The sequence below is a fragment of the Cetorhinus maximus genome, chromosome 38, assembly GCF_964194155.1.
Source record: "Cetorhinus maximus chromosome 38, sCetMax3.hap1.1, whole genome shotgun sequence".
Lineage (NCBI taxonomy): Eukaryota > Metazoa > Chordata > Chondrichthyes > Lamniformes > Cetorhinidae > Cetorhinus > Cetorhinus maximus.
The window spans coordinates 533,764-605,852 of NC_135916.1; the positions used below are offsets into that span (position 1 = coordinate 533,764).

Sequence of the window (72,089 nt, forward strand, 5' to 3'; positions counted from 1 at the left end):
CACTTCAGCAGACTGCCATGCTGCTGTGGAGATGCAAAGCAGAATTGCTAACGTTGTTCCATGCATGAGGGAACCCATTTACCTGATGAATGTAGGTCAGTGGAAATGGTTCCATTTTGAACGAGCAGGATGACATGAAAGCTGGATGCGCTCTGTAAGATTCTCGAATTCTATCAGGCCTGACATCATGCTAAATGCAAGTACTGCACACGATGTTCGCATCCCCAACCCACCTTCCAATTGCCTTTAGTATAAAGCGTTTATTATATCAAAGGTGACTAGGACCAATATGCCATTGCCTGCATTGATGCTCTATGTATGGCATTTTTCATCTAACCCCAACTACATTGCTAATGGCTTCTCCCTCATAGTTCGCATCTTGCATGCCTGACATGCACCTTTGTTATCCGCGGGGACCGACCCTTGTAGTCGCGAGTGACACTTTCTACCTCTCATTGAGCGACGAAGATGATCCTAGATTCCCCATTCAATCTACTGTTGACTAACCTCATTGATGGCCCTCAGCTCTTCCCATGTTGACCCTTCTCATCAACATTTTACAAGTTAATTTTGCCAGTTTAAGTAACTACGTATAACAGGTATTTTCAGTTTTCTTCCTTTTCCAATAGCTTTTTGATGTCTCTGCCACTTCTTTTTGAGCTAACCCAATATGTGCTAACATTAGAGTATGAACTTGGGACTCGTTGACTTAGTAAAGGACATGTGTGGAATTGGAAATTCATAAGGCCCACTATATTAGCCCATGCTGTTGCCCCTTTATGAACATTCAATTAGATCGGTATAGTCTGGCCTTGTATTTCATATTTTCAGTTTCTGGGCGTTCATCTATTATAGTTTCGAGCAAGGATTCCAATCCCCTGACTACGTCTGTCGTTAAACTAGTTTGTCAATGCAAGCCATTTCGTACCAAGTATTATATCCTATCCAAATGCGATTGGATCAGAAGTTAGCGTGCCCCTATTATTCATAAGAGCACCTAACCTTAAAGGACGGGATTAGGGGTAGGCTATATGGCCCCAAGTGCCTACTCTCAGCGAGATACCGGCTGAACCGTCAGATCAAGTTCGCTTCCCTGCCATATCTCTGTGGTAACTCGCCCGCAAACAATTATGTTTATTATTTCAATGCCTGCGCTTTTCATTCTTCCAAAGGCAAGAACACATTTGCCTAATCAATTCCCTCTCCCTTCAAAGGACAACATTCTCATCATAGGAATCAATCCAATCGTTGCGTTCTCTCTCATTTTCTTAGGCAGGGTTCCCGAGGCTAAACATTGTGCATGGGATTCAGACTCACTAATCTCCAAATAAGTGCAGCGAAGGTCCCTTACTCATAGAATGCAAGCCCAACTGGACGAAAAATGAACTTCTATGATTTGCTTCCCAACCTCTTCCCGTTCCTGTGTGCTAGGTGTCTGCGGTTGGTCTAAAAGAGCGCGCAAATGCTCACTGAATGCCATCATTGTTTTACATTTCATGTTTTTATTTTTGGACTAATCTGTTTCTCCATTCGTCCTGTCAAAATGGATAATGCCTCGCTTGTCCCCGCCAAAAAAACAAAAAACAAAATCTTCAAACGCATCACTTGCCTAATTCCTTCTGATGATAAGTCCACGCTGACAACCAGCCGGTTATTAGCAAGGCAACGGCGCTATTTGATTAGTTCTCTGTCATTCTACTGTAGTTAACTGCTAGTTTGTCGAATGTATCCCCGAGCTATTTTGATCACTTTCTGATTTTTCTTTGGTTATTTTTTTTGTAGAATAATTTACTATTCATTCCCTTAATGTTGTTGTTTATTTGAGTCTCGCTAAAAGATTTAGCGCCTTTCCTATCCGCCCCCCTTCTCCTACTTTGCTTCCTTGCTTATGTGCTCAGTGCTCTGCCACTTCCTTTAGTATCAAAGTTCCTCCTTTTCATTCATGTCTGGCGGGTCAACACTGGTTGACTTTATTTATTTATTTGTGTTCCTTTGCGTGACTTTTGCCCACACGTTCTTTCGGCATGTGAGGATAGAGTGGACGTGGGGGAAGATGTTTCCATGAGTAGGAGAGACTAGGACCCGAGGGCACACAGCCTCAGAGTAAAGGGAAGACCTTTTGGAACAGAGATGAGGAGAAACTTCTTTAGCCAGAGAGTGGTGAATCTGTGGAATTCTTTGCCACAGAAGGCTGTGGAGGCCAGGCCATTGAGTTTTTTTAAGAGCGAGATAGGTAGGTTCTTGATGGGTAAGGGGATCAAAGGTTACGGGGAGAAGGCGGGAGAATGGGGTTGACAAACCTAGCAGCCATGATTAAATGGCTGGGCAGGCTCGATGGGCCGAATGGCCTAATTTCTGCTCCTATCTCTTATGGTCTCCTGGCCTCTATGGTTCTTTGCTATTCTTGTTCCCTGCTGCAACTTCTTCATTTTTGTGTCAGTCACCCGTTTCAGGTCTCTGTCTGATTCGTTTTGCTCTCTTAACAGTCAAGTTAATGTCTACCTCGACAAATGTTCACGTTCCCTCCCCCCCACCATCGTTCCTCGGGAAGAGAGTTACAAAGATTCACGACGCTCTTAGAGAAATGGAAAAAAAACAAATCTTCGCCTCTCCGTCTTTCTGATGTTTGCAAACTGCGCCCCTGGCTCTAATCTCGCCCATAAGCCTCAACATCCAGCCTGCCGAGTGCCCCCCGGCATCTTACCCATTTTACTGGCAACGCTTCTCAATCTTCTGAAGCCCAACGGATACAGAGATAGTTTATTTTCCAAACTGACCAACACTGGAGCCTTTCCTTTATGCATTCACTGCTCAAGACTTTGACTTCAACCCCTCTCTTGCTTAAATGTTGCCTTAACTTTAAATGTCCCATCTGTTTTGGCTCATTTCCAATTCCCAGGTCCAAATGTTCTCTCTATTTCTTCGGCGTTTTATTTTTTCGCCTTGCGCCAGAAAGGGATTTGATTCACTATGAACTCAACTTCCGATTATCATTTAGCGTTCTACTTTTTTGCCGGTTGACTGAGGCAAATTGAAATCCCACACCATTAATTTTTTCTCCCTCTCCTTGACTCAGTTCACATATTGGCTGAGAGATCTCTTCCTTCCCACCCTTTTCCATGGTTATAAATGGTATGATATATCAGCTGATATATCACTTCTTAAGCTTTATTTAAAAACATGTAGTGTCTGCGTCTAGACTTCTGTTGGTTGTGTCCCTTTTAAAACCAGGTCGGTGGGAAGCATTTTTCAATAAATCCCCGATTCCCGACTGTTCACTCCTGTACGGTGATGCCGATCACTATAGGGGCGCATCATGTCGCGGTGGGGGTTCTCTTGGCAATGCTGATATCCAGGCCGAGATGTTCTCTCTCAATCCTTCGTTTTTTTCGTCTTGCGTCAGAAAGGAGTTTGACGCAACTCCAAACTCAACTTCCTATAATCATTTATCTTTCTACTTTTTGCTATTTGACTTAGGGAATTTGAAATTTCGCGTTATTATTAGATTTTTCACTCTCCTTGACTCAGTTCACATATTGGCTGAGAAACTCCTTCCCTATAACGTGATCCCTCTGTGGGGATAAGGATGTAATTACAGGTTACTCAATTAGTGATGGTGAAGAAATGGAGACTTATTTCCAATTCAGTACCATTGTCGGGAGCACGGCATGGCAAAATGAAATAGAAATGGAAGATTTTGGGGCCTCTATGTCAGTTAAATAAAGAGGAAAGCGTGAGGTCACAGTTTTTCAGTGCGTTTTGATTGAATCGCCGGAGAGGAGACTGATGCTTGTGATGGTGGGGTTGGAAGGTGGGGAGGGGTGCAGGTTTGGGGGTTATCTCCTTAGAAAATGTTGTACAGTGGGTGGGAGGTGCTGTATCCATTGGACTTCAGAAGAGTGAGGAGAGCTCTCAGTGAAATGCATCAGGTCCTCGGGGGGACTTGACAGGCTGGATGCTGAAGGGACGTTTCGACTTTATAGGGCGAGATTGGAACCAGGGACACGGCTTAAATATCAGGGCTCTGCCCTATAAGACCGAGAGGCGAAAATATTTCCTTCCTCTCAGAGTGACGTGAATCCTTGATACTCTCTTCCCGGAGAAAGGTGGAGGGAGGGAAGCTCTGTCGAGTTATCAACAGTCACAGATTGCAACTCTTTCGAGTATAATCACAGTTCTTGGTTTCCGGGAGTGGGACATGAACCCACAAACCTCTGATTCAAAGGCGAGGGTGCTACGGACTGAGCCACAGCTGACAGTGAACATTTCTTTGCTAAGGCAGAGGTAGATATTATCTTGACTAACAAGTGGGTCAAAGGTTATAAGGGCAAAGAGAAGGTGGAGCTGAAGCCTCAATCAGATCTTATTGAGTGGAAAGGCGGGCTCGAGGGGCCGAATGACCTACGTCTGCTTCTATTGGTACGTTCGTATGTGGGAGTCCTGAGCAAGCCCTCTATTTTGTTAGATGATAAGTGACTTTCTTCAAAAAAAGAACTGAAATCACACACTCAGGGTGCCTAAAATGACAGGAGGGGTGCGATGAGGTGGTATTCTCACCGGACTAGTACTTTTAAGGCCCCAGCAGAATGCTCTGTGGACCCGGGTCCCAATTCCACCACATGCATAAAAATCTGGAATTAAACGACTGATGATGAGCGCGAAACCTTTGCTGATCGTTATTACAAAAAAAAAATCTATCTGATTCACTACTGCCCTCTGAGGGAAGGAAATGTTACCTGCTCTGGCCTACATGTGACTCCAGACCCACAGCAATGTGGTTGTCTCTTAAATGCCCTCTGAGAGAAGGGCATTTAGGGAGAGGCAATCAATGCCTGAAAAAAACGCCGAAGAAATAGAGCGAACCTTTGGACCTGGAAATTGGAAACGAGCCAAAACAGATGGGAAATTCAACGTTAAGGCAACATCTAAGCAAGAGCGAGGTTTAAGACAAAGTTTGAGCCCTGCACGCATAAAGGAAAGGCGCCAGTATTAGTCAGTCTGAAAAATAAACTATTTCTGTATCCATTGCGGGAAATTCACGAGCACAATTGTGCCCAATTTGCGGAGGTGTGTAGAAACAATAACAACAGGGTAATTGTATTAGGCGATTTCAACTTTCCCAACGTTAATTGGGATAGACGCCTACACCACATCGCGTTATTGCTCTCCTGCAAAAATTGAGGAGAAGGGAAGAGAGAGAGAGAGAGAGAAACAAAATAACATGGGGGTGGGGGTTGGGGGGTGTGGGAGAGCGCCTTTTAACAGTAAATGCAAATGTCACCGAGTTCCTCTGAATTCCAAGATGTCGAAATAAAGAGAGGCTATTTATGTTCAATTACAGGGTCATGAAAATATTTCACTGCTGTCACCAAAACTGTAGTTACTTGTAATAGTGAAGGCAGAACAGGGACAGAAATAAGGAACTTCAGTTTCACTGACGCCCTTTTCTGCAGTTACTGTCGCAATGGTCAAACTTACCACATGATAGAGAATTTGTAGGGCCGCCTGCAAAGTTTGATGTTTACAACCTGGCCTCGAAATCCAAGGCAGAATTGCGTTTCCTGATGAATTATTTTAGGTCACGGCTGAAATTCAGGTTTAAACCCTCCCGCAGGATCAAACAGTTAAAAGGAATTACCATTAATACCTGTATTTCTACAATCAGTGTGACTTTGTATCGCCTATGAACGAAATAAGTCAAAATAAAACCTCATGAATCTCTTTTTTCTTGTACTCATTCAAGGGATGTGGGCTTCGCTGGCTGGGCCGGCATTTACTGCCCCATCCCTATTTGCCCCTTAAGGTGATGGTGAGCTGCCTTTTTCAACCACTGCAGTCCATGTGGTGCAGGTAAACCCACAGTGCTGTTAGGGAGGGAGTTCCAGGATTTTGTCCCTGTGGTGTAGGTACACCCACAGTGCTGTTAGGGAGGCAGTTCCAGGATTTTGTCCCTGTGGTGTAGGTACACCCACAGTGCTGTTAGGGAGGGAGTTCCAGGATTTTGTCCGCGTGGTGTAGGTACACCCACAGTGCTGTTAGGAAGGGAGTTCCAGTATTTTGTCCATATGGTGTAGGTACACCCACAGTGCTGTTAGCGAGGGAGTTCCAGGATTTTGTCCGCGTGGTGTAGGTACACCCACAGTGCTGTTAGGAAGGGAGTTCCAGTATTTTGTCCATATGGTGTAGGTACACCCACAGTGCTGTTAGGGAGGGAGTTCCAGGATTTTGTCCCTGTGGTGTAGGTACACCCACAGTGCTGTTAGGGAGGGAGTTCCAGGATTTTGTCCCTGTGGTGTGGGTACACCCACAGAGCTGTTAGGGATGAAGTTCCAGGATTTTGACCCAGCGACAGTGAAGGAATGGTGATATATTCCTAAGTCAGGATGGAGAGTGACTTGGAGGGGAACTTCCAGGTGATGGTGTTCCCATTTTCTGCCGCCCTTGTCCTTCTAGATGGTAGTGGTCATGGGTTTGGAAGGCCTTGGTGAGTTCCTGCAGTGCATTTTGTAGATGGTACACACTGCTACAACTGTGCGTTGGTGGTGGAGTGGCTGGTCCAGTTCAGTTTCTGGCCAGATGGTAACCCCCAAGTGTGCAACATTGTGTATATCTCTCGTCCTGATCCAGTGGACATGTCCTTCAGACTGCAGCCATTGAAATTCCAATTCACAGTCCAAGAGAAAATAAAAATATATCTTCCATGCACAGGGGGTGCTGTTCCGGCACATCTGCTGCTCTTTGCCTTCAGATAATAATAGTCACAGGTTTGAAAGGTGCTGCCAAAGGAGACTTTGTGAGTTTGTACTGAATGGTTAGTAAATGATACACAATGCAGCCACTGTGCATTGCTCGTGGATGGGAGTGAATGATTCATGTTATGGAGGCGGTGCAGATGAAGGGGGCCATTTTATCCACGACAGTGTTTGGAGTTTTGAAGTCGATGGTGCCTCTTTCCTTCATCCAGTGTGGAGTGTTCCACCACACGCCTGATGTTTGGCTGGCAGAGGAAGGGCTGTCTTTTAGGAATGAAATTTGATTAATGTGCCGATGTTCGGGCCTCTGATCTACCCTGTAGCGATGGCATTTACATGGGTGGTCCAGATATGTTTCTGGTCAAAAATGAGCCCCGGGGATGTTGATGGTATTGAATAAAGTGATGGTATTTCCATTGGATGTCAAGGGGAGATGGTTATATTCTCTCTTGGCAAACATGTGAAATTCCCTGACAACTGTGCGACATTTTACATGCCAACTATCAGCCCGAACCTGAATGTTGTCCTGCTCTTGTTACATGTAAGAAGGTACTGCATCAGTAACTAGGCAGCTATGAATGACTGAACACTGTACGATCATCAGCGAATTTTTCTACATTTGACCTGGTTTTGGAGGAAAAGCTATTGACGAAACTGAAGATCGTTGGGCCCAGGACACTAATCTCAGGAAATTCTCTAGCGATGTCCTGGGGCTGAGACGATTTTCATCCAACAACTACAACGATCTTATGATGTGCACAGTATGGCTCCAAGCAGTGGAAAGAAATTACCTTTCAAAAGCATAAGCTTCTTGGAAATCTCAGCATGACTGGCACCATCTGTGGAGATGTAGAACAAGTTAATGTTCCAATTTCAATATGGTTCTTCCTTGGAACTGAGGAGAGGCACAATGTGGTGTTTCATGTTGCTTGAAATTGTGGTGGTTGGGGGAGAGGGCGAAGGGGAGTGAGAAAGGGAAGATCATAGACATGTTAGAGTGCGGGAAGATTCAATTACAATGATGTCTTGGAATAAAAGGCCAAGAGAGTGGGAAAGGTAGTAGTAAAGGACAACGCATTGGTCTAGAGTACGTGTTAATAGCGGAATAAATACCTGAAGGCCAAAAATCAGAAAATGTTGATAGCAAATTAAATTTCAGTGCTGGCTGAATGCAAATGATGAATATAAGACACAGATTGGCACTAAGGGAAAATGCAAACTAGAGGACAGAGTGCATCTTCTGAAGTCATTTAACGCATTGTTGAATCCAGACTTCCACCAATGGAACTATTTTCCCCTGCTTCGAATTGACTTCATTTTTACTTGGGCTTATTGATGCCGCAAGTGGCCCAATACTATCTTGATGTCAACGGAAGCCTCTGGCAACTTACCTCTAGAATGCAGCTCCTCTACATTTGTTGGGACCAATGGTGTAAAGGGGTCTAGAGCTGAGCGGTCTGTCAAAATCAAATCTGAGACTCGGCCAGCAGACTTTTTTCAGAATCCAGCTTATTTTACAACATTGTTGACTGCACCTTGCATCGCTTTATTTTCGATTGAGAGTGGATTGGTTGTGTGGTATTCGGTCTGGTTGGATTAATGCCCAATTTTGTGGACAGGACATAGCTGGGATATTTCTCACACTGTCGGGCTAATGCCAGTGCTGTAGCTGTTCTGGTGGCACTTTTTGCAAATGGGAAAACAAAAACTCTTCATGAGCACAATTGGGATGTTTTCAGTTTTCATAGCGCCTGCTGCATGCACTACTTGCTGCCGTTTCTTGGCAGCCTGTGCAGCGCCTAAATTGGCTGGAGATCCGGGTCAGCAATCCTCGTGCTCTCACTAAGACAACTCGATGGGTTGCTGTATGGGAAGGAATGGTGATGGTTGCAAATGCCTCTTTCTTCTCATTTCGCTCACGAGATGGGATTCATGTTCACTGGGGATCTGCACAATTGCTGAGTTCTCTCAAGCCCATTTGCTTGTTAAATCTTTCACCACCAGTCATGACGTGTCGAGGCGGGACAACAGAGCTGTCATCGGGTCCATTGGTTCTGGCACAGCTTCTATCCAATGCCGTTTCCATTCTACATCGTACCTGCAGGCCGAGTTCAAGGTTCAACAGACTGGCGTTCGGGGTTTCTGTACGCACGGTGATGCTATATGCACCCTCCCATCACCCCTGATTGATAAATGGCTCATCCTCTGTCGTTCCGGTCGTGGTAGATTGAGGAATGTGGCAGGCTGCGAGGTCATTGTTTGTGGTTGGCTACTCTGGCACACAGAGCCTCAGGAATGGCCCCCTTACGCTGCCACGTCTATTCTGAATTGGCTTCATTCATAATGGCTGTAGGAGCACACATCACCATGAAGAGAGTCCTTTCTTGGCATGACTTTACCCTCATCAGCACTGTGTGGCGGTCAGTCCTCATGATCCTGTCCTACACAGATGCAAGTGCGATTGGCGCATTTGGAGAGGGAGAGAAAGCAAACATTTCCCACTCCATGGTTTTCTTGCCACCTGCCGTATGTGGAGTCTGGCATTAATGGATTTAAGCATCTTGGCAGCCACTTCAGTTCTGGTGCTTCCAAGCCACACACAACTTCATTTCTTCGAAATACAGCCTCGGGTCATTCATAGTGAGCTGAGTGTGAGTGTTTTGTATCTATTTTGCCGTTCATTCGAAATCAAGCACGCCACATAATGTTCCGGTTCCTGTACCTGACTGAATTTGAATTTTGCGCTTAAGTTTCATCATTAAATCGCTGGTGAGGCCACAGCTGGAGTACTGGTCTGCAGTTCTGGTCACCACATTATAGGAAGGATGTGTTTGCACTGGACGGGGTGCAGATGGGATTCACCAGTATGGTGCCTGGGCTGGAGGGTCTGAGCTATGAAGAAAGATTCGATAGGCTGGGGTTGTTTTCCTTTGGAGCAGCGAAGGTTGAGAGGAGACCTGATAGAGGTTTATAAAATTATGAGAGACAGAGGTAGGGTGAATAGGAAGACACTTTTTTTCCAATAGAGGAGGGGTCAATAACCAGCAGGTATAGATTTAAGGTAAGAGTTAAATGCCATGAGGGGAGTGGAATATGAGTTAAAGGCTCAGAGGGGAGTGGGGGACATTTTGTTTTCCACCCACTGAGTGGCGAGAGTCTGTAACACATTGCCTGAAAGGGCGGTTGAGTCAGAAACTCTCGGAACATTAAAAGAGTATTGAGATATTCACTTGCGTTGACAGAGCCCCCAGGGCTATGAGCCAATGGCTGGACAATGGGGTTAGTGACGTCAGGTCTTTGTTGACCGGCGCGGACACGATGGACCGAATGGCCTCCTGCAGAGCTGCAAACGTCTCTGAGGCTATGAGTCATTGTGAGGTGAAACAGGAACCTTCGCATATTCAGGAACCAAAAAATAAATAAATAAATCCTCAGGTTCCTCAGACGGGGTGGGGGGAAAGAAGAAAAGTGACTTAATTGGTAGAACCCTGAAAAGCAACGCACATTCATATTTGAACCAATCAATTAAATTGTCCATGTCCAAACCCATTTAGGTGGCAGTGTTTTCAATCTGAATAGCTGAATAGTCATCAATAGGTCACCCCAAACTGTCATGTCATTAACAATGGATTTCCTGATCATAGTAAGTTGTGATTCTCTGCCCCACTCATGACCCAAGGACAACCCAAGCCGCTTGTCTAGATTGTTATATAACAACATTTGACACTGAACGCTTTAAGATATTGGGCCCTAGTACTGGGGGGAAACGCCGAAAGGAGCCGGAGCAGAGCCAGAGAACTGTAAGCCTGGGGTTTTGTGGGTGGAGAAGTGGTGGGTGCGGGGTGTTGGGGCAGGGGGCGTGGTGAGCTGAGGCCCCGCCTGCTCCCCGAGTTGCCGGCGAACGCTGGTTCCTCCTCCAATCACAGCCTTGCTTCTCACCCATGTCGGCTGCTGATTGGTTCCACAATCAGCCTCTCAGAGGCAAACGGCGAAGAGAAGCAGGCCCTGATTGGAGGAGCAGTCCGTTGCGGAAACCTTCAAACTCCCTGATTCAGGATTTCAATGACTGCTCCGGTGAAGGTAGGAAGTAGAGATGGGGAAGGTGTGGGGAGGGCGGTGTTGGCGAGGAGAGGACCATGGAGGGGCTTCGAGGGGCCCTCGAGCCGCAGGTTGGACCAGCCTGTCTGGCAAATGTCCAAAAAGTGTTCGCAGAACAGAGAACTTACAAATGACTGGTGAACAGCAAGTGTGTTTCATAACATGCGTGCTGAAGCCTGGTATATAATGATAGGGGGAACTCAGTGCAAAGGGAAAATGAATGTTCCTTTTTTTAATGTTGCATCTGATTTGTGTCCGGCTTCGTTTCTAAGCCAGGATACCTGCAATTTGCCTTTGCATTACTTTACAGAATAGGGCACAATTCAATAATCAATTAAACAATGGGGAGACAGATGATCCCGGCAATCACACTTGCAGCAAGTGTCTGAACCTCGAGGAGTTTCTAACGCAGAGTTGCTGAGCTGGTTTCCCAGCAGAGGCATTGCTGGTGGTATCTGAGGCATCGAGTTAGGCACATTGTTTCCAGGAGGCAGGCACGCCGCTTGCACAGTGCAATGGTCGATGGTCGGAGGCAGGACGGTTGTGCTACGATCTCTGTGGGCTTCCTATTCCAGGGTATGAAACGCACGAGGCATTGGGCGATCTACATGGATGAGGGGAGAGGACAACATGTTGGAAGGCTAAACTGCCCATACCCGCAAGTTTCGGGGTACTAGTCAAGTGAGTTGATTGAAAACCAAATGGGTTGGCTTAAGGAGAACATTTTTTTATTGTGTTTGGTCAGGGGGAATAGACACCCTTCCTGCCGACGAAAGCCAGAGGTTGAATTTTGTGTTCCCCTGCCTTATCACTGTGTTCTCCACTCCTCGCGGGCTGGAGAAGAGTTGGAGCGGTTGTGCGAGAACCCAATGGGTGGTGAGCAGCGGTAGATGTCGGACTAGGGTTGTGGGGAAGCCTGCTGAGCGTGTGTGCAGAGGCTGACGGGGGTATGGAGGTATGCACCCTTAGTATGCAGGGCCAGCAAGTGGTCAGGGCGGCAAATGGAAGTCAAGACGAATGGAATATAAAAGTAGGGGCTGCAGTTGTACAGGGAGTTGGTGAGACCACATCAAGGATGCTGTGTAGAGATTCGGTCCCCTTACTTAGGGGAGGTTATACATGTACTTGAGGCAGTCCAACGAAGGTTGACCTTGACTGAATCTGTTATGGAGATGTTGTGTGAGCAAAGTTTGGACAGGTTGATACTGTCTCCAATGGAGTTTTAAGGAATGAGAGGTGAAGCAGATACGGAGGGGCAGCTATTGAGCGGCTGCGTTCCTTTGTTTGGGAGAATGCAACTATGGGACACCGGCTTACACATAAGGGATCTCTCCTCTAGGAAGGAAATGAACAGGTTTTTGAGGTCTCTCACAATCGTTATTCTTCGGACTTCTCCCCCTTCAAAGAACAGCGGGGTATTTTAAGGCTGACCTGGATATATTATTGAGTGTAAAGGGGAGTCGGCATTCATCCGGGGTAGGCAGACAAAGAGATTTGAGGTAACAATCGGAGCAGGCGCGTTCCTGTCAAACAGGGGATCAATCTCCATGGGCCGAACGGCCGAGACCATGATGAAAATGGGTAGGTTCGCGCGTTCAGGGCTGCGGTCATTCAGGCGAACAGGGTCAACTCTCAGAAGCAGAGCAAGCATTTTGTCAGGGATGCACAAGGGGAGTCGTGTTAAAAGTACGAGAGCATTCTAGTGGCTAAGCTGACGTCAGATAAAATCAAAAAGCAAAGAGAAGGATTACTATATCTATCTGCACCCTGCATTCACCACACATTAGATTGACATAACAGTACATGTAGGACATAATTTTTTTATTTAATAGCGATTACAGAGATCGCTTTTGCACCGTCTCAGGACCATATGTTCCAGGAAACTCGATTACAGAACAGAGAGGCAAACTAGAAAAAAGAGGGTGGGATGGGTCTGATAATACATCATGGATCAAGTAGAGAGAAAATAGTAACCTTGCTCTGGTTATCAACTAAAATAATTTGTTCAAGTGAAGCTTAGAAACAGCAAATGGTCAAAACTAAAAAAAATCGGTATTGTTTACAGCTCCTCTACTATTTTTAGTTGTGCAAATTGGAATTCAAAGGCGCACGAAGTAGGAGAAATACGGTAGTCCTGAGGGAAGTTAATATTCATACAGACTTCCAGGTTCAATTGACAGTGGCCGTAGAGAAAGGTGTTCATGGAATATATATATCGAAGGCCACTGTGTCTAGGAACCAACTAGACTTCTTCGAATCCAAACACCTACAACGGAAAGCGGGTTAATTAATAAGATCTCCATGACGACCTTTGGGAAGAGTGACCATAAAATGATCGGGTGTTATCTTGAGTACTACAGTCATGTATTTGAGCCAGAAACCAGCGTTTAAATCACAACAAAGCGTCCGATGTAGCTATGAGGGAGGAGTTGACGAAGATATTTTGGAAGTTTAATTACAAGAACCGAAGGAGGGATTTCCAGGATTTTGTCCCTGTGGTGTAGGTACACCCACAGTGCTGTTAGGGAGGGAGTTCCAGGATTGTGTCCCTGTGGTGTAGGTACACCCACAGTGCTGTTAGGGAGGGAGTTCCAGGATTTTGTCCATGTGATGTAGGTACACCCACAGTGCTGTTAGGGAGGGAGTTCCAGGATTTTGTCCATGTGGTGTAGGTACACCCACAGTGCTGTTAGGGAGGGAGTTCCCGGAGTTTGTCCCTGTGGTGTAGGTACACCTACAGTGCTGTTAGGGAGGGAGTTCCAGGATTTTGTCTGTATGGTGTAGGTACACCCACAGTGCTGTTAGGGAGGGATTTCCAGGATTTTGTCCCTGTGGTGTAGGTACACCCACAGTGCTGTTAGTAAGGGAGTTCCAGGATTTCGGCCGAGTGATAGCGAAAGAGCAGCAATGTTTTTCCAAGTCAGGATGGTGTGTGGCTTGGAGGGAACCTTGCAGATGGTGGTGTCTGCTGCCATTTCCTTTCTAGGTGGTAGCATTTGCGCGTTTGGGATGTGCTGTCTGTGGAGGCGTGGTGAGTTTCTGCAGCACATCTTCTAGGTTTTACACAGTGCTGCCACTGTGGAGTACCAATCAAGCCAGCTGCGTTGTTTGGAATGGTTCGGAGCTCCAAGAATGTTGTGGGAGTTGCACTCATCCAGGCCAGTGGAGAGTCTTCCATCACACTCCCTAGTTGGGCTTTGTAGATGGTGGGCAGGATTTGAGGGGTCAGCAGGTGAGCTACTCACTGCAGGATTCCCTCTCACCTGCTCTTGCATCCACAGTATTTATGTGGCTATCCTGGTTCAGTTTCTGCTCAATGGTAACCCCCAGAATGTTGATAGTGGGGGATTCAGTGATGGTAATGGCATTGAATGTCAAGGGGGCGGTGGTTAGATTCTCTCCTGTTGGAGATGATCATTACCTGGCACTCGTGTGGCACGAATGTTACTTGACACTTGTCAGCCCAAGTCTGGATATTGTCCAGGTCTTGCTGCATTTGGACATGGACTGCTTGAGTATCTGTTGATTCGCTTATCCTACTGAACATGGTGCGATATTCAGCGATCATTCCCACTTCTATCCTGATGATGGAACGAAAGTCATTGGCGAAGCAGCTGAAGATGGTTCGGCCTCGAACACCACCGTCAGGAACTCCTGCAGTGATGTCCTGGGCTTGAGGTAATTGACCTCCAACAACCATAACTGTCTTCCTTCCAGAGCGTCATAACATAATTTAAAATATGCTGCATTTTGGAAAGGACGGAAAGCAGATGCATTGTGATGTTTCAACACACTGTTCCGGGATCTATACGATTAGAATGTATAATCATGACCCTCTCTGTCCCACACCCATTCCTTACCGCCCCTTTCATTAAATTAAGTCACTGTGCAGCCCAGAAGCGTCAACCCGATTGCAAATGAATAAAGTTCCTGACCGGAACAAATAATCCATTGCATGGATTAATAGGGCATTACCTCAGAGTCTGAAGAGAAGTGGCCTGAAATGAGAGGGACGGATACATCAGCTCAAAATAGTTCAGTTACTGAAAATCTGATGTCATGACAGGAAAGTAGCTCTGGGGCCATCTGCCGGTTGCGAAATCAAGTCAGAGTTTCATGTCGATGACCTCTTGCGAGAGAATGAAAGAATAAAAACATCTTTTCCTGAGGTTTCATTGCTGCGGCGCCTCGAGTAAGAAACATGCCCCTCGCTGGACCAGTTTAGCTTCAGGTTCCTTCTTTGTTGTCCGTGAGAAGTGAGTTTCATCGCAGCGGCTATTGGCCGGAACCCTTTGGACAGGTTGTAAGTAACAGCAGCGTTAATGCTTTTGCCTTAGGCACATCTCCACATTTATTGATTGATATTGGCTTCGTTCACAATTATGAAGATAAGCAAAATGTTAGCGTCATATTTCTCTTCTGATCATAGAGAAGCGTTGAACCTTCAGGTTCATGGATCATTATCAGGTAACCAATTGGTGCAGAAATTAAGATAAACATGAATATTCACTGGCTTTTTAATATAGAAATGAGGAAACATGCTTCAGCTATAGTCAGACCCTGATTAGTACCTGAAGCACTTTCAACAATTCTTGGCGACACAGCTTAGCAATACATTGAGCTTGGTGGGATTGTAGTGCATATTCACCCAAGGGAATTGCAGGGAAGACAGTGGACTTGGGGGGATGTCTCTTGGCTAGTCATCCAGGCGCCAGCAGTAATGATTTGGGCAAGTGGGTTTACATTTTGCAACAGCAGCGGTTGGAATTTGAACTGAATTAATGAATGTGGGATTGAAGGCTTGGCAGTAATGATGACCAAGAAACTATCCTTGATTATTATTATAAAACCCATCTGGTTCACCAATGCCCTTTAGGGAATGAAATCCGCCGTTCATACCTGGTCAAGTCTATATGTGACTCCGGGCCCACAGCGATGTGCTTGAATCTTAACAGCTCTCTGAAAAGACAATGAGGGATGGGCAACATGTGGACCCCATCCCAATGAAAGAATAGAGAAAACTGTTCATAATACCATAGGATCTTTACAGGGCAGCACGGAAGGAGGGCATTCGGCTCGTAGTGTTCTTGTCAGCAATATTAAAGTGCAACTCATTTCGCCCCCAATTCCTCAGCCCTTTCCCCGCAGCCTAGTTGACTTGGACAGCCATGATTGAACCTGCCCCTGTCTGGGAGACTCAGCCAAGGCATCCCAGATCCGTACATTCCAAGGAACTGAAGTCTCGCATATTTGGAACCCTCGTGCTTGGTTTCGTTTCCTTTTTAAAAAAAAATTTGGCGCACTTTTTTCAAAGCTTTCAAAGATTTCCGGAGGTGCGGAGCCCATAATGAGACACAATGCTCCAATTGAAGACTAATCAGTCCTTTATGAAGTTTAATGTCAATGCGCTTGCTATTTCACTCTCCGCCCGCATGATTGAGTCCAGGATAGTGAATGTATCTTTAGCTACTTAGTCAGACCACCCTGCCAAACTCTGTACACGAGAACCACCATTATTATTGCTCCAGCACGCCTCTAGAATTATATCATTTACTTTATATTTTCCGCCTCCCCCCCGCCTCGTCATTCATTCAAAGATGTGATAGTGCATCCTTGGCTACGTTAAATTGCACCTGGCCACTGTGAGCCGCTCCACCAGCAGACCTCCTTCTCATCTTGAATTAGGGATATGAAAGTAGGGGTATTTTGCTATACTTTTAAAGGGCATTGTGGAGATTACATCTGGAGAATTGCTCACTGTTTTGGCCTGCTTATTTTTTTCAAAAATGGTATATATGTGCTAGTTGCATTTCAGAAAAAGTTCACTAGCCTGATATCCGGGGAGCGGGGGTGGTGGGGGGGAGGGGCGGTTGGTGGGGGTGGGGGCGAATGTATTAGAGTTAGGTAGCGCCGGACAGGCTGTGCCGATATGCATTGGAGATTGGAAGATTGACAGGGACTGGCGTTGAAACAGGCCTGGCCCTGGGGGGTCAACTGAGAGGGTGGGTGCTGAAATGGCGTCTGCCATTGTGCGAGAGGCAAGAACAAAGGGAGACAGGTCAAAAAACTAAGGGTCTCCGATTTAAGACGATAATGAGGAGATTTTTATTCCCTCGGTTGAACTTTGGAACTTTCTTCCTCACTTAGTGGTAGTGTTCGGGCCCTTGAATATTTTTTACGGCCGAAATGCAAAGGTTCTTGACCAACAAGGGAGCCAAGGGTTACCGAGGGTCGGTGGGAATGTGGAGCTGAAGCCGCAATCGGATCAGCCAGACTCTCATTGAATAGCGTAGCAGTGCCGAGCGGCCGAATAGCCTGCTCCGGCTCCTAATTCGTACAGTGGTAAGCTCATCATCTTCCTCACAGTTGACGGTGCATCCAAATGACCAAGTTGCCCATTTTAGAGTTGCATTCTATACACATCGGTCTAGCTGGTTAATGGAGCGATCCTGGCACCAGCCCCTGGAGAACATCGCTGTATGTCCTCCACCAATGTTCCCCTCTTCTCTCTACCTCTCTATTGGCTGCCCCTCATCGCTGTATGTCCTCCACCAATGTCCCCTTCTTCTCTCTATCTCTATATTGGTTGCCCCTCATCGCTGTATATCCTCCACCAATGTTCCCCTCTTCTCTCTATTGGCTGCCCCTCATCGCTGTATGTCCCCCACCAATGTTCCCCTCTTCTCTCTATCTCTCTACTGGCTGCCCCTCATCGCTGTATATCCTCCACCAATGTTCCTCTCTTCTCTCTATCTCTCTATTGGCTGCCCCTCATCACTGTATGTCCTCCACCAATTTTCCCCTCTTCTCTCTATTGGCTACCCCTCATCGCTATATGTCCCCCACCAATGTTCCCCTCTTCTCTCTATCTCTCTACTGGCTGACCCTCATCGCTGTATATCCTCCACCAATGTCCCCCTCTACTCTCTATCTCTCTATTGGCTGCCCCTCATCGCTATATGTCCCCCACCAATTTTCCCCTCTTCTCTCTATTGGCTACCCCTCATCGCTATATGTCCCCCACCAATGTTCCCCTCTTCTCTCTATTGGCTGCCCCTCAACCAAGTTCAATATTGCCACATTGTCCATTTTTTTATTCTAAATTCATAGGCTTCTGCATTTCTGGCTAAAGTATGATGTAGCGCTTCACCCAGCACAACTGTACAAGGAAAGATAGCATCGTAGTGTCAGCTGCCCCTAAATTAGCACTCCCAAAACCCCAACTATGGATAAGGGTTCAAACCCCGACAGGGCAACTAATGGAATTTGAGTTAAATTAGTAGTCGATTATTTTTGGCGGGACTGGTGAGCCATTAGGTTGACATAAACACTTACAAAATTTGACATACATGTGATTTCAGGCCCTCAGCAATGTGATTGACCCTTAACCTCACGCTGAGATGACCTAGTTTGTTGGTCCAAGGGTAATTGGGGACGCCAGTCACGCTCACACCCCATGAAAGTATTACTTTGTTAAAAAAAAAGTCCAAGTAGACCGCATAAAAAAAAAACATTTCACTCATAAACCCCCTCCTTTACCTCATGAGATAACTCAAGCACTAGTTAAATGTTACTTGCCTTTATTTAATGCGTGGCAGTCAACGTTAATATCGTTCCGCTGGTCAGGGAGTCAAGTTGCATATTCAAGGCAACAATGGAGACAGGGTTTTCAGGAGTAACATGAAAAAAAAGTCGAATAGTACTCTATTGCCGAGCTCCCAATTCATGGTTGACCAATCGTAAATGTTCAAAGTTAACACGATGGATTATGTTAACCAAAATTCGTGTCAAAAGTTAATATATGAAGTATGACCAGGTAAATTGGCCTTCTATGTAACACGCCTGTCTCTTTTTTCTATTCACTTTGTTTCCCTTTATACCTTGTCCTACTTGTAGATAGTCCCACCGGGGTCTCTCCTGTCATGTTATGTTGCATTTGCCCGCCTTGTGTCATCCTCACATATCCAATGGAGCTCGGCTACGACCGCTCAGTTCAGTCCACCAACCTACTACGCCTCGGTTGACTCCTCCTTCTGCTTCCATAGTCTTGCCTCTGTCGAGAGATCTCTGTCGCTTTTCTGCTCTGATCAAATGCCAGAAATATATATATATATTTTTTTCTGGCTGTCACATTTTATGTTTAAAGATTACTTTACTGAATCTTAAAGTAACTATTCACTGGCCTTAAGGCCTTTAGATGAAATTTGAAGCAACAATAATAGCATCCATCTTCCAAAGGCCACTCAATTATTTCGCACAGCTTTATTTATTGCCCAGGTTTCTGGGTTATACAGACCAGTGGGTAGAATATAGAATCTTATGGGATTTTCTTTATTTATTAGTAGATGCAAGTTCCATTTATGTTGATGTTAATGCTAACAGAATTCAAGCCAGTTGGTAAAGCCAACCTATGAGCATGAGAACTTACATACGAAGATAGGAAATAAGAGCAGGAGTAGGCCATTCGGCCCCTCGATCCTGCTCCACCACCCAATATTATCATAGCTGATCTGTTTGTGTTTTGATCTCCACATTCCCATCTACCCCCGATAACCTTTGATTCGCTTGCCTAACAAATCTATCGAACCCCTGCCTTAAAATTATTTAGTGGTCCCGGTTCCATTGCCTCCTGAGGCAGAGAGTTCCAAAAGTCCCACTGACCCCTGATAGAGAGAGATAGAAAAACAATCTCCTCACCCCTGTCCTAAAAGGGCGAGCTCTAAAGTGGGCAAATGCATGGCAGATGCAGTATAGTGTGGATCAATGTGAGGTAATCCAATTTGGTAGCAAAAACAGGAAGGCAGATTATTATCTGAATGGCTATAAATTGAGAGAGGGGAATGTGCAACGAGATCTGGGTGTCCTCGTACACCAGTCGCTGAAGGTAAGCATGCAGTTGCAGCAGGCGGTAAAGAAGGCAAATGGTGTGTTGGCCTTCATAGCCAGAGGGTTCGAGTACTGGAGCAGGGATGTCTTGCTGCAATTGTACAGGGCCTTGGTGAGACCACACCTGGAACATTGTGAGCAGTTTTGGTCTCCTTATCTGAGGAAGGATGTTCTTGCTATAGAGGGAGTGCAGCGAAGGTTTACCCGACTGATTCCTGGGATGGCGGTACTGACATTTGAGGAGAGATTGAGTTGATTAGGATTATATTGGCTGGAGTTCAGAAGAATGAGGGGAGATCTCATAGAAACCTATAAAATTCTACCAGGACTAGACAGGATAGATGCAGGAAGTTTGTTGCCGATGGTGGGGGAGTACAGAACCAGGGGTCACGGTCTGAGGATATGGGGTAGGCCATTTAGGACTGGGATGAGGAGAAATCTCTTCACCCACAAAGTGGTGAGCCTGTGGAATTCGTTACCACAGAAAGTAGTTGAGACCAATACCTTGTGCGTTTTCAAGAAGGAGTTAGATATAGCTCTTGGGGCGAAAGCGATCAAAGGGTATGGGAGGTAGCGGGAGCAGGCTATTGATTTGGATGATCAGCCATGATCACAATGAATGGTGGAGATGGCTCGAAGGGCCGAATGGCCTACTCCTGCTCCTAGTTTCTATGTAAAACAGTACCCTTTAGTTCTGGACTCACCTACACGAGGTTCTCCTTGACCCAGGTCAGTTAACTTGACATCTGCCGCAGGAAGGTGTTAGAGGACAATTCAGTATCTTATATAGTTCACTCTTCACTCTTCTAAACTCTAGGGGAAACAAGCCCGTCATAAAGGATACCACTCCAATAGCGTTCTTGATCACACGCTGTACCTGCATACGAGCTTTTTGTCACTCCTGCACAAGAACACCTGGGTCCCTCTGCATTTCGGAATTCTGCAGTCGTTCTCGTTTAAGTAATGAACTGTTCAGTTTTTATTTTTCCTGCCAAGTTGAACAACTTTGCAATTTCCCACATTATACTCTATCTGACAGACTTTTTCCCACTCACTCAACTTACCTTTATCCATCTGCAAGCTCCTTATGTCTTCTTCACAACATACTTTCCTACCTCTCTTTGTTTCCTCTGCAAATTTAGCTACAATTCCTTCACTCCCTTCATCAAAACCATTGATGTAAATTGCAACATGTTAAGGCCCCAGCACTGCCCCTTGTGGGATTCCCCATGTCACAACCTCCCAATCAGGGACAGGTCCATTAATGCATACTCTGTTTGCTGCCAGCCAGCCAATCTTCTATCCAGTCTAATATGTTACCACCTACAATATGAGCTTTTGGTTTCCCCAATTACCTTTGATAAATGCCTTCTGGAAATCCCAGCACAGAATGTCTGCAGGCTCCCCTTTATCTCCGGCACATATTAATCCTTCAAACAACTCTAATAAATTAGTTCAACGTGATTCCCCTTTCACCAAACCATGTTATATAATTTGTGTTTTTCTAAATGCTCATCTATAACTCCTGTAAGGGTCCACTCTAACACTTTTCTCACGTCAGACGTCAAGTTAACAGCCTATGGTTTCCTGTTTTCTGCCTGCCCTGCCTGAATTGATGGGTTATATTTGCTATTTTCCAGCTGAATGAACCTCTTCAGAATCTAGGGAAATTTGGAGAATTAGCATCAAAGCATCTGCTACCTCATTAGCTAGCTCTTTGATGACTCTAGGGTGAAATCCATTAGGCCCCGGTGACTTGTCAGTCCGCAGCTCCATCAGTTTGCTCAGTACACTTCCCTAGTGATTGTAATTTCAACAAGGTCCCCTCTCCCTTCCACCTCCTAATTTACAGCTATTACTGGAATGTGTTCTGAATCCTCTATGGTGTAGGCAGAAATGAAGTATTTCTTTTGCCAATGCACCATTTCCTTATTATGTACGATTACCTCCCAATTCTTACTCTCTAGAGGACCAACACCCACCTTATCCATATATATTTTCCTGTTTAAATACCTGTAGAAGCTGCTTTTATCTTTATTTTACATTTCTAGCTACCTTCCTCTCATACTCTTAATTTCTTTCCCCTGATTAACCTTTTAGACTTTCATTGTTGTTCTTCATATTCAGACCGTTCATCCTTTCCACGGTTATATGCTTCCCCACAACACCCTCAAGATAGGTGTATTCCCTAACTTCTTTAATCAATGACGGATGTTGGGCCCTCTGTTTAGACTTTTTCTTTATAGTAGGAATATACAAATTCTGAGTACTCTGAAACACCCACTAAAATATTTGCCATTGTGTCTCTATTGATCTATCCCCTAGCCTGGTATCCCAGGTCGTTTCAGCATCCATTCCCATATAGTTGTCCTTGTTTAATTTTAAAATACTAGTCTTAGGCCAAAATACTAGTCTTAGCCCAAGACACAGGTCTCCACCCACTCTACCCAGTGTCCCAGCTATCCCCGATTTAACCTTAACAAGCAATTGACATCGATCAACCTTTACAATGTAATTGATAACAGCTAAATCAGTTCATAGCACCCTCGCCTTTGAATCAGAGGGTTGTGGGTTCATGTCCCACTCCTGGAAAACCAAGAACTGTGATTGTACTGGAAAGAGTTGCAATCTGTGACTGTTGATAACTCGAAAAGAGTTTCCTGGAATTACTTCTGGCTATTTCCATCCTTCTCCTGAATTCGGAATCACATCCAACATCTTCTGTTATCATTAATGCTAAGTAAACAAACACATCTATTCATTGCAATGTGAGGCCAATCCTTTCAATCTTCAGTCTAGCTTCTTCGAATCTGCCTATGCCAGCTAACATCGCTTTGTCTTTCTGTTGTTCATGCTTAATCGATATTCTACACTTTTAGTTTTTTCTTGCACCAGCAAATTGCTACTCAAGGACATTGATGCATTTTTTTTTCAGATGAAAGCCGTCTGGCTTGTAGAGTTTCAACCTCACCCAGGACTGGTGCCAAAGTCCCTGGAGTTTAAAACATTGTTCCTTGCAACACCTATCCGACTCATATTCATCAGTGCTATCTGGTAATTCCTTAGGTATTGACGTCCTGTACTTGGAGTAACCTGGAGGTTACCCCATTGGACGTTCTCTTGCTAGTTTCTTCGCCAGATCCATAAACACTCCTTGAGAGTTCGAATTCGTTTTTTTTAACACCTACATCCGTGGTTCTCAGACCGATTGTCATTACTGAAGAACACGGATATTCTAGTGAATGTATTCCGAGGTGCACAGGGCCATAAAACGGACGGTGCCAACTATTCTCCCACCTAAACATTGAACCGCATTGAATTCCCCTAACCCATAACAATTAGACGTGAGCTGAAATGGGCCGCTTCTGCACTATCGCCTGTTTATCGCCCGCGCTTAATCTTCAAGATAATTCCTTCCAGCTGTAATCTATCCTTCTGTTGGAAACAATGTTCCTAACCTGGACTGTTCCGAATAATTGACTATTGTCAAACGATTATACTCGATTGTCAAATTATTGTATCATCGATTATCCAAATTAGCATAACCCATTTGATGGCATGAATGGTCATCTCGACCTGGAACTTCTACGGTATTTCCCTCCACAGGGGCTGCCTGAGATGCTGAGTATTTCCCATATTTTTGCCCCTGTTTCAAATTGCAAGTATCCTGAATATCTTATTTGAGTATTACCCTACTATGTTTACCTCAGTATTCAGCTTCATTATCTTCAAGTAACTGGCTGTCGGATGGGGTTTTCACTGGGGTTTAATTCAACGTAGATGTCCGGCAATTTGGGAGGTAGTGCTCAATAGATTATATGGAATGTGGGCCCGATTGTGTGACCTTCTTGATAACCCAACCCCTTCATTTCAAAGTGCTTCACCTTTGGGGGTTCCCAATTTCAAAGCCTCTCCTTAAATTAGAATCAACCCCTTGCATTTGGGGCTTTACTTTAATTTTGCATTTTCTGATCGGTGCATATTTTATTGTATTCTCTTCAGGAACACCTTGAATTGCCAAAGTGAGTGAAACTGGAAGCAGAAACCGAAGGAGACAGCGACGAAATATTTTTATCCTGTGGCACCGTCGTGCCACAATGAATTCCATATCATTGCTGGCTGGTACACCTTTCATAAGTTCCATTATATATTTATTTACGGATATATTCATTTAGAAACCGTTGAGTTACCCATACTGTAATTCATTACCGTGAATCTCACTCAAGTATTCTCATTGTGCATGAAAGCAAACAATTCATTACCACCGATGCTGTTGCCTAAGGCAGATTTTCTATTTGCATCGCCATACATACATCTTGTCACGTCACGTCACGTATCGTCACATCAAGTCACGTATCGTCACGTCACGTCACGTATCGGCACGTCACTTGCCGTCAAGTGACGTCACGAATTACACGTCACATAACGTGTCGTCACGGCACGTCACATATCGTCACGTCACGTGGCTCCAAAGGTGGCTGAATACACAGCCGACCATGAATTGCATCACAATGCCCTTTACATGGTGCATTGAGTACCAGGAATTATAATAATAATGAGAATAATATTATTTTAATTATTATTGTGATTACTATAATAGCAATAATAATAACACATGATTACCAATATGTTGTTTTTGTGGTAATAATTATTCATTGGACGTGGGCACCACTGGCTTGGCCAGCAATGCAGAGGTCTGCTCAGAGGGCATTTAAGTGCCAACCGCATTGCTGTGGGTCTGGAGTCGCATGTCGGCCCAGGCCAGGCCAGGAAGGCAGATTTCTTTCCCCGAAGGGCATTGGTGAGCCAGATAGGCTTTTCATTATTAAAATTTTTCATTCGACTGACTTTAAATGCATATTTCACCATAGCTGGATTCGAACCCAGGTCCCAAGAGCATCACCCCTCGGCTTCAAAATCACCAGCCCGGCGACTACGCCATATTATTACACGTTGCTTTTTATTTTGTTTAATTATTATTAATAGCAATTTAATAAGAAGCTGAACAATAAAGAAATAACCACCATTATCCAAACCGAAGCAGTTTTTTTACTGGTCTACAGCTTGGCTTATATATTTATATGACCTAATCGTCTTTCCATTGTCTTATAGTTCATCTGGTTGGTCTGTGGAACCTCGTATCTGCAGGTATGTCAAGCCATGATGTTTTCAACTCTTGGAATGGACACTGGTGTCTATTTACCATTTTATCTGCTTTGTGTGTATGTGCGTGTGTATTTTAAATAGCATTACAAACAACAACAACATTGTGGACACTTTAATTTCGATGATGGCGCATATAAAATGAATTACCTTGGCCCCAGTTGTAATATTGGACGGAAATGGGAAAAGGCAATTTCTGGACAGAGGGTGGTGGCGAATCATATTTCGCCCATGTTAGATAATCAACAAAAAAACAATAAATAAACACACAAAAACACGACAACCTATGTGTTGAAACGATGCTCCAGTTAAGCCATCAAACAACGACAAAAAAAAACCTCTCGCGTCTCTAACGGGAGCATGTCACAGGAGCGCTAACATAATGACATTGTACAGTAGGTCACCTTATTAGATTTTAGGCTAGTTGACTGAAATCGCCCTAAAAGAAACAGAAGGTGAAAGGGGATATAGTGGCAGAGAGACAGAGAGATTTAGGGAAGGATTTCCACGCTTTGGAGTGACGGTGCATAAAGGTGTGTTGCACAGTAGTCAGGAGATCAGGGTTACGCAGGAGACTGGAGTAGAAGGAGCACAAATAATTGTTTTAGTGTCGTTCAACTGGATAAGATTATCTAGATAGGGAGGGACAAGGTCATGGATTCAATTGGAAGGAAGAGGAATCAAGGCTTTGAAGTTACGGCCGCTAATATAGGACAAGGAACAGCGGGGTAGGAGAGGTACTAACAATATGGAGTGGCTCCGAAATGCAGGGCGTGTAAAGCCTGCCTAGAGTTACTGGAATACTCTGGTGAGCGGTGCAGCCGCAGAAGCGGGAGACGTGGCTGCAGAATATTGGATTGTCACAATATTTGTCCACACCTTGCAGCTAGTATTCCCCCACTAACTTTGCAACCGAAGATGCTAAGCGGAGGCTGAATTGAGCTGTGTAAAATTAGGAATTAGAAGGAACTGAGGGCATCCTGGATAAAGTTGCGGATGATACAAAGATAGGTGGAGGGACAGGTAGTATTGAGGAGGCGGGGAGGCTGCAGAAGGATTTGGGCAGGTTCGGAGAATGGGCAAAGAAGTGGCAGATGGAATACAACGTGGGGAAGTGTGAGGTCATGCACTTTGGTAGGAAGAATAGAGGCATAGACTATTTTCTAAATAGGAAGGGAATTCAGAAATCTGGAGTGCAAAGGGACTTGGGAGTCCTAGTCCAGGATTCTCTTAAGGTTAACTTGCAGGTTGAGTCGGTAGTTAGGAAGGCAAATGCAATGTTGGCATTTCTTTCGAAAGGACTAGAATATAAAATCAGGGATGTGCTGCTGAGGCTTTATAAGGCTCTGGTCAGACCACATTTAGAATATTGTGAGCAATTTTGGGCCCATTATCTCAGGAAGGATGTGCTGGCCCTGGAGAGGGTCCAGAGGAGGTTCACGAGAACGATCCCAGGAATGAAAGGCTTTACATATGAGGAACGTTTGAGGACTCTGCGTCTATACTCGATGGAGTTTAGAAGGATGAGGGGGGGATCTGATTGAAACTTACAGAATACAGAAAGGCCTAGATGGAGTGGACATGGGGAAGATGTTTCCATGAGTAGGAGAGACTAGGACCCGAGGGCACAGCCTCAGAGTAAAGGGAAGACCTTTTAGAACAGAGATGAGGAGAAACTACTTTAGCCAGAGAGTGGTGAATCTATGGAATTCATTGCAACAGGAGACTGTGGCGGCCAGGTCATTGAGTGTATTTAAGAACGAGATAAATAGGTTCTTGATTGGTAAGGGGATCAAAGGTTACGGAGAGAAGGCGGGAGAATGGGGCTGAGAAACTTATCAGCCATGATTGAATGGCGGAGCAGACTCGATGGGCCGAATGGCCTAATTTCTGCTCCTATGTCTTATGGTCTTATGAAGGGTATGGACAACTATTTATAAAGCGATATTAGGCTAGATATATTTTTCTCTCCCTCAGCCATATGAACCCCCATGATATGCATCGTTTTCTTCGTTGTTTTAAAACGTCTTGCATTTCTAAGTTCCTGTTAACTTGCATAACGAGCATGGAAATAATTCCCCACTATAGGCGTCTAAATTAGGGCTAGAAAATATGGAAACCAATTGAAGTTTGCATCCAGCAGTGATAACGAAAAATATATTTTAAAAATCCAAGATTTGGACAAGAAACTGAAATCGTCAATTAATATGTTTGTCCCCCCCTCATTTTCTCTGTAGGCGGAGGGGCATGTTAGTGGGGTGGTGAAAAAGGCATATGGGACACTTGCCTTTATGAATCGAGGCATGGATTACAAAATTAGGGAGATCATGTTGGAGTTGTGTAGAACCTTGGTGAGGCCACACCTGGAGCTTGACAAGTACATGAATAGCATGGGAATCGAGGGATACGGACCCCGGAAGTGCAAAATGTTTTAGTTGACGGGCGATATGATCGGCGCAGGCCTAGAGGGCCGAAGGGCCTGTTCCTGTGCTGTACTTTTCTTTGTTCTTCGTTCACTGTTCGCCACATTATAGGAAGGATGTGATTGCACTGGAGGGGGTGCAGAGGAGATTCACCAGGATGTTGCCTGCGATGAAACATTTAAGTTACGAGGAGAGGTTGGATAGACTTGGGTTGTTTTCATTGGAGCAGAGAAGACTGAGGGGCAACCTGATCGAGGTGTACAAGATTATGAGGGGCCATGGACAGGGTGGATAGGGAGCAGCTTCCATGAAGGGTCAGTCACGAGGGGACACAAGTGCAAGGTGAGGGGCAGGAAGGGGGAGGAAAGGTGTGAGGAAAAACTTTTTTTATCCAGAGGGTGGTGAGGGTCTGGAATGCGCTGCCTGGGAGGGTGGTGGAGGCGGGTTGGCCTCACATTCTTTAAAAAGTACCCGGATGAGCACTTGGCACGTCATAACATTCAAGGCTATGAGGCCAACTGCTGGGTAAGTGGGATTAGGTCGGTAGGTCAGGTGTTTCTCACAGTGTCGGTACAGACTCGATGGGCCGAAGAGCCTCTTCTGCACTGTGTGAGTTTCTGTGATTCTGTGATTTTGACCAAACGTTTTAATGCAGGACAAATGTCTCTTTTTTTTTCTTTCAATTTTGCCTTCCTTTTATGTTATCCATCTGATTAAGGCACATATACTTAATTCTGGCTTAAAATAAAATAAAACAGCGGGTGACTTAAATTGGAAGTGATCAAAGGTCAATGAAGCTTTGCAATCACTCGTTTTTGCTTGGCATGCGATATTTCGGTGGTTGAGATGAAAATTGGACTCCCCACCCCTGAACTAAAATGTATTGGGTCAGGGGGCCACGGCCGTTTGAAGGCTCGGATGAAGAGGAGACGAAAATGATCCTGGCTTCATTGGAAAAGAATGTTTCACGCGAGGAAATCCGCTCACATCCTTTCTCCCTCTCCCTCCACAGGTTCGATCCAAGTGCGATTGCTGGATGGGAATGACCCTTGTTCGGGGAGAGTGGAAGTGTACAACAACACGTGGGGGTCGGTATGCGACGATTATTGGGACTTGCTGGATGCCAGTGTGGCTTGTAGGCAAATGGGTTGCGGACCCGCCGAATCAGCGCCGCAAGGCGCCCATTTCGGACCGGCAACGAGTTCCTTCTGGTTGGATAATATTGAATGCGAGGGGAGAGAGTCGAACCTCTTCCAGTGTCGAGCAAACTCGTTGGGAGAACATAACTGCGGCCCTGACGAGGCGGCGTCTATTATATGCTCAGGTGAAGATTTTTTTTTAACATGTGAGAGATCGTCAACAATATGTCTTGGGGTGTGTGTGTTTGTGTGTGTGATGGGGGTGGGGGGCGCGTGTGTTTCGGTGTGTGTATGTGTCTTAGTTTGTGCATGTGTGAGTGCAAATGTGAATTTGCATGTTTGTTCGTGTATTTCTCTGTGCTTTGGCTTGTCTGTGGGTAAGTTTACAGGCGTGAGTGCTTCAGTCTGTATGTACCAGTGTTTGTGTGCACGTGTGTTTAGGTGTGTGTGCATCATTGCGTGTGCGTGCATTTCTGTACGTGAGTGTGGGAGTGTGTATGCGTGTGTGCCAGTTTGTTCGTGTGTATCTTTCTATGTGTGTGTGTGTGTGGGGGAGAGATAGTTTGTGTGTTTTCGTGTTTCTCCGTGTGTGTCTATGCATTGAGTGCGTTTGGGTGTGTGTGTGAGAGAGAATGTGTATGTTAGCTTCTGGGTGTATGTACGTGTGTGTCTGTGTGTGTGTGTGTCCCTGTTTGTGTGTATGTTTCTGTGTGCGCCTGGGTCAGTGTGTGCCTGTGTGTGCCTGTGTGTTTGTGTGTGTGTGTGTGTCAGTGTGTGTGTTTGTCAGTGTGTGTAGGTGTCTGTGTGTATGTGTTTACGTGCCTGTTTGTATGTGCCTGTGCGTATGTGAGCATGTGTTTGTGTGTGTGTCCGTGTGTATGTGTGTAGATGTCTGTGCGTATGTGTGTAGGTGTCTGTGCGTATGTGTGTAGGTGTCTGTGCATATGTGTGTAGGTGTCTGTGCGTATGTGTGTAGGTGTCTGTGCGTATGTGTCTGCGTGTATGTGTGTAAGTGGCTGTGTGTATGTGAGTAGGTGTCTGTATGTGTCTATGTGTATATGTGTCTGTACTTATGCGTGTAGGTGTATGTGTGTATGTGTCTGCGGGTATGTGAGTAGGTGTCTGTATGTGTCTATGTGTCTGTGCGTATGTGTGTAGGTGTCTGTGCGTATGTGTGTACGTGTCTCTGTGTAGGTGTCTGTGTGTAGGTGTCTGTGTGTAGGTGTCTATGTATGTGTGTAGGTGCCTGTGTGTATGTGTATGTGTGTCTGTGTATGTGGCGGGCGGGGTGGGGGCAGGTGTTATGAGTTATTATTGCTTTGTCCTCCCGTTATTCTGGTCGACTGACATTTATTTTCAGGTTCGATGTAAAAGTGGGGAAACAGCGACTACAGTGCAAGAATAAATGAAGATAAATGATAACCCCCCTTGATGGTTTCAATGACAAGAGAAGAAAGCAAAACGCTATGGAGCGTGTGTGTCAGCTCGATTCCTTAATGTCTATTTCCCTCTTGCAAATTCAGCAAACATGACCTGTTAGGCCTGGATAAGTCTGGCCCCTGCAAGATTGTCTCTCTGCCAGTTCACTCAATCTTTTATTTTCAATTTCAGTAACATCCCAGGCAGTTAACAAATCGATCGAATTGCTGCAAATGCCCTCATGTATCTGTTGATTAAATCTGTGTTTAAGCTCATGTTCCTGAGGTCAGCCTCCCCATCACAGACAGGGACACCGCTCCACATTAGCGGCGGTGTCAGCCGAGTGTTTGGGACGGGAGATGATTCGCTCGACTAAAATGTCTTTGGACGGGAGAAGCGCTCGGGAGAAGACGTGGGCGCACGGAGGCGGAAACGCTGGCGGGAGAAGGGCGTTCCTTGTCAAGGAATATTTCAGTGGAGGGCAATGGCTTACCTTCCGTTCTCTTCCCTCCTTTAGACTCGATCCAAGTGCGATTAGTCGATGGGAATGACTCTTGTTCGGGGAGAGTGGAGGTGCATTACAACAACACTTGGGGAGCGGTCTGTGATGATAACTGGGACATGCTGGATGCGAGTGTTGTCTGTAGGCAGATGGGTTGTGGACCCGCCAAATCAGCTCCTGGAAGTGCCCATTTTGGAGCAGCCACTGGCTCCTTCTGGTTGGATGATGTTGAGTGCAACGGGACCGAGAGCAACTTATTTCCTTGTCGTGCCAATTCGTTGGGGGAACACAACTGCAGTCCCGGCGAAGCAGCCTCGGTTATATGTTCAGGTAAATATACTGTTTTTACTTGTTTAGCAACTGAAGGATAGTGAAAGACTATCGTTGATTTCGCCGGAAATTCAAACTCCCGCCCGATTTTAGGTTGTGCAATGAAATAACACGTGGATTGAATGGATATAAATGAGGGTAAATCTTAAATCGGGAGGATAGTTTTAGTGGTTGACGAAGCAAAGCAAAACAGACGGGGTGCACATGACGTGTTATCCCCTATTAAATACTTGCACAATAAGTTGAAATAAGTTGTTAGACTTAAGCAGGAGGGCGCACCGCTGTCGCTCTCTCTATCAGTTCAGAGCCATTCTAAAATTCCAATAGCACCTCAAGTGTTAGTGGGATTTGTGGGTTCAGTGTTAGTGGGATTTCTGGGTTCAGTGAAATTGGAATGTGTGGGATCTGTGTTTGTTCAATTTGGGGGTTCCAGGTTAGGGGTTTGAGGCTCTAAGAGTTATTGGGATTTCTGGGTTCTCTGTTAGTGGGACCTGGGGCTCAGTGTTAGTGGGATATGGGGTCCAGTGTTAATGGGATTTGGGGGTTCCGTGTTAGAGGTTTGAGGCCGAACCGTTAGTGGTATTTGTGGGTTCGGTGAAAGTGCGGTTCGGGGGTTCAGTGACAGTTTAGTGTCAGACCTAAGTATAAGTGGGATTTGGGGGTTCAGTGATAGTGGGATCTGGGTGTTCAGTGGTAGGCCGTTTCGGACCCATGTGTTAGTGAGATTTGAGGGTTCAGTGATAGAGGAATGTTGGGGTTCAGTGCTAGTGGGATTTGGGGATTCAGTGTAAGTGGGACCTGTGGGTTCAGTGAAAGTGTCGTTTGGGACCTAGTTTTTAGGGGGATTTTGGGGTTCAGTGTTAGTAGTATTTCGGGGTTCAGTAACAGTGGGGTTTCCGGCCTAAATATTAGTGGGATTTGGGGGTTCTGTGATCGTGGGATTTGGGGGTTCATTGTTAGTGGCATTTGGGGATTGAGTGACAGTTGGGATTCAGGACTAAATATTAGTGGGATTGGGGGGTGCACTGATTGCGCGCTTTGGGGCCTAAGTATTAGTGGTATTTCGGGGTTCAATATCAGGAGGATTTTTGGGTTCAGTGTAACTGGGGTTTGTGGGTTCAGTGAAAGTGTGGATTGGGACCCAATTGTTGTGGGATTTAGGGTTTCAGTGATGTGTTTTCAGGCCTATGTGTTATTGGGATTTGGGGGTTCAGTGAAAGTGCGATTTGTGGCATCTGTGATATTGCGATTTGAGGCCTAGGTGTTAGCTGGATTTGGGGGTTCAGTGTTAGCGGTTTGAGACCTACTTATTTCTGGGATTAGGGGGTTCAGTGTTAGTGAGATTTGCGGGTTCTTTGATAGTGCAATTACATGCCTACGTGTTAGTTGGATTTGTGGGTTCAGTGTTAGTCGAGTTTGCATGTTCAATGATAATGGGATTTGCGGGTTCAGTGTTAGTGGGATTTGTGGGTTCAGTGATAGTGGGATTTGTGGGTTCAGTGATAGTGGGATTTGTGGGTTCAGTGGTAGTGGGATTTGTGGGTTCCGTGTTAGTGGGATTTGTGGGTTCAGTGATAGTGGGATTTGTGGGTTCAGTGTTAGTGGGATTTGTGGGTTCAGTGATAGTGGGATCTGCGGGTTCCGTGCAAGTGGGATTTGTGGGTTCAGTGTTAGTGGGATTTGTGGGTTCAGTGATAGTGGGATTTGTGGGTTCAGTGATAGTGGGATTTGTGGGTTCAGTGATAGTGGGATTTGTGTGGTCAGTGTTAGTGGGATTTGTGGGTTCAGTGTTAGTGGGATTTGTGGATTCAGTGTTAGTGGGATTGCCAGATGAGTGTTTGAGATGGAAGATGATTCGCTCGACTAAAATGTCTTTCGGTGGGAACAGAAGCAGGCGTAGCACTCGGAAGGAGACATGGGCGCACGGAGGCGGAAACGCTGGTGGGTAAAGGGCGTTCCCTTTAAAGGAATATTTCAGTGGGGGACACTTGCCTACCTTCTGTTCTCTTCCCTCGTTTTAGATTCGATCCAAGTGCGATTGGTCGCTGGGAGTGACTCTTGTTCGGGGAGAGTGGAGGTGCATTACAACAACAGTTGGGGAGCAGTCTGTGATGATAACTGGGACATGCTGGACGCGAGTGTTGTCTGCAGGCAGATGGGTTGTGGACCCGCCAAATCAGCTCCTGGAAGCGCCCATTTTGGAGCAGCCACTGGCTCCTTCTGGTTGGATGAGGTTGAGTGCAAAGGGACCGAGAGTAACCTATTTCCTTGTCGAGCCAATTCGTTGGGGGAACACAACTGCAGTGCCGGCAAAGCGGCCTCGGTTATATGTTCAGGTAAATATACTGTTTTTACTTGTTTAGCAACTGAAGGATAGTGAAAGACTATCGTTGATTTCGCCGAAAGTTCATAATCCCGCCCGATTATAGGTTGTGTCGTGAAATAACAAGTGGATTGAATGGATATAAATGAGGGTAAATCTTAAATTGGGAGGATAGTTTTAATGGTTGACGAAGCAAAACAGATGGGGTGCACATGCGGGGCTGACCTGTTATCCCCGATTTAATACTTGCACAATAAGTTGAAATAAGTTGTCATACTTAAGCAGGAGGGCGCACCGCTGTCGCTCTCTCTATCAGCTCAGAGCCTTTCTAAAATTCCAATAGCACCTCAAGTGTTAGTGGGATTTGTGGGTTCAGTGTTAGAGGGATATGGGGTCCAGTGTTAATGGGATTTGGGGGTTCCGTGTTAGAGGTTTGAGGCCGAAGTGTTAGTGATACTTGTGGGTTCGGTGAAAGTGGGGTTTGGGTGTTCAGAGACAGTTTAGTGTCAGGCCTAAGTGTAAGTGGGATTTGGGGGTTCAGTGATAGTGGGACCTGGGTGTTCAGGGGTATGCGGTTTTGGTCCCATGTGTTAGTGGGATTTGTGGGTTCAGTGATAGAGGAATTTTGGGTTTCAGTGCTAGTGGGATTTGGGGATTCAGTGTAAGTGGGACCTGTGGGTTCAGTGAAAGTGTGGTTTGGGACCTAGTTTTTAGGGGGATTTTGGTGTTCAGTGTTAGTAGTATTTCGGGGTTCAGTAACAGTGTGGTTTGCGGCCTAAATATTACTGGGATTTGGGGGTTCTGTGATCGTGGGATTTTTGGGTTCGTTGATAGTGGCATTTGGGGGTTCAGTGACAGTTGGGATTCAGGACTAAATCTTCATGGGATTGTGGGTTTCAGTGATAGCGCTGTTTGGGGCCTAAGTATTAGTGGGATTCGGGGTTCAATATCAGGAGGATTTTTGGGTTCAGTGTAAGTGGGGTTTGTGGGTTCAGTGAAAGTGTGGTTTTGGACCCAATTGTAAGTGGGATTTAGGGTTTCTGTGATGTGTTTTCAGGCCTATGTGTTATTGGGATTTGGGGGTTCAGTGATAGTGGGATTTGTGGCACCCGTGATAGTGCGATTTGAGGCCTAGGTGTTAGTTGGATTGGGGGTTCAGTGTTCGGGGTTTGAGACCTATGTATTAGTGGGATTAGGGGGTTCAGTGTTAGTGCGATTTACGGGTTCTGTGATAGTGCAATTTCATGCCTATGTGGTAGTTGGATTTGTGGGTTAAGTGTTAGTCGAGTTTGCATGTTCAATGATAATGGGATTTGGGGGTTCAGTGTTAGTGGGATTTGTGGGTTCAGTGATTGTGGGATTTGTGGGTTCAGTGTTAGTGGGATTTGTGGGTTCAGTGTTAGTGGTGTTTGTGGATACTGTGATAGTGCACATTCAGGCCTAAGTGTTACTTGGATTTAGAGGTTCTTTGTTAGTGGCATTTGTGGGTTCAGTGTTAGTTGGACTTGGTGTTTCAGTGTTAGGCAGTATGAGACCCATGTGTTATTGGGATATGGTTGTTCGGTCAATGTAGGAGTTGGGAGTTTGGTGTTAGTGGGGTTTGGGTCCTCAGTGAACGTGCGGTTTGGGGACTAAGTGTTACTGGGATTTCTGGGTTCAGTGATAGTGGGGTTGCCAGGCGAGTGTTTGAGATGGAAGATGATTCGCTCGACTAAAGCGTCTTTCGGCTTGAACAAAAGCAGGCGTTGCATTCGGAAGGAGACATGGGCGCACGGAGGAGGATACGCTGGCGGGTAAAGGGCGTTCCCTGTAAAGGAATATTTCAGTGGAAGACACTTGCCTACCTTCTGTTCTCTTTCTTCCTTTAGATTCAATCCAAGTGCGATTGGTCGCTGGGAATGACTCTTGTTCGGGGAGAGTGGAGGTGCATTACAACAACACTTGGGGAGCAGTCTGTGATGATAACTGGGACATGCTGGACGCGAGTGTTGTCTGTAGGCAGATGGGTTGTGGACCCGCCAAATCAGCTCCTGGAAGCGCCCATTTTGGAGCAGCCACTGGCTCCTTCTGGTTGGATGATGTTGAGTGCAAAGGGACCGAGAGTAACCTATTTCCTTGTCGTGCCAAATCGTTGGGGGAACACAACTGCAGTCCCGGCGAAGCGGCCTCGGTTATATGTTCAGGTAAATATACTGTTTTTACTTGTTTAGCAACTGAAGGATAGTGAAAGACTATCGTTGATTTCGCCGGAAATTCAAACTCCCACCCGATTTTCAGTTGTGCAATGAAATAACAGCTGGATTGAATGGATATAAATGAGGGTAAATCTTAAACCGGGAGTATGGCTTCATTGATTGGCGAAGCAAGACAGGACCGACTGCACATGGGGGGCTGATCTGTTATCCCCTGTTTAACACTTGCACAATAACCTGAAATAAGTGGATAGACTTAAGCAGGAGGGCACACCGCTGTCGCTCTCTCTACCAGTTCAGAGCCTTTCTAAAATTCCAATAGCATCTCAAGTGGGTAACAAATGGGTACAATAGCTGTAAACGCCCTTATGTTTATGTTGATTACATTTTTGGTTTAAGCTTATTGTGGGCTATCGCCATCATGTTGAAATTCCCGCCGCAGACAATAATTTAGCCCCGCTTTATCCGCACACCAGACGAGGGTTTGAGATCAAAATCTACTCCCTCGACTGAAAGGTAGTTCAGTGGGAACATTAAACAACTGGCGTAGTCAGCAGGAGGCACAGAGGCGGAAGTGCTGGCGATTCCCGGTCGCTTCGTGTGAAAGAAAAGTCCCTGGAGCGCAAAGGGTGTCAACCGTCTGTTCTCTTCCCTTTCAGAGTCGATCCCATTGAGACTGATGGATGGGGTGGGCTCCTGTTCCGGGAGAGTGGAGCTGTACTATAACCACACGTGGGGAGCGGTCTGCGACGATAACTGGGACTTGCTGGATGCCAGTGTTGCCTGTAGGCAAATGGGCTGTGGATCCGCCAAATCAGCGCCGCAAAGCGCCCGTTTCGGACCGGCAACGAGTTCCTTCTGGTTGGATGATGTGAACTGCAAGGGGAGAGAGTCCAACTTATTCCAGTGTCAAGCAAATTCGTTGGGGGAACATAACTGCAACCCTAGCGAAGCGGCGTCTGTTATATGTTCAGGTAAAGATGTATTTTTTTTTTCTCCAGCTATTGAGGGATAGTCGAAAATGTTTGTCTTGCTGTGTGTGTGTGTGTGTGCCTGTGGCGCGGGCGAGCTGGGAGGTATGCGGGTGGGTGTGGTGTGTTAGTATTGCTTTGCCATTCTTGCCGACTAGCATTTATTTGTAGTCTTGATGTTGGAGTGGCGGGGGGGGGATAGCGACTGCAGTGAAAGAATAAATGTAGATGAATGATAACTGCCCTTGACGTTTTCAATGACAAGAGAAGAAAGCAAAACGCATGTGTGTCAGGTCGATTCCTTATTGTCTATTTCCCTCTTGAAAAATCACTGTTAGTGGGATTTTGGGGGTTCCATGTTTGGGGTTTGAGGCCTTAGTGTTAGTGGGATTTGTGGGTTCAGTGATAGTGAGAATTGGGGGTTCAGGGATCGTGGGATCTGAGGTTCAGTGTAAGTGGGAGTTCTGTGTTCAGTGATAATGGGGTTTGGGGGTTTCAGTGTAAGTGTGATTTGTGGGTTCAATGTTCATGGGATTTGGGTTTTTTTTTGGACCCAATAACAATTGGGTCCCAAACCACACTTTCACTGAACCCACAAACCCTAATCCCACTAGGTCTCAAACCCCTAACACTGAACCCCCAAATCCAACTAACACCTAGGCCTTAAATCGCACTATCACAGATGCCACAAATCCCACTATCACTGAACCCCCAAATCCCAATAATACATAGGCCTGAAAAGACATCATCACTGAAACCCCAAATCCCACTAACAATTGGGTCCCAAACCACACTTTCACTGAACCCACAAACCACAGTAAACATTACCTGTTAGGCCTGGATTGGTCTGGCCCGTGCACGATTGTCCCAAAATGTTTTATTTTCAATTTCAGTAACATCTCAGGCAGTTCACAAATCGATCGAATTGCTGCAAATGCCCTCATGTATCTGTTGATTAAATCTGTGTTTAAGATCATGTTCCTGAGGTCAGCCTCCCCATCACAGACACGGTCGCCGCTCCACATTAGCGGCGGTGTCAGGCGAGTGTTTGAGATGGAAGATGATTCGCTCGACTAAAAAGTCTTTGGGCGGGAGCAGCACTCGGGAGAAGACGTGGGCGCACGGAGGCGGAAACGCTGGCGGGAGAAGGGCGTTCCTTGTCAAGGAATATTTCAGTGGAGGACAATGGCTTACCTTCCGTTCTCTTCCCTCCTTTAGACCCGACCCAAGTGCGATTGGTCGATGGGGGTGACTCTTGTTCGAGGGGAGTGGAAGTGTATTATAACAACACTTGGGGAGCAGTCTGTGATGATAATTGGGTCTTGCTGGATGCGAGAGGAGGCAAGTGGGCTGTGGATCCACCAAATCAGCGCCGCAAAGCGCCCATTTTGGACCAGCAACGAGTCCATTCTGGTTGGATGATGTTGAGTGCAAAGGGGCCGAGGGTAATTTATTCCATTGTCAAGCCAAGTCGCTGGGGGAACACAACTGCAGCCCTAACGAAGCAGCCTCGGTTATATGTTCAGGAGAGTAGGTCTTATTTGTTTTTTTTTTTAGCAAGTGAAACACGGAGGGTGTTGAATTCGCCAGAAGTTCAAACTCAAACTGAGCGACTGTGAGCAGGTTATTGCTGTACATGTGCCACGTGATAGCACTTTAGTCGATGCTTCCAATCATTGTGCTGATGATGGAGACTGGAATCATTGTTCGGGCAATTGGCCATGTTGGGTTTGTCCTGCTTGATATGGGCAGGGCATACTAGAGCCTAGGAGGCAAGTATTAAATAGAGGTGGTCTCCCATTTAAGGTGGAGAGATGTTTTTCCTTCTCTCAAAGGGCTGTGAACCCTTGAAACTCTCTCCCCCAGCGTGCGGTGGAGGCATGCTGCTAAATATTGGCAAGGCAGCGTCTCTCACTTGTTCAGGTAAAGGTGGATTTGTTTTATGATGTTCGGGGAAGCAGCGCATCTGATTTGGTAAATCCTATTACAAGCAATCACCGTGTTGCATCTCTCTGATGATGTTTGGATGCTACAGTGATACTCAGCGAATATGCATTTTAGATCTTGTTCTCATCCCCAATGGTAGCAGACGGGTAATTCACAGAACCACACTAATGGCCAGGATGCATTTTGTATAAGTTTTACCAGGGCAGCTCCAGGTTTCAAATTCACTTAATAAACGCATATGGAAGAAATGACACCATAATACTATCAGAACATCTTACAGAACAACAACAGTTTAGTTCACTAATATTCCGAGGAAAGGAATTTATTTAGTGCAAACAGTAAATGATATGAATGGCATTTCAGGAACGCACACGCTTTACTCTTAACTGCCCTCTTTAAAAACCTAGGAGAAATTCGATTAATGGCAATTAAGGATGTATAATGCGTGTCGACACTTGTAACAATGCCTATACGATGGTAATCTATTCCCTCGCATATTCCCCACATCGCTTGATTGAAAAGGTGAACTAGGATGCAGTTACTCTGTTTCTTTAACAATATATAGATAGAAAAAAAAAGAGAAGCGAGGAACAATATTGACGCAACTGGTGAAAGGGAAGGATTCTGAAGTTATCCTGCATCCTTAGCTAAATTACATCTTCAGTGAAGTTGTGTTTGTAGAGCGCAAAGAGGCGCCACCAGATCCAGAGGGTGCAACCTATAGGGCTTCCCTTAAGCACAGGCACAATGAATTGCAGCCGCATCCTTTCCTGTGAGCTTTTCTGATTGGGCGAATGCAAACTCAGTATTGTACTGCATTCATGTCTGGCAATGCGCTGTAAAAACAAAAGACTACCATTTTCTCCTTTAGCCCTGTATGTGTTTTTTTGTCACAATGGCGTGGCATCACATTGTGGTGAAGGTCTTGAGAAGGACCTTGAACAGCACGTCGAGTTTAATTTCCTGTTCAACATCACCTTATTCAGACCGATGTTATTTTAATTCAATTTCTGTACTGAAATAGAACGTAGACCTACGGATGATAATCTCAGTTGTAGGGTCCTCTACTCTTCTTGTAATGGTTAAAATATAGCATCCTCCCCGGCGGGGAATTGAACCCCGGTCTCCCGCGTGACAGGCGGGGATACTGACCACTATACTAACGAGGAATTGATGCATAAATGTTTAAATGGTCGTAAAATGAGCCTTTAGTAAAACAATCTCGAACAACCCCATTTCAGTAATAAGTGTAACAGTTTTCTAGTCACATAATGATTCAGTCAATAACCACACGTAAAGATATATATATAGATATTATATATCTATATATATAAATATATATATATATCTATATATAAATAAATATATATATATATAAATATGTCTATATATATAGATTATATATATTTTTATATAGATATATATATATTTATATATATAGATATATAAGATATATATATATAGATATATAGATATTGCTTTATGTATTCCTAATTTTAATATCAATGTAAGTCAAAATAACCAACTACCCCGATTTGCTGGATTTGGATCCTGCATATGATCCAGTTGTTGAAGCTTAAACGTCAATGCTCAGAATTCGGCACACTAATTTGAAGAATAATTCGGCAGAAGACGCAGCCATAATGTTTTAACAAAAAATAAAACGTGGGGGAGAAACACGATTCCTAGTGAAAGTCTGCTTCAGTGATTCTATGCTCAATCGGCAGTAACTATCCAGATATCAGCAGTATCAGGTCAGAGCTGCAGATTCCCTTGCATTGCATTGATACCCAAATACAAATACACTCCAGTCTGACCCGATATGTTTTTTTCCCCCGCTACTCCTTGGCAGTATTCTACTGGATCTGTGTCTCTTCCAACCAAAGTTAAACCCGATCCCTTGAATTTGTTCAACTTAACCACTCTTGCATCCTGCAGAACAATTCCCAGTCAGACTGGTGGATGGTGAGAACGCGTGTTCAGGGAGAGTGGAGATCTACTACGGTAACACGTGGGGGACAGTCTGTGACGACGATTGGGACATATTTGACGCTGAGGTTGTCTGCACAGAGCTGAATTGCGGCTTTGCTCAGTCTGCACCCGGGAACGCCGTGTCTGGGCAAGGGAACTCATCGATCTGGCTGGACTCCGTCCAATGCAATGGTTCTGAGTCCTACCTGTGGAAGTGTCAGTCAAAAGCCTTCGGTCAGCACAACTGCAATCACCGTGAGGATGCGTCTGTAGTTTGTTCAGGTACAGCATGAGTTTATCTTTTTCTCTATAAGAGGGGGTGAAACGTCAAATTAAAGAATTAGTTATGGAGAAGAGAAAAATAAAAAGTGAGATGAAAGAAGGGCAGAAATGAAGGATAATATGCGAAACTGCAACTTCACAGAATCACACAAAATGCAGAAGAGGCCCTTCGGCCCGTCGGGACTGCACCGACACTGTGAGAAACACCTGAACTAACCTAATCCCATTTACCAGCACTTGGCCCCATAGCCTTGAAAGTTATCACGTGCCAAGTGCTCATCCAGGTACTTTTTAAAGGATGTGAGGCAACCCGCCTTCACCACCCTCCCAGGCACAGCATTCCAGATCGTCACCACCCTCTGGGTAATACGGTTTTTCCTCACATCTCCCCCTAAACCTCCTTCCCCTCACCTTGAACTTATGTCACCTCGTGACTGACCCTTCAACTAAGGGGAACAGCTGCTCCCTATCCACCCTGTCTATGCCCCTTATAATCTTGTACACCTCGATCAGGTCGCCCCTCAGTCTTCTCTGCTGCAACGAAAACAATCCAAGTCTATCCAACCTCTCCTCATCACTTAAGTGTTTCATCCCAGGCAACAACCTGGTGAATCTCCTCTGCACCCCCTCCAGTGCAATCACATCCTTCCTATAATGTGGCGACCAGAACTGCACACCGTACTCCAGCTGTGGCCTCACCAAGGCTCTGTAAAACTCCAACATGACCTCTGTACTTTTGTAATTTATTCCTCGATTGATAAAGACAAGTGTCCCATCTGCCTTTTTCCCCACCCCACTAACATGCCTCTCCACCTTCAGAGATCTATGGACACACACGCCAAGGTCCCTTTGTTCCTCAAAACTTCTTAGTGTCATGCCGTTCATTGAATACTTCCTAGTCAAATTATTCCTTCCAAAGTGCATCACCTCACACTTTTCAGGGTTAAATTCCATCTGCCACTTATCTGCCCGTTTGACAATCCCTTCTATATCTTCCTGCAGCCCTAGACACTCAACCTCACTGTTAACCACCCGGCCAATCTTTGTGTCATCCGCAAACATTCTAATCCTACACCCCACACACATCATTTCAAACGCTTTTTGGGAGCATGATGTATTATTTCCAGTCGCACTTATTGAAAACAAATGTGTCCCGCCATAATCAGGGAGGCACCGCCTCATTTTGGTGAAGGTTGTTCAGGGAGGTAATCCAACATGGTGGAGGGATTCAATTCACTTATTTGATCATTAACGTGAGACCTTCAGAATAACGCAGACCATCAGCCAAAGGAATTTGCTCCCAGGGAATTCAGGAGCATTGTTTTGAGTACAGGCCACTAAGAAGAGATGTTTCAGGCATTAAAGGCAACAGAGATTTCTTGGGGCAAAACCTAGTTCAAAGACGCTTTCTCATTTTCCAAGGCCTGATAATCTACATCCCAAGGTACTAAAGGGATTGACCATGGAAATAGTGGATTCTTTGGTTGGCACCTTCGAAAATTCCGACGATTCTGGAACATTCCCGGCAGATTGGAGGGTGGTAAATGTCACCCCACTATTTAAAAATGAGTGAGGGAGAAAACAGGGAATTACAGGCTGATTCGCCTAACACCAGTGGCAGGCAAAATGCTAGAGTCTATTATAAAGGATGTGATGACAAGACACTTAGAAAACATCAACGGGATTAGACAGTCAGCATGGACTTATGAAAGGGAAATCAGGTTTGACAAACCTGCAGAATATTTGTGAGGATGTAACGATTAGAATAGATAAGGGAGAACCAGTGGATGTGGTGTATTTAGATTTTCGGAACATTTTTGATAAAGTCACACGTAAGAGATTCGTGTGCAGAATTAACTCACCTGGGTTTAGAGGGGTTCCAGATTAGCATGGATGTCGAATTGGTTCACAGACAGGAAACAGAGAAAATATATTGTCTTATTTTGGTGTGGTAGGCGCTGACTAGTGGGGTATGGCAGGGATCAGAGCTTGGATTGTTCCAGTTGTTTCATGGTACATATGAATGATTCAGTTTGGGAACCAGATGTAATATTTCCAAGTTTGCTGATGACACAAAGCTGGGTGGGAATCCTGAGGGGTGAGAAGGATGGTAAAGAGGCTTCTAGGCGATTTGGGCAAGTTACGTAAGTGGGTAAATAAATGGCAGATGCAGTATTACTTCGAAATATGCGAAGTTACCAATTCTGGTAGGATAAACAGAACGGTAGATTACTATTTAAATGTTAATATGTTGGGAAATATTGACGGACAAAGGGATCTGGGCGTCCTTGAACATCAGCCCCTGATAGAGATTGGGCTGGTGTAGCAAGCAGTTAGGAAGGCAAATGGTACGTTGGCTTTCTTTACAAGATGAGTTGAGTACAGGAGCAAGGATGTCTTCTTGCAGCTGCACTGAGCATTGGTGGGACCACACCTGGAGCATTGTGTGCAGTTTAGGGCTCTGTACCTAAGAAATGATATACCTGCCACAGAGGGAGTGCAGCGAAGGTTCACCAGACTGATTCCTGGGATGGCAGGATTGCCATAGGAGGAGAGATTGGGTTGACTAGGACTGCATTCACTGGAGGTTTTGGAGAATGAGAGGGGACCTCATTGAAACGGATAACATTCTGATAGGGCTGGATGGACAGGATGCAGGGATGATGTTCCCTCTGGCTGGAAGGCCTAGAACAAGGGGTCACACTCTTAGGATAAGGGATGGGCCATACAGGAGTGAGATGAGGAGAAATTTCTTCACTCAGAGAGGGCGGTGGACCTGTGAAATTCTCTACCACAGAGGGCTGCGGAGGCCAAGTCACTGAATATATTTGTGAAGGATTCAGATGTCTAGATGGGAAAAGGTGTCCAGGGGGATGGGGAGAGAGCGGGAGTATGACATTGGGATAGGGGATCAGGGCATGACCATATTGAATGGCGGAGCGAGCTCGAAGAGCCGAATGGCCTAATCCTGCTCCTCGATTCCATGTCCGTGATTCCAAATAAGAAAGGGAACTCGCGGTTCCCTCCACCATTGGCACAGATCAGCTCGCCAGTCACGGACTGTCGCCAATGCCCATGGATTGCATGGCACCTCAAACAGCCTATTGGGCACAGGACGTGATGACGGACTTAACCGGCAATGGGGAGTGCCATAGCCGACGGTGCTGCCCCATTTGAAATGGGGGAGGGGGATGGTGACAATGAGTTCCATTGTGAAATAGAGGGCGGCAGATTAGACATTTGAAAACTGCAAGCGACAAACTTGGCCCTGGGTTATGAAACACAGCACGTCACTTCCAAATTAAAGGCCGTGGTCACCTTTGTGGCATATTACATGACATCATGAATCATCATGAAGTGAAATGTATTGAAAATTAGTTAGCAATGCGTTTGAGTGCAGCCTTATTATAAGAGGAGATGGGCATGTACTTCCATCGGAGGCCAAGGGGATTATCTTTGTACAGGTATAATTGCCCACAGACGCTTTTTTTTTGTGGTCAGTGCTGTGGTTCTGCATGAGCTATTTAACCTGCCGAGCATTAGCACAGATACCCTCATGACCCAAACCGTGTGACTCATTCTTGCCCACTTATGAGCTATGGTGCTCAATGTGGAACGAAATGATGGGGCGTGGAATTTCAAACCTGTGTTAGGCATTTCCAATTGAAGAGGCAGGGTCATATTTTGGGATCCGTACGGGAGAAGGGTATGATGAGCTACAGAATATACATTTTGCAGATGATGCAATAAATAGAGTTAAATGTTTTTGTACCCCATGCAGTTACCTTTAGGTTCTGCTCGTTCACTGTCACTGAGTTAGAGATAATGTGAGGTATTTTAATATGTGATTGCAGACCGCCCACTAAAGCCCACTCTCTCTCTGGGGAGGAAGCATGGCGTGTTCATGACAGGAGAGACCGTAACATTGACCTGCACGGCTTTGAGTCCATACGCAGGGAGCACCTTTTATTTGAAGAAAGCTGGTGGCGTTGATCCCATTGCCTCTGAAACTGCTCCGGATGGAGTTTACCGCATCACCTTCTCCATCCAGGATGCGGGTGCGAGTGAGAGTGGGACCTACACATGTCACTATCAAACGATTAAATCCGGAAAACTTGCAACGTCAGAGAGCAGTGAGCCTGTGCAGGTATCGTTAACAGGTCAGTCTGAGCGAATCAATGCGGGGCAGGATAGTGCATTGCGCCTCTATCTGGCTGTCAGACTTTGCTCAGTTTGTAGGACATTCAATGCTGAGCTAGAATAACGCGGGCTGAACTCCTACCCCACAAGGATGAGGAATGAACCCGATGCTCCTGTCTAGGACTTAGGGCGCTTTGCAGTCATTGAAACACACACACACACACACACATAAATACAAACACAAACACACACACACATAAATACATACACAAACACACACACACACACAAGCACACAAACACATACACAAACACGCATAAACAAGCAAACAAACACACACACACACACACAAACACACGCACAAACACAAACACACACACAAACACATACTCAGACATATACTAACACGCACACACACAAACACAGACATACTAACACGCACACACACACACAAACACACATATACTAACACGCACACACACACACACAAACACACACATATACTAACAGAAATACACACACACAAACACACATATACAACACGCACACAAACACATAAGCAAGCATGCAAACACACACGCACATACACACAAACACGCGCGCGTGCGCGCATTCGCGCACATAAACACGCACACAAACTAAAACACACATTCATACTCACAAACACACACACACAGAGAAGCAGACACACAAATTCACGCACACAAACACATACATACACACAAACACATACATACACACAAACAAACGCACACACACATACGCGCATACACACACTCATTCATACACACAAACACAGATATACACATACACTCACAAATGCACATAGAAACAAACATACGAATACCCACACGCACAAATCCACACAGACACACACAAACGTGCGCGAATGAACACACACAAACAAACACACACACACACACACAAACTCCCACACAGGCACAGGCACAGATACATTCTCGAGTTTGAACCGTTTTCCTCTGCCTATCCATTCATTCCAATCATGAAATCAACTAAAAAGTTAACGCAGCGAAGGAATGGACCGCAGTCAATGTAAACATGTTCTGCAGGGACAAGGAACGCGTGTTCATGCCGGCTTTGGGAGGCAAATCCTCATTTCAGCGCTCCCTCCACAGATAGTGTCATTGTTCCTCATTGGAGATTTTGTCAGAAGACAGGCTAGGGGGGTGAAATATGATTCCCTGAAATGAAATGTCATTAGGCGGGAGCAAAACACACGATTTAGGCCAAGGAGAGAGAGAGCTGGGAAGAGCAGGGAAGAAACTTGCTGCTGGAATCATTTGTCTCCATGCAAAATAAAAATAATAGGTCCCCGGGAGCCTCTCTTTTTACCTCCTGCGCCTTTACCTTTTCTTCAGATTCAGTTCCAATGAGATTGGTGAACGGGAGTGACTCTTGTTCGGGGAGAGTGGAGGTTTATTCTTACAGTACCTGGGGAGCGGTCTGCGACGATAACTGGGACGCGATGGATGCGAGTGTTGTCTGTCAGCAATTGGGCTGCGGATCCGCCAACTCAGCTCCGGGAAGCGCTCGTTTTGGACCAGCAATTGGATCCTTCTGGCTGGATGAGGTTGACTGCAAAGGGACTGAGTCCAACTTATTTGAATGTCAATCAAATTCGTTGGGGGAACATAACTGCAACTCTGGAGAAGCAGCGTCTGTTATCTGTTCAGGTAAAGAGTTCCCCCCTCCTCCCCCTCCCCCCCACCCCCCCCTCTAATTTCACAAAGGCGTCACACCGAAGTTGAAATATCGCCTTCCAATTAAGCCATATTTTGTATCCTTAGCTAATCTCAATATTTGTTGACAATGCTAGTAATCTAAGAGGAGCTGCTGGTGAGGATGGATCTTAGCCACAGCGTGAGGGAGCTAATAGGCGGTCGGAATGGGCGGAGATGGACGGAAATGTGATGGGGAGAAGGCGGGAGAATGGGATTGAGAAACTTATCAGCCATGGATTGAATGGCGGGGCTGATTCGATGGGCCGAATGGCCTAATTTCAGCTCTTATGGTCTTATGGAAATGGCGTTAGCAAACAGGCTACCATCTGGCTCTGACTAACGACTCGTGAAGCATTTAAATTCCAAGGACATCCCAAGATGTTTGGCTGTGGATTGGGTTTGTTCCAAATGTCCCCCGGATTTAGGTACGGGAGCCTGTTCGTGCTCCATGAGGACTCGCGTCTTCATGGCAACCCTTCCCATCACAGACAAGACCATAAGACCATGAGACATAGGAGCAGCCCATCGAGTCTGCCCCGCCATTCAGTCATGGCTGATCAGTTTCTCAAACCCATTCTCCCGCCTTCTCCCCGTAACCTTTGATCCCCCTTACCCATCAAGAACCTATCTCTCTCGGTCTTAAGTACACTCAATGACCTGGCCTCCACAGCCTTCTGTGGCAATGAATTCCATAGATTCACCACTCTCTGGCGAGAGAAGTTTCTCCTCATCTCTGTTCTAAAAGGTCTTCCCTTTACTCTGAGGCTGTGCCCTCGGGGTCCTAGTCTCTCCTACTCATGGAAACATCTTCCCCACGTCCCACTCTATCCAGGCCTTTCAGTATTCTGTAAGTTTCAATCAGATCCCCCCTCATCCTTCTAAACTCCATCGAGTATAGACCCAGAGTCCTCAAACGTTCCTCATAGGTTAAGCCTTTCATTCCTGGGATCATTCTCGTGAACCTCCTCTGGACCCTCTCCAGGGGCACAGCACATCCTTCCTGAGATACAGGGGCCCAAAAATTGCTCACAATATTCTAAAATGTGGTCTGACCAGAGCCTTATAAAGCCTCAGCAGCACATCCCTGCTTTTATATTCTAGTCCTCTCGAAATAAATGCCAACATTGCATTTGCCTTCCTAACTGCCGACTCAACCTGCAAGTTAACCTCAAGAGAATCCTGGACTAGGACTCCCAAGTCCCTTTGCACTCCAGACCTTTTGGTCCCCATTCTGTGCTCGTCAACAGAACGGTTGAGATGGAAACCCCATTCCATGCACTGAAATATATTTCTGCAAGACAAAAAAATGAATGTTAAGACTCAGTTTAAAAAAAATGGACAACAAATGGAATCTCAAGTAACAGGAATGCTGCTGAAGTCCTATTGTTTCTAGATAATACATATTTCGCCTGAAGGCTCTCTTTACCCATCTGCTCTGTTCCCTCCGTTAGGGCCAATTAAAATGCGACTGATGGACGGAACGGGCCCTTGTTCGGGCAGAGTGGAAGTGTATTATAACCACACCTGGGGAGCGGTCTGTGCTGACCATTGGGACATGCTGGATGCCAAAGTGGCTTGCAGGCAAATGGGCTGCGGATCCGCCAAATCAGCCCCTCGCGGTGCCCATCCCGGAGCCGGGTCTGGACCCTTTTGGCTGGGCGGTGTCGAGTGCGCGGGGACAGAGCCGAATATACTCGAGTGTCGGAGGAATCGGTGGGGAGGGAACAGCTGCGACGCGGGAGAGGCGGCTTCCATCGTGTGCACAGGTACAGTTCGGCGCCTTCGACCGCTTTTTCCGGACGGTATCACAGCTCCCCTCGGCTCTCCCTTTGCACAGAAACACATCAAAATGCCTCACTTTGCATTATGGAAATCCCCCAGAAGCCTGCTGCTTAGACATGCACCAATTGAGTCGTTGTACCAGTCAACCGCTCAGTTTTAGACAAGCGAATGGAAATTTAGATTTCAATCCAATTGACCTTTGAACGGAGAGGATTGCAGGTGGGCTATTTAGACTAAAAAAAAAACACTGAGCTTGAAGCACAGTCATCGCCAGGCGAGGATGGGTGAATTAGACGAGAGGTCCCAAGGTCATCAGCATTGAGACTGGCTTCCAATATCCATACCTGAATTCAACCTCCATGCGTGGCCCCGTGAGGGATTTGAACCCACGTAGCCCGGGGAATGAGGCAGGTGCCTCTGTATTACCCGGCCAGTGACATTACCAGTCCGCCACCCCCTGAAGCCTTCCAACATTTGTCATATAGAATCCCAAATTGACGTCACTCGTACTAGTATCGCTTGGATTAAATGGCCGCCCCATGTTCTTTATCTCAATGTGTCTCACGCTTGGGGGTGAAGGGATTATCTGGTGGAGAAAGGTTTAACTGGCTCCGCCTGTACACTTTAAAGTGCAACTCTTTCGAGTACATTCACAGTTCTTGACTTTTTTTTTCCGGGAGTTGGACATGAACCCACAACCTTCTGACACAAAGGCGAGGGTGCTATGAACTGAGCCACAGCTGACACCTCAAAGGAAGGAGAGCTGGTCTGATTGAAACGTGGATGAACCTGAGAGGACTTAATGGCTTAGATGCAGGAGGAGGGGATGTTTCCTGCTGTGGGTGGGGCTAGAAATAGGGGACGTAATTTCAAAATAAGAGAGTTACATTTTATCAAGGAGATAAGGATTATTTTGTCTCTCCCACATTTTTCGTTGGCATGTGCGATTCTCTTGCCCAGAGAGCAGAGGGGGGGCTTTTGGTCAATGAATGTACTCCAGGCAGAGTTAGCCAGATGTTTGACAGGCAAGCGGGTCAAGGGTTATGGAGTGGGGGAGAGGGGAGTGCAGACAGAAAGCGGAGTTGAGACCACCACCAGGCCAGCCATTATCCGATTGAATGGCGGGGCAGTCTCGATGGGCCGCTCCTACTGGTAAGCCCTATGTTCACAGCCTACGAGCCTCAGTCACATCTTGCCAGCGCTGTGATGTGATGAGAGACGAGTGAAACCCGTTATTGTCTGGGCGCAAGGCAATGGTTTGAGGAAATCTTTCGCACTAGGGCACAGTTGTGTTCATGGGGCACTTCAGGTCCTTTGCGAATTTGCTGGGGGTGATGTCTATGGCCTTTGCTTTCATTGAACCCGCCCACGTTGCGTCACCACGTCCATCTCAAATTATTGAATGACCTTTTGAAAGCTGCCGAGACATGAAAGGCTCTACATGGACCAGGGTTCGGCCGTCCCAATCTCGTCTGCGTCCTAGAGTCACAGAGTCTGCAACACAGAAAAAAGGCCCTTCGGCCCATCGAGCCAGCGCCGGTCAAACAAGTACCGAACTATTCTAATCCAGTTTGCCAGCACTAGGCCCATAGCCTTGAATGCCATGGCAAGTGCACATCCTAATACTTCTTCAATGTTATGAGGGTTTCTGCCTCTATCACCCTTTCAGGCAGTGAGTTCCAGATTCCCACAACCCTCTGGTTGAAAACATTCGCGCTCTCATCCCCTCTAAACCTCCTTACCTTAAATCAATGCCCCCTGGTTATTGATCGCTCCACCAAGGGGAAAAGTTCCTTCCTGTCTACCCTATATATGCCCCTCATAATTTTATACACCTCAATCATGTCCCCCCTCAACCTTCCCTGCTCCAGGGAAAATTACCCCAGTCTATCCAATCTCTCCACATAACTAAAACTCTCCAGCCCAGGCAACATCCTGGTAAATCTCCTCTGCACTCTCTCTAGTGCAATCACACCCTTCCTATCATGCCAGAACTGCATGCAATACTCTAGCTGTGGCCTAACCAGCGCCTCCTTGAGGGAAAATAGAGCGTGGGTTCGGGGTCTGAGCACAAACTGTTGGTTAACCTTTCGGTGCAGGAGAGAAGGATTGCTGCATGATGTCTTTTCCTGCCGAATTTTGGATGAGGCATTACAGGAAAATCGCGCCTGTGCGCTGAAGCGGAGGTCAGAGAGCCTGGGGATATATTTAAATTGAGAAAAAGGGTGAGAAGGAGAGGGTGGGAGGGTTTGCGGTGAGGGGAGCTGCCGGGCGGAGGTGGTTTGTGAGGTGGGTCACGGTGTAAATATATGTGACCTGGCCAACATTTCCCATTCAATTAGCATCACTAAAACAGAATATCTGGTCAGTATCTATCTTCTGTTTATCTAACGGAGAGAAATGGCGTTGGCTGAACTTCCAAAGGACATCACAATCATTCTGGGTCACGAAATGTGCCGTACAGTTTTTTCCTGCACAATGATAGACCCTTGCTCAAATATAGAGGGGTGAATAACCAAGGGTCACAGATTTAAGGTAAGAGGTAGAAGGCTAAGAGGGGAGATGAGGGGAAATTTGAGTCTGGAGCTCACGGTCTGAAAGGGTGGTTGAGTCAGAAACTCTCGCAACACTTAAGAAGTGTTCAGATATTCACTTGCCTTGCCATAGCCTCCAGGGCTATGGGCCAAGCGCTGGGAAATGGGATCAGTGCAGTCAGATCTTTGTTGACCGTCGCTGATACGATGGGCCGAATGGCCTCCTTCTGCGCTGTGGAGGTCCATGAGTCTATCTCTGATTCTCCTGTTCTTGTCCAGTCACTGAACCGACAACAATATTCTAAGATATTAGTTCATATGGGGACCTGATGATTGATCTTCGTTTGACTGGTCAGGCCCGGTGCATGAATATTCGGCACCCTGGACCAACAGGCAGCCTTGTTACCCCTCCTCCCCGCCACAATTACCTTCCGAGGTATTATGAATTAGCGTGTATCACCTTTCTGCATTCACGATCACAGGTTTATCTGAGTTGAGCCAGTAGAATATCCTGATGCTGTTTGCACACTCTGATCTTTCTACACCTTGCACAGCGCATGTACTAGAAAGTAAATGCACAGAGTAACGTTCAAATCAGTCAGTTGATCTAATGTTACATGTCCCTGCAAAAGTTACTGGCCGAGTTTATGCACATTTGCACAGTCAGTAATGGTTATGATCGATTTGACCTTGTTCTACTGCGAGTTATTTGTTTCTAGTTAAAATTCTGGAGCAGTCACATAGAATGTGCACATTTGTAAAACTCAGATAAATGGGATGGACAATATCATATCAGATTTTGGGCGGGAAAAAAGTGCAATGTAATTTTTTGGGAAGCGTATGTATGTTAGGAGAAAGGTCTACCCCTTATCATTCCCGTTCCTGAAGCCTGTTTGCTGACACATGGGTATTCCCATGTAAACTCCATTGACTCCTCTCCCAACTCCGCCCCGGCCCCCAAAACACCCGCCGCAAACTTTTCCCCCTCAAGTTTACCCTCCTGGTTACACAGCTTGGGATAGAATTCCGCCATTTCCCTATTTTAACCATTGCTGGGGGTGCATTTCAGGCACCAGGTCCCTTTAGTACATTTTTTTTTGACCACCTTTAAATGTCAAGTTGGAACATGCAATGGTAGGAATTCGTTCACTTTAAGGCCAACGTGACAGTTTTACCAACGCTTATTGTTATTATTATTATTATTATTATTATTGCAGGTCACCATTTGGTGGAAGGATCAATGCGCCTCTGCCTTTCTGTTGTGTTGCTGGTCCTGATTGTAATCTTACTGACCACGCAACTGAACACCAATCACAGGAGCAGAAGGAGCACATTGGGTAATACGCCTGTGAATTGATTTAAACGATAGTAAATTTAGAATTCGGTGATTTATTGATTTTTTTTCCAGCTTTTTTCCATAACAGTGAATATAGTTTTTGTTTTGAAGCAGGACATGTCACAGATTAGGCCCCTCTGTGGGTGGTCAAAATTACAACGATGGTGCCACATGTGTGGGTCACTGAATGCACTCAGTGTCCATCTTACCATCACCGGTTTGAATGTTCCACAGAAGTTCCATCAGGCAGCTGATTGGAGGTAGAAGCGCTGAAGAAATTAGTTTCCATCCAAATTGCATAATGTCTCAACGATTTACAGGAATCCCATCGCTTGGCTCTGTGCTCTGATTCTGTAAACGGAGGAGTTTGATAAGAACAAGAACCGACACTGCTGGAATGAAAAGGAAACTCAGCTGGTCTCACAGTATCTGTGGAGAAGAGGAGCAGAGTTAACGTTTCGGACCCGTCTGACCGCAGGGCTGATGAGAAGTCGACATGTGATGGGATTGATACTGTTTATGAGGGAGGGGGCTGTGGGGAGCAGGGGAAGGTGGATAGAAGGTCAGTGATAGGTGGGTGCTAAGGAGAGATTGACAAAGATGTCATGGAGACGAGACAAAGGGAGAGTTAAGGATAGTGTTAAAGGCTAAAGAAGGTGCTGATGGTGGCATAAAGGTTAAGGAAGCAGAGTGTGTTAATAGCCGGACGAGGGTCAGCACTCTGTGACAGATCAACGTAGAACCAGCGACAGATGGCCCCTCTTGCCCGGGGTTGAGGAGGTGGGGTTGTGGGGTGTTTGGGGGTGGGGGGTTGGGTGCAGGGGGCCCTGGTTTGGGAAAAAAGGATAGAGGAAGATATCATGATTTTTTTTTTAAAAAGTGATACAACAATGAATAAATGAAAAAGGTGAATAAAAATACATTTTAAAAGGGATGAAGATTGTTCTTTAGCTCTGAAGAAGGGTCATGCAGACTCGAAACGTTAACTCTGTTTCTCTCTCCACAGATGCTGTCGGACCTGCTGAGTGTTTGCAGCATTTTCGGTTTTTATTTCAGATTTCCAGCATCTGCACTATTTTGCTTTTATTTGAGCTTTAATGGAATTTCGCCCTCATATTACAAAGATACATTATCTACCAATACATCACCAGGCATGTGTAACTCTGACTGTATCGGAACTATACACCCCACCACTGAAGCAATGGTATCTCTCCCCAGGCCATTTGTTTATCTTCTTTGTTATTTTATGGTTTGTGGGCATCCTTGGCAATTGTTACACAACCCTAATTGCCCCTGAGCTGAATGGCTGGCGAGGCCATTTCAGAGGGCAGTTAAGATTCAGCCACCTTGCTATATGGGTCTGGAGTCACATGTAGGCCAGACCAGGTAAGGAAGCCAAATTACCTTTTCTAACTAGTGAACCAGATGGGTTCTTACTCCAATCGATTATAGTTTCATGGTCTCCACGACAGAGAATAAATATTTTACATTCCAGATTTAGTAACTGCCCCCCCTTGAGCATCAGCCCGGGCTCCGGATTACTAGTCAAACCACCTCACCACTGCGCCACCACCTCTCCAGTTGAGGGGAATGAAATGGGCAATTGCATCTCAACGTGCTCGGTCTGATGATCAGTCCAGAAGATCATTTTGACCCTGATCCCTGATGCTCCCCTTCTGTGATCATCTTATCTCCAACCTGGTTTACACGACCTTTAAAAAAAAATAAACGAGTTAGCACGTCTCCTGCAACGATCGGCTGACATAAACGGTTTTCATTATAGATAGGCCCTATAAAATAGTTAAATGTCCAACTGCCTATTTCCAGTAGAGTGATGAAGCATAATGTGGTGTTACATTGCCTGCGTTTCTGCCTGCTGCCTATATGTGTGATTTCATCAGCATAATTGTGGTTGTCTAAGTGTCATGCGGACTGCTTTAGGAGACCAGAATTCCCGAATATATGATCAGTGGATGGACCCGCAGTAGAGTTCTGCCTAGCCAAGTCTTTAATATTGTCTGGCTGCTTCTTCTATAGTCGGCCCCTTGCTCTTCCTCTGTTAATTCTGCCAGTGAGGATTAAGCACTTCAAAACTGTTGCATGGATAACACGTCCGAGTAATTTCATGTGTCTTATTTTTGTTATTATTACCATCACCTTGACATTGCAAAAACAGCTTTCATTGTGCCTGATCGATATGTGTGTTTTACCACCACAGAAAAATCTAATCCCCGATGCGTGGAAGCTTCTGGATTGTTCTCAAGCGCAGCAGACGACCTGTATGAAGAAGTCAGCCTGTAGCTAATGATGTGGCACAATCCGCTGGTGCTTATCGCGTGGTCAAGTTGAGTTATGTGATTCACGAAAGGTGCAATTTGGGATTGAGCTCATCAACATTGGAACTCCATAAACAACACGTCACATCATTCTACTTGGAAATTTGAATGCTTGGTTACTATTTCATATTTAATATGCCTCTGCAAGCGTTTTGCTGCATACTTGCATTCTGCTTTGATGTTGTTAACACAATGTTCTATGAAGGGATTTCACTCTTTCCATGTTGTTCGATGACCTCCTTGAAAACTGAAAGCAAGCTACTGAGAACATCGTAAGCCCCCAGCATCACAACGCCACTTTATCACCCTGCCTGACAAATCAGTGCCAATGTCCACCTGGGTCTGCAATTTGTACCATTATAGCAATTTAATGGTAACTAAGAAGGCCAGGCTGCACGACACATACACAGGCAGACAGAGAGACACACACACACATAAACAAACATACACAAACACACATACATGCACACACACAAACACACATACACACAGGCACAAACACACATACAGACACACAGACACACACACTTATAAACAAACACACACACATATGCACACACACAAACACACATACAAACAGACACAAACACACATAAACAAACAAACACATACGCACATAAACAAACACACACACATCCACACACACAAACACACATAAACAAACACACACATACATGCACACACATATACGCACAGACAAACAAGATAGACACACACACAGACACACACGCAGACACACACACTGAGACACACAGACTGACACACACACACACACACACAGTCATGTTAGCTATGTGCACAATGCATTATTGAATATGGAGACTCCTGGCATACATTTCGCCAATGATTCTGAAGCCTGAAATGTGCCATCTCCTGAAGACTGCATTTGTTCTCTAGCAAAGCCTGAGAGTTTATCTTCAGTACAGGCTGGGGAACTATGAAATGTGAATAAAAAATACCAAAATGGTGTGACATTGTCACAGCTGAAAGCATGTGAATTCAGAGTCACAATGTACAAAGGCAAGTTCCGTTAGATTGTGGACGTAGAGATTTCTGATGGGAAAAACATAAACGTATTAGGTACCTATTAGGTAACAGCAGCGAAAATATTGTGTAGCATGAAATATAGCAGATTAGCAAAGTATAACCATGCCAAAGCAAGAGGAATATCTCCGTTTGTAAGATAATGGCAGTAACTAAGCAGAATTAATGAGTGTGATTATGGAGATACATTATTTATTGAGCCATGGAGCAATAAATTACAGAAATTAAAGAAGAGAAGGCCATTTCCCAAGCTGATCTGTCCCACCATTCTGTAAGGTTATGGCTGATCTGGCTGCAGCCTTAATTCCAATATCCTGCTTTAATGCTGTGTGTGTGTGTGTGTGAATGTGAGTATGTGTGTGTGCGTGTGTGTGTGTGAGAGAGAGATTCTGAGAGTTTCCAGCAGAGAGTGCATTGGTAAAGGTGTGTGTGTGTGTATGTGTGAATGTGAGTGTGTGTGTGTTATTCTGAGCGTATCCAGCAGAGGGTGCATTGGTAATGGTGTGTGTGTGTGAATGTGTGTGTGTGTGTGTGAGAGAGAGAGAGAGATTCTGAGAGTATCCAGCAGAGGGTGCATTGGAAAAGGTGTGTGTGTGTGTGTGTGAATGTGAGTGTGTGTCTGTGTGTGTGAGAGAGAGAGAGATTCTGAGAGTATCCAGCAGAGGGTGCATTGGTAAAGGTGTGTGTGTGTGTGATTCTGAAAGTATCCAGCAGAGTGAGCATTGGTAAAGGTGTGTGTGTGTGTGTGTGAATGTGAGTGTGTGTGCGTGTGTGTGTGAGAGAGAGAGAGATTCTGAGAGTATCCAGCAGAGGATGCATTGGTAAAGGTGTGTGTGTGTTTGTGTGTGTGAATGTGAGTGTGTGTGAGATTCTGAGAGTATCCAGCAGAGGGTGCATTGGTAAAGGTGTGTGTGTGTGTGTGTGTGTGCGTGTACGTGATTCTGAGAGTATCCAGCAGAGTGTGCATTGGTAAAGGTGTATGTGTGTGTGTGTGTGTGTGTGCACGTGTGTGTATATGGGTCTGTGTGTGTGTCTGTGAATGTGTGTGTGCGTGTGTGTGTGTGATTCTGAGAGTGTCCAGCAGAGTGTGCACTAGTAAAGTGTGTGTGTGTGTGTGTATGGGTCTGTGTGTGTGTGTGTGTATTTGGGTCTGTGTGTGTGGAGTATGTGTGTGATTCTGAGAGTATCCAGCAGAGTGTGCACTAGTAAAGGTGTGTGTGTGTGCATGTGTGTGTGTATGGGTCTGTGTGTGTGTGTGTGTGTATATGGGTCTGTGTGTGTGTGTGTATTTGGTCTGTGTGTGTGTGTGTGTGATTCTGAGAGTATCCAGCAGAGGCTGCAAACTGTGCGTCAGTGTGTAGGGTACTGCTGAGCAAGGATAGCATTGTTTATGACCATGTCCATCACTTATAGATGGCCCCAGCTTAAGTTGTATGTTCAGTTCTGGTCACTTAATTAAAGAAACAATATAATTGAATGAGCCTGGGTACAGAGGAAGTTACGGAAGCTGTGGCCAGGGTTGGAAAGTTTTAGCTATGAAGTAATGCTATATAGCCTGGCGTTGTTCTCCTTGGGACAAAGGAGGCTGAGTGGAGATTCGATTGGCATGTGCAAAATTGTGAGGGGCCTGGATTGTGTGGATGGGAGGGGCCTATTTATTGTAACAGTCAGAGCAGTTGCTAGGCGGCATGGACTTAAAGCAATTTGTACAGAGATTAAGGGGCACATGACGATTTTGTTTTGAACCACATGTTTGCAGGGGTTGGAATCTCACTCTCTGAAATGGTAGCAGAGGCAGAAACCCACAACTCATTTCAAATGTCTCTGGTTAGGCTCCTCACGTCCGATAACCTGCAGGACCATGGTCCAATATCTGTGAAGTGCGATGAAGCGGTTCTTATATAAGGCACAGGGACGATGAACCATGTAGCGCCTGCCTCTGCTGTAAACCTTCCATGAGCCTAATGTTCCACGATTATATAGCAACCCGCCTCCCCCAACCCCCTCACCACCATCCTGCTAGGTTTCAATCTAATGAAACTTCTCATAACTGCTTCCAAAGCATTCATATCCTTCCTTACATAAGGAGACCAATACTGTGTCCCATGCATACTCACATCAAGGCCCCATGCAACTAGAGTAAAATATATCCTCACATTTACTTTCCCTGACCCTTGCATGTACAACATCTTTCCATTTGTGTTCCTAATCACTGCTGCATCTTCTTATTGCTCCAAAAGCCAGGGCCCCAGAGTCCTCTTCACCTTAGAGATATGCCATCTCACTCAATGTCAATGATATACTGCTTTCCTATTCATCCTGAATAAGTGAATAAGTTGACATTCTCCCACCTTTCACTGCATCTGCAAATTTTCCTTCTGTCCACTCGCTTAACCTGTCTCTATTCTTGTATTCTCTTGACAACTTACTGTCCGACCTAACTTTGTGCAACAATCATATTTAGCAACCATACCTTCGGTCCCTGCGTTAAGGTCATTCACTGAAATTGTAACGGCTAAGACCCTTGGGGCATTCACTGGCCACGTCTTGCCAACCAGAAAATGGTAGATTTATGCTCACCTTCTTGTTTTATGTGAGCTAACCAATCATTTATCTATGCTAATATGTTGCTCCCTACATCCTGAGTTCTTACTTGTGTAGTGTCCTTTGTAGTGCAACTTGTGAAATGTCTTCTCAAAATCCAAATGCAGTACGTCACTTTGCCCTACATTAATCTTGCAGGTTACTACCACAGAGAGCTCCAATGAATTAGTCAAACATAATTTTCCTTGCTTGTGACACAGCTGAGATGGAGACGATAACTGGTTGGAAATTCATGGATCCAAACCCATGTTTTGTCATTTTGTAGCACCATGCACTAATGCCTTTTACATCATTTCACAAATTGCGTTTGAAATATTTTCCCCTATTGTTTTTTTTCTTCTTCATTTTATCTTCCTCCGGTAGTTGATTCCTCACAGGAGTTCCATCTGCTCAGGCTGCCCCACTGCAACATTCTTCAGTTCAGAGATCAATTGTCCACATGATATGTGAATGTGCAGCATGTCACACACTGAGCTTAATGTCTTTCTTGTCTTATGTCCATACCAGAGGGCTTGGCAGCAAGGCACTGACTCTGTATTAGGAATGGAGGTCTTAGCTACATTTTAAGAAATGAGTGCGGACCGGAAGCTGTAGAATTCATATAGGTAGAGATAAGAAATAGCAAGTGGTGGCGGTATTCTATAGGCACCCTAACAGTAGCTATACTGCATGAAAGGTAATAAATCGGGAGATAATGTGAACATGTAAAAAAAGGCTGTACATTAGTCGTGGGTCAATTTAACCTTCATGCAGGTTGGGAAAATCAAATTGGCAGTGGGATCCCCGAGCAAGAATTCATAGAGACTATTCGGGACAATTTGGTAGAACAGTATGTTGTTGCTCCAATCAGGGATGAGGCTATTTTGCAGCTGAAAATGTGTAACAAGGCAGCTTTAAAAAAAAAATCTCAGAGTAAAAGATCCCGTTGGGAATATTAACCATAACATGGTAGAATTTTTCATTCAGTCTGAGAGTGAGAAACGTGGGCTCGAAACAGCTGTGCTAAATTTATTAAAGGTAATTACAAAGGAATGAGGGCAGAACTGGCTTAAGTGGACTGGGAAAGGCGTTTAAAGGTAAAGGTGGTTGATGTACAATGGCAGACGTTTAAGAAAATAGTTCATGACTCACAACAAAGATATAGCCCAGTTAGGAAGAAGGGTTCTAGGAAGGGGATAAAACAACCATGGTTAACCAAGGAGTTAAAGGATAGTATAATATTGAAAAAAAAACATACAGTGTGGCAAAGATTAGTGGTGAGCCAAAGCATTAGGAAAGTTTTTAAAAAACCAACAAAAGATGACTAATAAAAAAGACAGAGAAGATGCGTTTGGAGGGTAAACTAGCAAGTAATATAAAAAGGCGGACTTTAAGAATTTTTTTTTTAAATTATCTAACAAAAATGAAGAGAGAGTCCAATGTGAACATAAGCTCCTTGTAGAATGAGGCTGGGGAAATAATAATGGGGAGCCAGGAAATGGCAGAGGAGTTGAATAAATACTTTCCATCTGTCTTCTCGGTAGATGACACTAATACCATTTCCAAAATGAGAAATGATAAAGGGACAAGGGGACGGAGATGGGGGCATAAAATAATTATAACTAGAGAAAATGTGCCAGGGAAACTATTGGGATTAAAGCCGATTAGCCCCTTGGAGCTAATGGTCTGCATTTTAGGATATTAAAGGAAGTTGGGGACAGAGATAGCGGGTGCCCAGGTAGTTATCTTCCAAAAATTCTTAGATTGTAAAATCGCCCCAGAGGATTGGAAAACTACCAATGTAACACGCGTATTCAAAAAATGTAGGGAAACAAAGAAAATATGGTACACCAGATAATTTAACATCCGTCATTGGGAAAATGTTAAATTATAGTGTAATGGATGTAATAGCAGAGCATTTAGCATTGCATAAGGTAAACAAGCAGAGTCAGCATGGCTTCATGAAGGGGAAATCATACCTGACAAATTTATTGGAATTCTTTGAAGAGATAAGGAGCAAGGTTGATAAAGGTGAGGCAGTAAATGAAAAATATGTGTGTGCCAGAAAGGCATTCGATAAGGTACCGCGCAGAAGGCTAATGAATAAAGTAAGAGCCCATGGTGTTGGCGGTATTATCATGGACAGAGCATCGGCTAACTAAGAGAAGACAAAGAGTTGGTATCAGAGGGCATTAGCAACCTGTAACAAATGGGGTGCCACAGTGATCAGTGCAACAATATATATAAATAAATATTAATGACTTGGATGAGGGAAGTGGATGTTCTATTGCCAAGTGTGTGGATGAAACCTGAATCGTGGGAAGGGAAGCGGCGAGGATGACAGAAAGAGCCTACAGATGGATATAGACTAAGGGAAGTGGGCAAAAATTAGCTGATGAAACATAATGCGGGGAAATTGGAGGTGGTGCATTTTTACAGGGAGAATAGAGGAGCTGAATATTATCCAAATGGAGAAAGACTGCAGAAAGCTGCAGCACAGAGGGATTTGGAGAACCTCGTGCATGAATCACTAAAAGGTGCAATACAAGTTCTGCAGAAAATAGGAAGGCAAATGGAATGTTCACCTTTATGTGAAAGGGAATGGAGTATGTAAAAAAAGTAAATCTTGCTAAAATTATACAAGACACTATTTAGACTCCCCCAAGAATACTATGAACAGTTTTGGTCCCTCTAGCTAAGGAAAGATAAACTGGAATTGGAGGCAGCCCAGAGAAGGTTCACTAGGTTGATTCCACATAGTGAGGTATTTTCTGATGAGGGGAGGTTGAGTAGTTTGGGCTTGTTCTCATTGGGCGTTAGATGAATGAGAGGCGGCCTTATTGAAACATATGGGGCTTGACAGGGTAGATGCTGAGAGGTTATTTCCCCTTGTGGGGGAGCTAAGGTCCAGGAGGCACAATCTCAGAGTGAGGGGGCGCCTACTTATGACAAAGGTTCAGAGGGATTTATTTTCTCAGAGGGCAGTGATTGTGTGGATTTTTTTTTAACTCCTTGGGCTGTTGAGGCTAGGTGGTGAAGTGAATTCCAGGCTGAGGTAGGTAGATTTTTAATCAGTGAGGGAATCAAGGGTCATTGAGGAAAGGGCAGGAAAGTGGAGTTGAGGATTACCGGATCTCATTGAATGGTGGAGGAGACTCTTTGGGCTGAATGTCCTACTTCTGCTCCTAAGTCTTATGCTCTTTTTATGGTCCTACATTCCCATTCTTAAGCTAGGGAGACTGAGCGCAAATGCTCTACATCAGCTCATGACAAACCTGGGCACATCCAATTTGAGGCTTTGGAGATTCAGCAACTCTGTGACACATCAAGTGCACCCATTATACATTGTTTTAAAATGGGAATTGGGACAAAAAAACAACAGGTTTGTGCATTGCCATAGAACCATAAAAAAGTTACAGCACAGAAGGAGGCCATTCAGCCCATCTTGTCCATGCCAGCCTGAGGACACCCAGGTGCCCTTTCTAATCCCATCTTCCTGCACCCGGCCCATAGCCCTGCAGCTTACAGCGCTTAAGGTGCAGATCCAGGTTCTTTTTAAAAAGAGTTTAGAGTTTCTGCCTCTACCACCAACTTGGGCAGCGAATTCCAGACACCCACTACCCTCTGCATAAAAAAAATTCTTCCTCATTTCCCCCCTACACCTTCTGCCACTAATCTTGAATCTATGCCCTAGAATTCTCCATCAAGGGAAACAATTTTATCCTGTCCACTCTATCTATTTCCCTCATAATTTTGTACACCTCAATCCAGTCACCTCTCAGCCTTCCTTGTTCTAAGGAAAATAGCCCCAACCTATCCAATCTCTCCTCGTAGCTACACTTTTCTAACCCTGACAACATTCTTATAAACCTCCTCTTCACTCTCTCCAGAGCTATTGCGTCCTTCCTGTCATGTGGTGACCAGAACTGCACACAATACTCCAGTTGTGGCCTCACCAGTGTTTTATGACATTTCTCTTGTGTTTGTATGTTTGTTTTATGGAAGCGCTTGAGTCAAGGTCTATGGGTGGAAGAAAATCTTGAATTGCACATGCACAGTATACAGGGCAGTCAAACGCCCTAAAGGGTGAGTTCTTTAAGATTCATGTCTGATGGGAAAAGCATTGCAACCTGACACCCCTACCTAAATCACTGCACACACAAAATGAAAATTAAGCACCTCTTGTCTGTGCCTGGTCGTGGTCATGAATTTTTGCTGTCCCTGCACTTTTTGCCCTCACTGCACTATTTGCACCCCTTCCCGGTGCTATTTGCACCGCCCTGCACTATTTGCACCCTCCTGCATCCCCTGCACTATTTGCACCCCCTACACGATTCCCCCTCCCACAATTTTGCCCACCTGCACTCTTTGCCCTCCCCCCTGCATTTTTGCCCCCCGCAATTCTCCCCCCTTCGGCAAATTTTGGACCCTCCCCGCAATATTGGCCCCTTGCAAAGATGCCCCGCCCCCCCATCCAATTTTGCCCCCCGCAAATTTACCCACAATTTCTGGCCCCGTCCGCAATTTTTGCCACCCCTCAGCTTTACGCCACCCGTAAATTTTGCCCCTCTGCAGATTTTGGCCACCCCGCTAATATTGACCCCCCCCCTGCAATTTTTGCCTCCCCCACCCAATTTCTGCCACCCCCCCCCCCCCCCCCCCCCCCTCCAAATACTTTGCAAAATTTTGTCCTCCCCCAGTTTTCGGCCACGCAAATTTTGCAACTTATCCACGCCTAACATACCCCAGCAGAAATTCCCTTAGCGACCATTTCTGCTCCCTTTGCCTGTCTTACTCCCCTCTCTAATTACCACCTCTCACTCTGTCTAATCTCCCCTCTCTCTAACTACCCCCCTCTCTCTCTAAATCCCCCCTCTCTTAACCCTTCTTTCACTAATCCCTTATCTCTCTAACTCTCCACTCTTTCTCTCTAACTCCCCCCCTCCCTAACTCCACCTCCCCTCCTTCCCCCTTACCCCCCACTTCCTCTCCCTCTCTCGCCCCTCTCTCTCCCTATCTCCCCCTCTCTCCCCCTAACTCCCACATCTCTCCCCTAACGACCCCCATTCTCTCCATCTCTAACTCCCCCATCTCCCTAACTCCCCACTCTCTCTCTCTCCCTAACTCCCCCTCTCTACCTAACCCCCTCTCTCTCCCAAAACCCCACCTCTCTCTCTCTCCCTAACTCCTCCCTCTCTCTCTCTGTAATTCCCCTCTCTCTCTCTGTCTAGCTCCCCCTCTCTCTCTAACTCCCCTCCTCTCTCCGTAACTCCACCAGTCTCTCTCCCACACCCCCTCTCTCTCTAACTCCCACTCTCTCTCTTTAACTCCCCCTCTCTCAAAATCCCCCCTCTCTCTCTAACTCCCCTTCTTTGTCTAACTCCCCCTCTCTCTCTAACTCCCCCTCTCTCTCTAACTCCCCCTCTCTCTCTAACTCCTCCTCTCTCTCTAACTCCCCCTCTCTTTCTCTAACTGCCCCTCTCTCTAAATTCCCCCTCTCTAACTCCCTTTCTCTGTCTTACTCCCCTACTCTCTCTCTAACTCCCCTTATCTCTCTAACTCCCCTTCTCTCTCTAACTCCCCCTCTCTCTCTAACTCCCCCTCTCTCTCTAACTCCCCCTCTCTCTCTAACTCCCCCTCTCTCTCTAACTCCCCCGCACTTTCTAACTCCCCTTCTCTGTCTAACTCCCCTTCTCTGTCTAACTCCCTCTCAGATTAACTCCCCCTCACATCTGTCTAATTTCCCCACCTCAATCTCTCCCTATCTGCCCAACCGCCCCCCCATCTACGTCTAATTCACTCTCTCTTTTCTTTACCCCCCCTCTCTCTGTCTAACCATCCCCCTACCTAATTTTCCCCCTCCCCTTCCAAATATTCCCCTCTCTCTAATTCCACCTCTGCCTAATTTGCCCCTCTCTAACTTTCCCTCTCTGTCTAATTCCCCCTCTGTCTAATTCCCACCATGTCTATTTCCCCCTCTGGCTATTTGCCTCTCTGTCTAATTCCCCCTCTCTGTCTAATTACCCGTCTATCTGGGGACTCAGTGCTGGTGGTATTATGAGTTCAGTGTTAGTAGGATTTTGGGGTTCATTGATAGTTGGGTTTCAGGTCTAAGCATTGGTGAGATTTGTGGGGTCAGTGATCATTGGTTTGCAGGCTCAGTATTAATGGGATTTGTGGGTTCAGAGATAGTGGCAGTTGGGGCATAAGTGTTATTGGGATTTGTGGGTTCAGTGATAGCTGCTTTTCAGGCCTAAATGTTATTTGGATTAGGGATGGTTCAGTGAGAGTGCAGTTTGGGGCCGAAGTGTTAATGGAGTTTGTGGGTTCAGTGTTAGTGAGATTTGTGGATTCAGTGTTAGTGGGATTTGTGGATTCAGTGATAGTTGGTTTTCAGGCCTAATTATTAGAGAGATTTTGGGGTTTGGTGATAATGTGCTTTCAGGCCTACGTGATAATGTGATTAGGGGTGGTTGAGTGATAGTGGGATTTGGCGCCTAAATATTAGTGGGATTCGGGGGGGTTCAGTAATAGTGCGGTTTGGGGCCTAAGTGTTAGTGGGGTTGCGGGATCAGTGTTAGTGGGATTAGTAAATTCACTCATTGTGTGATTTCAGGCCTATGTATTATTGGGATTTGTGGGTTCAGTGATAGTGGGAATTGCGGCCTAGGTTTTGGGGGCTTTGTGGATTCAGTGTTAGTGGGACTTGTGGGTTCAGTGGTAGTTGGTTTTCAGGCCTAAGCATTAGAGGGATTTGGGGTTCAGTATTCGTAGAATTTGTGGGTTCATTCATAGTGTGATTTGGCATCTAAGTGCCATTTGGATTTGAGGGTTCAGTGTTAATGGGATTAGGGATTTCAGTGATAGTGTGCTTTCAGGCCTATGTGTTATTGGGATTTTTGGGTTCAGAGATAGTGGGATTTGAGCCTTAAATGTTAGTGGGATTTGTGGTTTCAGTGATTATTGGTTTGGTGATTGTTCGTGGAATTTGTGGGTTCAGTGATAGTGGAATTTGGTGCCTAAATGCTAGTGGGCTTTATGGGTTCAGTGTTTGTGGAATTTGTGGGTCCATTGATAGTTGATTTTCAGGCCTAAGTATTAGTGGGATTAGGGGTTTCAGTGAAATTGTGCTTTCAGGCCTACATGTTATTGGAATTTGGGGTTACAGTGATTTTACACTTTGGGGACACGGTGTTGGTGGGATTTGTGGATTCAGTGTTAGTGGGATTTGGGGATTCGGTAATAGTTGGTTTGGGTGTTCAGTTTAAGTGGGATTTGTAGGTTCAGTGATAGTGGGATTTGGTGCCTAAGTGTTATTGGGATTTGTGGGTTAAGTAATAGTGGGATTTGCGGTTTCATTGTGAGTGGGATTAAGGGTTTCAGTGAAAGTGGGGCTTCAGGCCTACGTATTATTGGGATTTAGGGGGGGTTCAGTTATAGTGCGGCTCGGGGCCTAAGTGTTAATGGGATTTGTGGTTTCAGTGATAGTGAGATTTGTGGGTTCAGTGTTAGAGGGATTTGGGGTTTCAGTGTTAGAGGGATTTGGGGGTTCAGTGATAGTTGGGTTTCAGTTCTAAGTATTGGTGGGATTTGTGGGTTCAGTGTTCATGGGATTTGTGAGTTCAGTGTTAGTGGGATTTGTGAGTTCAGTGTTAGTGGGATTTGTGGATCAAGGGAAAGTTGGTTTTGAGGCCTAAGTATTAGAGGGATTTTGGTGTTCGGTGATAGTGTGTTTTCAGACCTATGTGCAAATGTGATTAGGGGTGGATCAGTGAGAGTGGGATTTGGGGCCTTAGTGTTAGTGGGATTTGTGGGTTCCATGTCAGTGGGACTTGTGGGTTCAGTGATAGTTGGTTTTCAGGCCTAAGTATTAGAGGGATTTGGGGTTCAGTGTTGTAGAATATGTAGGTTCAGATATAGTGTGATTTGGCGCCTAATTGCATTTGTGGGTTCAGTGAGAGTGCAGTTTGGGGCCTAAGTGTCAGTTGGATTTGTGGGTTCAGTGTTAGTGGTATTTGTGGGCTCAGTAATAGTGGGACTTGCGGCCTAAGTCTTAGTGGGATTTTTTGGTTCAATGATAGTGCAGTTTGGGGCCTAAGTGTTAGTGGGATTTGTTGGTTCAGTGTTCGTTGTATTATTGAATTCAGTGATAGTGTGCTTTCAGGCCTAGGTGTTATTGGGATTTTTGGGTTTAGTGATAGTGGGATTTGACGCCTAATTGTTAGTGGGATTTCTGGGTTTGGTGATAGTGGAGTTTGGGGCCTGAGTGTAAGTGGGATTTGTGGGTTCGGCGATAGTGGAATTTGGGGCCTAACTGTTAGTTAGAATTTTGGGTTCAGTGAGAGTGAATTAAGAGCCTAAGTGTTAGTGGGATTTGTGTGTTCAGTGTTCATGGGATTTGTGGGTCCATTGATAGTTGATTTTCAGGCCTAAGTATTAGAGGATTTTGGGGGATTCAGTGAAAGTGTGCTTTCAGGCCTATGTGTTTTTGGGATCTGGCGGGGTTCAGTGATGATGCGGATTGGGGCCTAATTGTTAGTGGAATTTGTGGATTAAGTGTAAGTGGAATTTGTGGGTAAAGTGATAGTGGGATTTATGGGTTCAGTGTTAGTAGGATTTGTGGGTTCAGTGATAGTGGGATTTATGGGTTCAGTGTTAGTAGGATTAGGAGGTTCAGTAATAGTGTGCATTCAGGCCTATGTTTTATTGGGATTTGTGGGGTCAATGATAGTGGGATTTGCCACCTAAGTGTTTGTGGGATTTGTGGGTTCAGTGAGAGTGCCGTTTGGAACTTAAATGTTAAGTAACATTTGTGGATTCAGTGTTAGTGGGATTTGGGGCATAAGTGTTCATTGGATTTGTGGGTTCAGTGATAGCTGGGTTTCAGGCCTCAGTATTAGAGGGATTTGTGGGATTTGGGGCCTAGGTGTTAGTGGGATATGTGAGTTCAGTGATAATTGGTTTGACAGTTCAGTGAAATTGAGATTTGTGGGTTCAGTGAAATTGGGAGTAGGGGCTTAAATGTTAATGGGATTTGTGGGTTCAGTGAGAGTGTGCTTTCAGGCCTATGTATTCATTGGGTTTTGGGACTCCATGTTAGTGGGATTTGGGGTTCAGGGAAAGTTGTGTTTCAGGCCTAAATGTTACTAGGATTTTGGGGTTCATTGTTAGGAGAATTTGTGTGTTCAGTGATAGTGCACTTTCAGGCATACGTGTTATTGGGATTTGGGTTGGTTCAGTGTTATTGGAATTTGGTGGTGCAATGATAGTGGAATTTGGGGCCTAAGTGTCAGTGGGATTTGTGGGTTCAGTGATAGTGGAATTGGGGCCAAAGTGCATGTGGGATTTGTGGGTTCAGTAATAGTGGGATTTATGGGTCCAGCATTCCTAGGATTAGGAAGTTCAGAGATAGTGTGCTTCTGCCTATATTTTATTGGGATTTGTGGGTTCAATGATAGTGGGATTTGGCGCCTAAGTGTTGGTGGGATTTGTGGGTTCAGGGTTTGAGGGATTAGGCAGTTCAGTGATAGTGTGTTTTCAGGCCTACGTGTCATTGGGATTTCGGGGGGTTCAGTGACCGTGCAGTTTGGGGCCTAAGTGTTTGTGCTATTTGTATGTTCAGTTTTCATGGGATTTGTGACACTTGTTTTTCAGGAAAAAGTATTGGAGTGATTTGGGGGTTCAGTGATAGTGGGATTAGTGGTTTCAGTGAAAGTGTGCTTTCAGGCATATGCATTATTGGGATTTGGGGGTGAGGGTTCAGTGATAGTGCAGTTGGGGGCCTAACTGTTAGTCGGTTATATGAGTTCAGTGTTAGTTGGATTGATGGATTCAGTGTTATTGGGATTAGGGAGTTCAGTGATAGTGGAATTTGGGGCCTAAGTGTTAGTGGGATTTGTGGGTTCAGTGAGAGTGCAATTTGAAGCCTAAGTGTTAGTGGGATGTGTAGGTTCAGTGATAATTGGTTTTCAGATCTAATTAATAGAGGGATTTGTGGGTTCAGTGACAGTAGAATTTGGGACCTAAGTTTTAGTGGAATTTGTTGGTTCAATGACAGTGGATTTTGGGGCTGGGTTTTAGTGGGATTTGAGGTTCAGTGATAGAGTTGTTTGGAGCCTAAGTGTTTGTGGGATTTGTGGGTTTAGTGTTTGTGGGATTTGTGGGTTCAGTGATAGTTGGTTATCAGGCCTAAGTATGAGAGTGATTTGGGCTTCAGTGTTAATGGGGCTTGGGGGTTCAGTAATATTCTGGCTCAGGCCAATATAGTACTGTGATTTGGAGTTTCAGTGTTTGTAGGATTTTTGGGTTCAGTGAGAGTGCGGTTTGGGTTCTAAGTGTTAGTGGGATTTGTGGGTTCAATGATAGTGGATTTTGGGGCCTAATTGTTAGTGGGATTTGTGGGTTCAGTATTAGCGGGATTTGTGGTTTTAGTGATAGTGGAATTTGCAACCTAAGTGTTAGAGGGATTTGATGTTTCAGTGTGAGTGTGATTAGGTGTTTCAGTGAAAGTGGTCTTCCTGTTATTTATTGTTATTTGGATTTGAGGTGTTTGGTGATAGTCTGCTTTCAGGTCGACGTTTTAGTGAGATTTGGGAGTTCAGTAATTGTGTGGTCTCAGGCCGAAATATAACTGTGATTTGGGGGTTCGGTCTTGGTATAATTTGTGGGTTCAGTGAGAGTGTGGTTTGGGGCCTAAGTGTTAGTGGGATTTGTGGATTCAGTGATAGTGGAACTTGGGGCCTAAGTGTTAGTGGGATTTGTGGATTCAGTGACAGTGGACTTTGGGGCCCAAGTGTTAGTGGAATTAAGCAATTCTGTGACAGTGTGCTTTCAGGTCTACGTGTTAGTGGGATTTGGGGGTTCAGTAATAGTGTGGTCTCTGGCCTAAATATAACTGTGATTTGGGGGTTCAGTCTTAGTAGAATTGTTGGGTTCAGTGAGAGTGTGGTTTGGGACCTAAGTATTAGTGGGATTTGTAGGTTCTATGTTAGTGGGATTTGGGGCCTAAGTGTTAGTGGGATTTGTGGGTTCAGTGATAGTGGAATTTGTGGCCTAATTGTTTGCGTGATGTGTGAATTCAGTGATTATTGGTTTGGGCGTTCAGTGTTACTGAGGTTTGTGGGTTCAGTGTTAGTGAGATTTGTGGGATCAGTTGTATTGGGAATTGGGGCCTAAGTGTGAGTGGGATTTGTGTGTTCAGTGTTAGTGGGATTTGTGGGTTCAGTGATAGTTGGTTATCAGGCCTAAGTATTAGTGGGATTTGATGGTTCAGTGAAAGGGGATTAGGGGTTTCAGTGAACATGTGCTTTCAGGACTATGTGTTATTGGGATTTGAGGGGAAGGTTCAGTGATATAGCAGTTTGGGGCCTAAGTGTTAGTGGGTTATGTGGGTCCAGTGATAGTTGGAATGATGGATTCAGTGTTATTGGGATGAGGGAGTCCAGTGATAGTGGAGTGGGGCCAAAGTGTTAGTGGAATTTGTGGGATCTGTGACAGTGGAATTTGGTGCCTAAGTGTTAGTGGGATTTGTGGGTTCAGAGAGAGTGCGGTTCGGGGCCTAAGAGTAAGAAGGGTTTGTGGGTTCAGTGATAATTGGTTTGGGTCTTCAGTGTTAGTGAGATTTGTGGGTTCAGTGCTACTGAGATTTGTGGGATCAGTTGTACTGGGAATTGGGGCCTAAGTGTTAGTGGTATTTTTGGGTTCAGTGTTAGTGAGATTTGTGTGTTCAGTGTTACTGGGGTTTGTGGGTTCAATATTAGTTGGTTATCAGGCCTAAGTATTAGAGGGATTTGATGGTTCAGTGATAGGGGATTAGGGGTTTCACTGAAAGTGGGCTGTCAGGCCTCGGTGTTATTGTGATTTTGGGGGGTTCCGTATTAGTGGGATTTAGGGCCCAAGTGTTATTGGGATTTGTGGGATCAGAGATCATGGGATTTGGGGCCTAAGTGTTTAGTGAGATTTGTGTGTTCAGTTATAGTGGGATTTTGGGCGTAAGGGTAAGTGGGATTTGTTAGTTCAGTGATATTTGAATTTGGGGCCTAAATGTTAGTGGAATTTGTGGTTTCAGTGAGATTGGAATTTGGGGCCTAAACTTTAGTGAGATTTCTGGGTTCAGTGTTAGTGGAACATGGGACCTATGTGTTAGTGGGATTTGTGGGTTCATTGATAGTGGAAGTTGGGGCCTAAGTGTTCTTGGGATTTCTGGGTTCAGTGACACGTAGATTTGGGGCCTAAGTGTTAGGGGGATTTTTGGGTTCAGTGTTAATGGGATTTGGGGCCTATGTGTTTGTGGGATTTGTTGGTTCATTGAAAGTGGAATTTGGGCCCAAGTTTTCATGGGATTTGTTGGTTCAGTGATAGTGGGATTTGGGGCCTAAGTGTTTGAGGGATTTGTGGATTCAGTGATAGTGGGAATTGTGGTATAAGTGTTAGTGGGATTTGTGGGTTCAGTGATAGTGGAATTTGGGGCCTCAGTGTGAGTGGGATTTGTGGGTTCAATGTTAGTGGAATTTTGGGCCTGGGTGTTTGTGGGATTTGTGGGTTCAGTTATAGTGGAATGTGGGACCTTAGTGTTAGTATGATTTGTGGGTTCAGTGTGAGTGGGATTTCAGGCCTAAATGTTCCATGAGATTTGTGTGTTCAGTGATATGGGTATTTGGGGCCTAAGATTTAGTGGTATTTATGGGTTCAGTGTTAGTGGGATTTGGGGCCTAAGTGTTAGTGGGATTTGTTGGTTCAGTGACAGAGGAATATGGGGCATAAGTGTTAGTGGGATTTGTGGGTTCACTGAGAGTGCGGTTATGAGCCTAATTGTTAGTGGGATTTGGGGGTTCAGTGTTAGTGGTATTTGGGGACTAAGTGATAGTGGAATCTGTGGGTTCAGTGATATTGCGATTTGGGTCCCAAGTTTTCATGGGATGTGTGGCTGCAGTTTTATTGGGATTAGGGGCATTAGTGTTAGTGGGATTTGTGGTTTCAATGATAGTGCATTTTGGGGACTAAATGTTAGTGGTATTTGTGGGTTCAGTGTCAGTGGGACTTGGGGGTTCAGTGTTAGTGGGATGAGGGAGTTCAGTGATTGTGTGTTTTCAGGGCTTCATGTTATACAGATTTGGGGTTCATTGATAGTGGAATTTGCAGCCTAAGTGTTAGTGGTATTTGTGGGTTCTGTGATACTGGAAGATGGGGCCTAAGTGTTAGTGGGATTTGTGGGTTCGGTGATAGTGGAATTTGGGACCTAAGTGTTGGTGGGATTTGTGTGTTCAGTGTCAGTGGGATTTGGGCCTCAGCGTTAGTGGGATTGGGGGCCTAAGTGTTAGTAGGAGTTAGAACCATAGAACCATAGAACACTACAGCACAGAAAGCAGGCCATTCGGCCCTTCTAGTCTGTGCCAAAATATTATTCCGCTAGTTCCATTGACCTGCACCTAGTCCATAACCCTCCAGACCTCTCCCATCCATGTATCTATCTAATTTATTCGTAAAACTTAAGAGTGAGCCCGCATTTACCACGTTAGATGGTAGCTCGTTCCACACTCTCACCACTCTCTGAGTGAAGAAGTTCCCCCTAATGTTCCCCCTAAACCTTTCCCCTTTCACCCTAAAGCCATGTCCTCTCGTGTTTATTTCTCCTAATCTAAGTGGAAAGAGACTACTCGCATTTACTCTGCCTATACCCCTCACAATTTTGCAAACTTCTATCAAATCTCCCCCCATTCTTCTACGCTCCAAGGAATAAAGTCCCAACCTGTTTAATCTTTCCCTGTAACTCAACTCCTTATGACCCGGCAACATCCTAGTAAATCTTCTCTGCACTCTCTCAATCTTACTGATATCCTTCCTGTAGTTAGGCGACCAGAACTGCACACAATACTCCAAAGTTTGCCTCACCAATGTCTTATACAACCTCACCATAACATCCCAACTCCTATACTGAATACTTTGATTTATGAAGGCCAGTATGCCAAATGCTTTCTTTACAACCTTGTCTACCTGTGACACCACTTTCAGTGAATTATGTATCTGAACTCTCAGATCCCTTTGTTCCTCCGCACTCCTCAGTGCCCTACCATTTACTGTTTATGTCCTACCTTGGTTTGACCTTCCAAAATGTAACACCTCACACTTTTCCACATTAAATTCCATCTGCCATTTTCTGGCCCATTTTTCCAGTTGGTCCAGATCTCTCTGCAAG

General features: G+C 45.4%; 1 protein-coding gene and 1 non-coding gene across 2 annotated transcripts; one reads left to right on the plus strand and one right to left on the minus strand.

Annotated features, from left to right (window-relative positions):
- Nucleotides 1-30,428: 30,428 nt before the first annotated feature.
- On the plus strand, nt 30,429-55,568 carry LOC144672335 (scavenger receptor cysteine-rich domain-containing protein DMBT1-like). The gene is made up of 7 exons (XM_078534187.1): nt 30,429-30,712; nt 32,734-33,048; nt 34,904-35,218; nt 35,887-36,201; nt 47,732-48,046; nt 51,814-51,933; nt 54,151-55,568. Exons 1-7 carry the CDS (start codon nt 30,502-30,504, stop codon nt 54,231-54,233), a joined length of 1,674 nt encoding a protein of 557 aa, XP_078390313.1. The 5' UTR covers nt 30,429-30,501; the 3' UTR covers nt 54,234-55,568.
- On the minus strand, nt 39,243-39,314 carry trnad-guc (transfer RNA aspartic acid (anticodon GUC)). The gene has a single exon. It is a non-coding gene; the product is annotated as a tRNA-Asp (tRNA).
- Nucleotides 55,569-72,089: the final 16,521 nt, after the last annotated feature.

Coding starts and splice junctions, on each gene's coding strand:
- LOC144672335 (XM_078534187.1), top strand. CDS start 30,502: ATGCTGGATGCGAGTGTTGTCTGTAGGCAGATGGGTTGTGGACCCGCC. Junction 48,047..51,813: donor GGCTTCCATCGTGTGCACAG/GTACAGTTCGGC, acceptor TTATTATTGCAG/GTCACCATTTGGTGGAAGGA. Junction 51,934..54,150: donor GAGCAGAAGGAGCACATTGG/GTAATACGCCTG, acceptor TTACCACCACAG/AAAAATCTAATCCCCGATGC.